Raw genomic sequence first — 72,089 nt, 5'->3', positions numbered from 1 at the left:
GATATACGTAAGATAGAAACATAAAAAAATTCGGTAAAAATGTAAAAATGCCCAGATTTTTCTCCTTGAGAACGTTTTGTTTACGTAAAAATGTATTAAAATAGTATCAAATAATACTTAGCTAGATAAACGCTTTTACTGCTAAGACATTCGAGGTTTTTCTTTTATCACTCCTTGTTTCTTCGGAAAAATCATATTAAAACGAAATTCTGTTTAATTCAACACGTTTGTGGTTCTAGCTGGAGGGCAATTTTTTCGTGTAATTTTGCACCATACAATTTAAGGATGATAACGCACGAACACGCCTAAAATTGATATTTTACGTTACTGGATGTCTGGTGGTTTTTCCTCGAAATGGTGACAATGTCAGAATTGTAAAATAAAACATAAAAATAATCCCAGTATATCACTTGTTTTTATTGTGTTTCTTTGTCTAATTTTAATTTTATTTTAAGAGAATTTGATTTAGTAAACTAATAAACTGAGGATCAATTATATGAAACCAATTGATTGCTTTTAACCAATCAGAAGTCCGAGAAAGCATGGATTAACGTAAGCACATTGGCAATAATACAGCTCTCACAAGGTTTGTCATATCATAAGTAAGAACAAGGAATCCAATTCCATCTGTCTTTATGGCAACTGGCATATTTCTGCATGTATTGAAACTCCAAACTAGCAAGCTGTACACAACGTTAGCAGTTCTTAAAGTCCTGCTCGCCATGAAATTCATTTTCAAGTTCAACGTCCAATTTAAAAAAGCAAGTCAAACTCCGGTACATATTGGTTATATAACTGGCAAAATTGTCCGGGCACCTATACTATATTGCGATCGAAACTGTATGTCTTGACATGTTTAAATTTGTTTTTCGATTGGGTGTCCCTACTCTTCCAAATATAGTATGTAGAGAAAGGATGTTGCGTGGGTAGTAAAGGATGTTGTGTGGGTATAGGGATGACCTAAGAAACAAGAGCTTCACCAGACGCACAGGCCCGCATTCTGCTCGGATAGTGAAATTGATCCATGATAGAATCAAAGCAACCCGACCTGGCGTAAGCGGTCGGTCATTATGAAGGGTCTGTTTATAACAAAAGGTTACCTCTTTATAATTCTTTGTCGATTTTTTTGTTGGCAATACTTAACAGATTTAGTAAACAAAATACTTGGGTGATTAGCGAGGTTAATAAGGAAAGGGAAAAAATATTCTTTTTTATTGCTAAAAAAGACTAAGTCACGTGATTATATGTATGTATAATTGTTAGTTAAAGGGCACTCGCAATGCTAAGATTTTATTTGGTTGAGAGAACCATTGCGTCTCGAGTAAGTGACGTGATGTACAGTTTAGGAGTAGCGAATATCAAACAAGGCAGAGGGACCGTGGTGGAAACGTGGAACACGCGCATCAAGGGGTGATCTGGATGAATAGAGAACTAGACTGACGACCGAGCTAGCGTGTATGTACAGCGCAAACAGTCGGTAATATGCTTAACAAAGCATTAAGATATTTTGAATGGGCCCTTAAAAACAGAGGATACCCCAAAAAAAATAATACAAGAAAACGTGAAAAAAATAAAATACTTACCACAAAAGAATGTACTCTATCACGATAGAACTAAAACAGATAATAATAAAATAAACCTGATAGTAAATACTATTACTATATTTAAAAATGAATGTGAATAATAGTCACTCAATAAAATAAGATCCCATAGCAGGAAAACCTATTTATCCATCTGCCTACTACATCACGTACCATTTAATAGCAACTTTTATTTAATGAAGCACAGAATCTTCTATGGGTAAATACAGGGACAGAAACCACGTTTTTGCAGTCCATAGCGCATTTGACCACTCTTGAGTACAACCGTGTAAACATTTTGTCCTTTTTTGCTCTACACGTAACCAGTCGCTCCAAACTTCATCGTTCTCACTTATTCAGTGGGTTTAAACTTTAACTGAGTCCCCACGCCTTCATTTTCTTAATCAGTTGCTATACTTCAACCTTGTTCCCATGTTATTTCGCCTTGTTGATGTAGTTAATGACGGCCGAGCCACAAGACTTTAGGGACAAAGCTGGCTACACCTAAAGGGGCTACGAACCGGTTAAAATGCTCACATTCCGTATATCCCACGCACATATTAAAAATCCGGCTAACGCGTTTTGCGCAATGAACAGACCAGCGCACTTTGCTCGCAGGTTCGATATTTTTTTTCGAAAAGTATATTGCAAAAAAATATTTCAGCAAGACTCATTCTGGATAAAAACATGACCAAGGCTGAAGAAGATAAAAATTATAGATATATCTATATGTTCGAGTCTGTAAATTACATACATGCCGGAAAAATAGTCATTTTTGTTTTCCACCGCTATTAGCTCGACTTTCGTGTAAGTCACTAAAGTCGAAAACCAACAGTCGTTCCGTAGCCCCTTTAAACAGTCGCTCACCGCATACTTCGCAGATAATGCTTCGGTAACCGGTATTCTAATTATCGTGGCGGTAAAATTCAATGCTCTCTTGATGAAACTAATAGAAGTTGTATCGACAACAACAAATTTAAAATATAAAGGTTTATAAAAAACAAAAACTTTCTCTTTAATAATAGTCGTATTCCGTCTGTCTGTCTCTGCGCGGACCCCCCCCGCTGAGTTAGATAGATGTGCTACGGAAACACTAATATCAAATGCAATATATATATATATTGTTGCGAAATATAAATTTGAAGGACGGGCGAACCCGTGGATTTTTCCACGGGGTAAAAAACTAGTCTCTTTAATAATAGCCGTATTTTTTCTGTGTGTCCGTAAGAGCCGCATCCCGCAACGGAATCACGAAATTTTTATAATGCACACCAATACCAAATGCGATATATTTTTTGTCCACTTTGTTGCGACGAGTTAATATAAAGGACGGGCGAACCTGTTGATTTTTCCACAGGCTAACGACTAGTCTCTATTATAATAGCCGTATTCCGTCTGTCCGTCTCTGCGCGGACCCCCGCTGAGTTAGAAAATGATGTTACGGAAACACCAATATCAAATGCGATATATTTTTATCCACTTTGTTGCGACGGCTAAATATAAAGGACGGGCGACCCCGTGGGTTTATCCACGGGCAACGACTTCTTTATAATAATAGCCGTCGTCTGTCTGTCTCTGCGCGGACCCCCGGCTGAGTTATAAAATGATGTTACGGAAACACGAATATCAAATGCGATGTATTTTTATCCGCTTTGTTGCGTTGGGTAAATATAAAGGACGGGCGAACCCGTGGATTTTTCCACGGGCAACGACTAGTCTCTATTATAATAGCCGTATTCCGTCTGTCTGTTCAAAAGGGTTACCGCGTCCCATAACGGAAACACGAAATGTGATATAGACGGGCGACCCCGTGGATTCTAACGACTTCTCTATTATAATAGCCGTCTGTTTGTTCAAAAGGGTTACCGCGTGCTGTTAGAGCAACACTAAATGCCACATATAAAGGACAGGTGACCCCGTTGATTTTTCCACGGGTTAGCGACTAGTCTAAAAGAATGGCCGTATTTTGTCTGTCTGTTCCCAAGAAAAGTCCTGTGCAACGGGCACACAAAATAGCGTGTAATTTAGAGACGGAGGACCCCGTGGATTTACCCCAGGATTAATACTGTCCGGGATTTGTCGGCACAAATCTACTTAAGACATTATCTAACTTAGGCTCACCTGCCACAATGACGAAGGAATTATTTGCATGTGATTTCCAGTGGCAATATTTTTGTAGGAAATAGTAACGAGTGGGAAGAGAAATTTGGGATGTTTTGAACAACTGACATACAGAAAAACAGTAATCCCCAAAATTCGAGGACTTAAATTGCTTTCTTCGGCACTGCCCTTACTTTTAATATATCTGCAAAGTAATTTAATGTCATTACGTTGCTCGTCGTCGCTTCCACGTTGGATTTGTTGCTCCATCCGAAAAAAAGTTACAGAAATCATATACGGGTATAGCGGTTGTAAAACCCCTATCGCTTGGCCCTTTCATATAACTAGCGCACTGCGAGAGACCTAATCATCAAATAGGGTTAAATCCAAAACAAGTCTGGACGAAAAACCATTTTAATACGGCGGAAGAGAAGTGACCGAAGGAATCTATTCGTATCAAGACTTTCTACAAACTTGCTAAGTTTTATCGCCTAAGCATGAGCATGCTACACTAGACCAAAAATAGTTGGTGTTAATAGGGTTATGATTGAACCAAACAAAACATATTTACACAAAAAATATAGAATTTCATTATTTTCTTCTATAAAAAATGACTTCAAAAGCGAGCCGAGGACAATCACAATATTGCAATACTCAACTATTTGTTTGGTTTAAAAAATCTCCGGGGCCCAAATAAGGCTTTAATATTGAGTGCAAGAAACTCAAACTCTATATGAGAATGTTTATGTCAGCGTAAGGATAATGTTAACAACAACAATTTTTATGACATCTATCTTCTTTTTAAACACCTTGACAGACCTTCGAGACAGAAATACCTCAAGATGCTTAAGCAAAATCTATTGGACTTCATGCTGAGCTATTTAGTGTAAACTTTGCTCTCTTGTTGTATTATGTTACCTCCGTTTTAGAAATAGTTAAAGCCCCTAGGCTTCTTGTTTCTGTTCACATTTTTTTAGAAAGAAGTTTAAAAATTTCTCAAAAAACTTACATCTTTGCTCAAAATATCAAAATATCTGCAAATTATTTTCAAAAAAAGCATTAAATTATACGTATTATTTTCTGTTAACTATTCACTATTTGTATTTGTATTATATTTTTTACTTTTTAAATCAGCTGATTGCGATTCAAATGAATCGCAATCAGCTGGCTTGGTTTACAGATAATTTGAAAATATTCTATATACATAAAGCGCCTCTTTGATAGAGTGTCTGATTATAGGTTGTAAAATCTTTCCGGTTAAGGTTGGACACTTTTTATACAGGGCGGGTCTGAGGCGGGACATCTTTTATAAAGGGCGGGTACATTTAGAGCAAGATAAGTTAAATTGTATAAAAAATGTGGATTTAAAGAAGAATTTAGTTGCGATGCACTAATAAATTATACCGCAGTTTGAGGGTGCTTTGAGAAGACGTTTCTAACAGTTGTTCTGTTTTTTGGATTCGCATCAGTCGTAAACAATAGTCCTCGTTTAAAATTCAAGTCGCCCATTCTCAGAAAACCTTATAATATCTTGTGTAGTAAGTACTCCTGAGACAACAAAACCTCAAAAACAGAAATACTTTCCAGAGTCATTTTTTCAGTCCTTTAAAAGCCATTGACTTTCTTAAGGTAGTCATCAAAGGATCTCTTCGCAGAGTCTTCTTTGTGAAAGTATGCTTTCGAAATCTGTTTTTTTTTTTATTTTTCACTTTTTTTTCCAAGCATTATGAGACAAGAAAAGACACGTTTGTTTGTGAAATTATTTTGAATATTTTGCAGATAAGGATGTAAAATTACTTCCAAAAGTTTAATTTTATGCACCTAAGCAACTTTTGATCTCAGGTTTCTTTGTCTCTTCCTTATGCAGGGAAGGCGGCATCAAAAAGAGAAAAAAGCCCAAGGATCCTTGAAATAATCGAAGCGTGTCGCTCAACTCACAAAAATTGTACTTTTGTGATTTTTCTTTGTAAAAAGACTTTTTTACACCAAAAAGCTACGAAATTTAAATACCCATGAAATGCAACATTTTTCGACCAGCGAAGTAAAATCAATATGATGAAAATTATGTTTAATTGGGGTCCTTTAGTTCATATCATATATTTATGGTGGTTTGGGGGGAACATTTTAAAAAAGGGCTTGATATTTTTAACTAAATTCAACATGTTGAATATAGCACTTAGCACTTAGTAAGTCTTTCATATTTCTCCATAGGATGCGATGAATAATGCCGACAACCCACCAAACCTTGGATTTTTATTTTAATCATATAAAAATTCTGATTTGTCCTTAGCTATCACTCAAAGGGCAAAGCAATTGTTAGGCATGGGAATTTTCCCATACTATAGTAATTATGCTAATTAAGTATTTAATAATTCACATCTTCATTAAAATATCCAATTTTTATTTAACTTTAGTACTTAAACTAATTGCTGCGTCCTGTCTCAAATTAACATTCCACCAGCTACTTTTTTTTGCAAGGGAAACACAACCTTCTTTGATAGGGGCAGTGATAAAGTTCCAAATCTTTTTTCATTACAGAATATTTATTAGCAGCTGCTTATAAAAAGCTCATTCTTTGGAAATTTTAACATTCATTGTACGTGACTGTTCTACGTGCCTTGGTAATACATTACCTAGATTTTAGTTTGATACGTTACCAAGCTGCCATCTCATCAACTAAGTAGATCTGATATGTATCTAGCAGTCTTCATCTTCTCTGTAAGTGTCTTGTATCTCCTTCCTGCAGTACGGACAGATTGTAAGGAGCAGTTCAATGGGCGACGTATAAACTCGACAAAGAAAGTCATTGCTTTGATATCTCTAACAAGTACTGAGAACCAAGACTCGGTTAATTTAGACTCCATGCTACGGGTGCTACTGTTGCTGAATATGGTTAATGGCATTGATCAAGCTGGTATTGTTGCTATTGATGTCTGTAATAGTGAAACGGTAGTTCAAGAAATCCTCTTAGACATTCTTCTTCATAATAATACTGAAAAACCTATAGGTATTGTTACGTATCTTTCTTCGGACATGACCAGACTAACTGCAGCTATTCTCTTGCCTTTCGATATATTCTTGTTGTCATTCACATCTAACCATATTTACCCTCGTTTGTTGACAGAACAAGAAAAATTCGTGTTTAGTTACGATCTTTCAGTGATCTATGGTGTTGAGAATGTGATAAACAGCATGGAAATGGCAAACGTATCGTTGGTCTCGTTTCTAAATTACTGCTTCAATGATCAACAATGCAGTGTATATGATGACACTATAGAACCTTATAAAAATATGAAAAATATTTGTATCAAAGGGGCGAACATCAAATCTGAAAAAGAGTTCCAGGAGGTTGTAAAGCACATTGAGAGAGATGAAAGACTTCGGTTAGTTTTTATTACTGGAGAATTAAGATACATTGCGTTAATGGAAAATGATTTTTTAAAAATAGGCAGGCATCCTATGGCGACAGTGTTCTTGACATACAATCTCAAACGGTTTTGCAAGAATAATACTCTCCGTTTTGCTGGAATACACCGCACTTTTAAAACAAACTGTTCCAACATTAAAAACATTCTCGTTGAAAATACAGAAGCTTATTTCCTAATCTATTTTACTCAATTTATAACTGAGATGGTTCGTCACGGTGATTCAGACTTCACATATGAAACAGAATTAAAAAAGCGTTCCATAGCTTTGACGAAGACATTAAAAAACCATACAAAGTACAATCCAACATGTGTAAAGCCGAATTGCGGTATGGGAGAGGAGCTGCGGTATGGCAATCATGCGGATGATATATGGAAACAGAGTTATGGATGGTATTGCAGAAGATGCAAAGGAAATTTCATCAAGGAAACAAAAGGAGATGCAAAATGTCGGCCTTGTGAAAGTAATAGAAAAGCTAACGCTTTAAAAACCTCTTGTGAGGATCCCTTTCGAGACGTTTTTATCCAATATGGAGATAAAATGACACATATTCTTTTAATCGTTTCGATGTTATCGCTCCTTTGTGTAATCGCCGTAACAATGGTATTTCTTCGATATCGTAGAACACCTGTAGTCGTTGCAAGCAATATAGTAATGACATCGGTGCAGTTACTTTCTCAAGCTACCCAAATTTGTGTCGTACCCTTTATGTACATCGGGAAGCCTACAGATACCGTTTGCATGTGTCGACCAGTTGTCATTGGAATATTTCTGTCTTTGATCTTATCAGCAACTTTAAGCAAAACACAGAGATTACTACAGATTTTTCAAGCCAAACTTAGAATGAATCGCATGGAAATCCTTCAAACCTCAGCTGTACAATACATTGGTATATTTCTATCCATCCTAATCGATTGCTGCCTGTTATTGGTCTCTTTTCAATATGAAAAACCAAAAGCTGAAATCCAACATGATTTCAAAACAATGCAAAGACGACATTTTTGCAATTCAGAATTACACACCCATGTCCAATTAGCATATGCCGTAATCCTACTTTTCATCAACTCGGTACAAGGTTTCAGAGCCAGAAGATTTCCAGAAAGTTTTCGAGAAACTATTTACATCACGTTTTCATCTTTTACCTGCTTCATTGCAATTGGTGTAATGGCCGGTATCTATTACAGTCAGACGGAATATTACATGAAAGACTTTGTGATAATGTATACATTATTGGTGCTAAATTTCATTGAATTGTTCTTGTTGAATGGATATAAAGTATTTGTTATTTTTTTCAGATCAAGTAGAAACAGTTCGCACTCGTTTCAAACAGAGAGAATGAGAAGAATTGAGAAAAACGTACAAAGAATGACAAAATTAAAGTAAATTGAGAAGTCATTTATACGAAGTGAAATTATGGGAAAGTGAAACGCTGCAGTTAAATGTGACACTGTTACGCCATGTTACACTTCAAGGTTTAAGGTTAATTTTTAGAGTAGAATCTTTGACTTTGCCAGGCATGCGCCTTGATTAAAAACCGCATTTAACTTCAAGGTGAACCAGATTGAGATTAAAATTTGGTCAATATACCACCGGAAGTGAATTTTGTCGGAAGTGTAAGAACTCATGTAACCAGACAATATACACTGCAAACTGGTTTGAGTTCCCTTTATTTAAACAGATCTCTAAAATATAATTTGTTTTTGATGTGAGAGGTCCTTTCATGCAAAAAGTTACCAGGTTTGCTAATTATAATCGCTGTGTTTAAACGTTGTTGTTAAAACTGTTATTTTTTTATTTTTTAGGATTGTAACATTGAGTTTTATGAAAACAACTAAAAAGTATTCCTTCTTCATTTATTTTAAACAACTAAATACTTTATTTTATAGTCATAAGGATTGTTATAAAATTTTGTGAAATTTCTGGTCCTTTTGTGGAACAAAGTCATTAAAACTTCGCAGAAAAGGTTTCACTAATTTATGTGCAAGTCTTAGTTGTAATAATAAAGTTAGTAGCATTTTTCATTTTAAGGACAAAATAGACCTTTCCCGAATTTCCTAATTATGCCAAACTCATTTAAAGAGGTCAATACTAAAAATGATTCTTATCCCTAAGTTCTTTATTAAAAGGTAGAACAAATTACCTAATATTGTAAATATTTCTATTCTTTAAGTGCTTCAAGTGCAAGTTGAAAGTTACGATCAAAAAGGATGTTGTTTGGGTATAGGGATGACCTAAGAAACAAGAGCTTCACCAGACGCACAGGCCCGCATTCTGCTCGGATAGTGAAATTGATCCATGATAGAATCAAAGCAAACCGACCTGGCGTAAGCGGTCGGTCATTATGAAGGGTCTGTTTATAACAAAAGGTTACCTCTTTATAATTCTTTGTCGATTTTTTTGTTGGCAATACTTAACAGATTTAGTAAACAAAATACTTGGGTGATTAGCGAGGTTAATAAGGAAAGGGAAAAAATATTCTTTTTTATTGCTAAAAAAGACTAAGTCACGTGATTATATGTATGTATAATTGTTAGTTAAAGGGCACTCGCAATGCTAAGATTTTATTTGGTTGAGAGAACCATTGCGTCTCGAGTAAGTGACGTGATGTACAGTTTAGGAGTAGCGAATATCAAACAAGGCAGAGGGACCGTGGTGGAAACGTGGAACACGCGCATCAAGGGGTGATCTGATAATACAAGAAAACGTGAAAGAAATAAATAACTTACCACAAAAGAATGTACTCTATCACGATAGAACTAAAACAGATAATAATAAAATAAACCTGATAGTAAATACTATTACTATATTTAAAAATGAATGTGAATAATAGTCACTCAATAAAATAAGATCTCATAGCAGGAAAACCTATTTATCCATCTGCCTACTACATCACGTACCATTTAATAGCAACTTTTATTTAATGAAGCACAGAATCTTCTATGGGTAAATACAGGGACAGAAACCACGTTTTTGCAGTTCATAGTGCATTTGACCACTCTTGAGTACAACCGTGTAAACATTTTGTCTTTTTTGCTCTACACGTAACCAGTCGCTCCAAACTTCATCGTTCTCACTTATTCAGTGGGTTTAAACTTTAACTGAGTCCCCACGCCTTCATTTTCTTAATCAGTTGCTATACTTCAACCTTGTTCCCAGGTCATTTCGCCTTGTTGATGTAGTTAATGACGGCCGAGCCACAAGACTTTAGGGACAAAGCTGGCTACACTTAAAGGGGCTACGAACCGGTTAAAATGCTCACATTCCGTATATCCCACGCACATATTAAAAATCCGGCTAACGCGTTTTGCGCAATGAACAGACCAGCGCACTTTGCTAGCAGGTTCGATATTTTTTTTCGAAAAGTATATTGCAAAAAAATATTTCAGCAAGACTCATTCTGGATAAAAACATGACCAAGGCTGAAGAATATAAAAATTATAGATATATCTATATGTTTGAGTCTGTAAATTACATACATGCCGGAAAAATAGCCATTTTTGTTTTCCACCGCTATTAGCTCGACTTTCGTGTAAGTCACTAAAGTCGAAAACCAACAGTCGTTCCGTAGCCCCTTTAAACAGCCGCTCACCGCATACTTCGCAGATAATGCTTCGGTAACCGGTATTCTAATTATCGTGGCGGTAAAATTCAATGCTCTCTTGATGAAACTAATAGAAGTTGTATCGACAACAACAAATTTAAAATGTAAAGGTTTATAAAAAACAAAAACTTTCTCTTTAATAATAGTCGTATTCCGTCTGTCTGTGTCTCTGCGCGGACCCCCCGCTGAGTTAGATAGATGTGCTACGGAAACACGAATATCAAATGCAATATATATATTTTGTTGCGACATATAAATTTGAAGGACGGGCGAACCCGTGGATTTTTCCACGGGGTAAAAACTAGTCTCTTTAATAATAGCCGTATTTTTTCTGTGTGTCCGTAAGAGCCGCATCCCGCAACGGAATCACGAAATTTTTTATAATGCACACCAGTACCAAATGCGATATATTTTTTGTCCACTTTGTTGCGACGAGTTAATTTAAAGGACGGGCGAACCTGTTGATTTTTCCACAGGCTAACGACTAGTCTCTATTATAATAGCCGTATTCCGTCTGTCTGTTCAAAAAGGTTACCGCGTCCCATAACGGAAACACGAAATGTGATATATAAAGGACGGGCGACCCCGTGGATTCTAACGACTTCACTATTATAATAGCCGTCTGTTTGTTCAAAAGGGTTACCGCGTGCTGTTAGAGCAACACTAAATGCCACATATAAAGGACAGGTGACCCCGTTGATTTTTCCACGGGTTAGCGACTAGTCTAAAAGAATGGCCGTATTTTGTCTGTCTGTTCCCAAGAAAATTCCCGTGCAACGGGCACACAAAATAGCGTGTAATTTAGAGACGGAGGACCCCGTGGATTTACCACAGGATTAATACTGTCCGGGATTTGTCGGCACAAATCTACTTAAGACATTATCTAACTTAGGCTCACCTGCCACAATGACGAAGGAATTATTTGCATGTGATCCAGTGGCAATATTTTTGTAGGAAATAGTAACGAGTGGGAAGAGAAATTTGGGATGTTTTGAACAACTGACATACAGAAAAACAGTAATCCCCAAAATTCGAGGACTTAAATTGCTTTCTTCGGCACTGCCCTTACTTTTGATATATCTGCAAAGTAATTTAATGTCATTACGTTGCTCGTCGTCGCTTCCACGTTGGATTTGTTGCTCCATCCGAAAAAAAGTTACAGAAATCATATACGGGTATAACGGTTGTAAAACCCCTATCGCTTGGCCCTTTCATCAAATTTCAATCATCAAATAGCGTTAAATCCAAAACAAGTCTGGACGAAAAACCATTTTAATACGGCGGAAGAGAAGTGACCGAAGGAATCTATTCAAATGAATCGCAATCAGCTGGCTTGGTTAACAGATAATTTGAAAATATTCTATATACATAAAGCGCCTCTTTGATAGAGTGTCTGATTATAGGTTGTAAAATCTTTCCGGTTAAGGTTGGACACTTTTTATACAGGGCGGGTCTGAGGCGGGACATCTTTTATAAAGGGCGGGTACATTTAGAGCAAGATAAGTTAAATTGTATATAAAATGTGGATTTAAAGAAGAATTTAGTTGCGATGCACTAATAAATTATACCGCAGTTTGAGGGTTCTTTGAGAAGACGTTTCTAACAGTTGTTCTGTTTTTTGGATTCGCATCAGTCGTAAACAATAGTCCTCGTTTGAAATTCAAGTCGCCCATTCTCAGAAAACCTTATAATATCTTGTGTAGTAAGTACTCTTGAGACAACAAAACCTCAAAAAAAAGAAATAAGAGAGAACTACTCTTCAGAGTCTTTTTTTGAGTCCCTTAAAAGCCATTGACTTTCTTTAGGTAGTCATCAAAGAATCTCTTCGCAGAGTCTTCTTTGTGAAAGTATGCTTGCAAAATCTTTTTTTTTTATTTTTCACTTTTTTTCCAAGCATTATGAGACAAGAAAATACACGTTTGTTTGTGAAATTATTTTGAATATTTTGCAGATAAGGATGTAAAAAGTTTAATTTTATGCACCTAAGCAACTTTTGATCTCAGGTTTCTTTGTTTCTTCCTTATGCAGGGAAGGCGTCATCAAAAAGAGAAAAAAGCCCAAGGATCCTTGGAATAATCGAAGAGTGTCGCTCAACTCACAAAAATTGTACTTTTGTGATTTTTCTTTGTAAAAAGACTTTTTTACACCAAAAAGCTACGAAATTTAAATACCCATGAAATGCAACATTTTTTGACCAGCGAAGTAAAATCAATATGATGAAAATTATGTTTAAATTGGGGTCCTTTAGTTCATATCATATATTTATGGTGGTTTGGGGGAACATTTTAAAAAAGGGCTTGATATTTTTAACTAAATTCAACATGTTGAATATAGCACTTAGCACTTAGTAAGTCTTTCATATTTCTCCATAGGATGCGATGAATAATGCCGACAACCCACCAAACCTTGGCTTTTTATTTTAATCATATAAAAATTCTGATTTGTCCTTAGCTATCACTCAAAGGGCAAAGCAATTGTTAGGCATGGGAATTTTCCCATACTATAGTAATTATGCTAATTAAGTATTTAATAATTCACATCTTCATTAAAATATCCAATTTTTATTTAACTTTAGTACTTAAACTAATTGCTGCGTCCTGTCTCAAATTAACATTCCACCAGCTACTTTTTTTGCAAGGGAAACACAACCTTCTTTGATAGGGGCAGTGATAAAGTTCCAAATCTTTTTTCATTACAGAATATTTATTAGCAGCTGCTTATAAAAAGCTCATTCTTTGGAAATTTTAACATTCATTGTACGTGACTGTTCTACGTGCCTTGGTAATACATTACCTAGATTTTAGTTTGATACGTTACCAAGCTGCCATCTCATCAACTAAGTAGATCTGATATGTATCTAGCAGTCTTCATCTTCTCTGTAAGTGTCTTGTATCTCCTTCCTGCAGTACGGACAGATTGTAAGGAGCAGTTCAATGGGCGACGTATAAACTCGACAAAGAAGGTCATTGCTTTGATATCTCTAACAAGTACTGAGAACCAAAACTCGGTTAATTTAGACTCCATGCTACGGGTGCTACTGTTGCTGAATATGGTTAATGGCATTGATCAAGCTGGTATTGTTGCTATTGATGTCTGTAATAGTGAAACAGTAGTTCAAGAAATCCTCTTAGACATTCTTCTTCATAATAATACTGAAAAACCTATAGGTATTGTTACGTATCTTTCTTCAACCATGACCAGACTAACTGCAGCTATTCTCTTGCCTTTCGATATATTCTTGTTGTCATTCACATCTAACCATATTTACCCTCGTTTGTTGACAGAACAAGAAAAATTCGTGTTTAGTTACGATCTTTCAGTGATCTATGGTGTTGAGAATGTGATAAACAGCATGGAAATGGCAAACGTATCGTTGGTCTCGTTTCTAAATTACTGCTTCAATGATCAACAATGCAGTGTATATGATGACACTATAGAACCTTATAAAAATATGAAAAATATTTGTATCAAAGGGGCGAACATCAAATCTGAAAAAGAGTTCCAGGAGGTTGTAAAGCACATTGAGAGAGATGAAAGACTTCGGTTAGTTTTTATTACTGGAGAATTAAGATACATTGCGTTAATGGAAAATGATTTTTTAAAAATAGGCAGGCATCCTATGGCGACAGTGTTCTTGACATACAATCTCAAACGGTTTTGCAAGAATAATACTCTCCGTTTTGCTGGAATACACCGCACTTTTAAAACAAACTGTTCCAACATTAAAAACATTCTCGTTGAAAATACAGAAGCTTATTTCCTAATCTATTTTACTCAATTTATAACTGAGATGGTTCGTCACGGTGATTCAGACTTCACATATGAAACAGAATTAAAAAAGCGTTCCATAGCTTTGACGAAGACATTAAAAAACCATACAAAGTACAATCCAACATGTGTAAAGCCGAATTGCGGTATGGGAGAGGAGCTGCGGTATGGCAATCATGCGGATGATATATGGAAACAGAGTTATGGATGGTATTGCAGAAGATGCAAAGGAAATTTCATCAAGGAAACAAAAGGAGATGCAAAATGTCGGCCTTGTGAAAGTAATAGAAAAGCTAACGCTTTAAAAACCTCTTGTGAGGATCCCTTTCGAGACGTTTTTATCCAATATGGAGATAAAATGACACATATTCTTTTAATCGTTTCGATGTTATCGCTCCTTTGTGTAATCGCCGTAACAATGGTATTTCTTCGATATCGTAGAACACCTGTAGTCGTTGCAAGCAATATAGTAATGACATCGGTGCAGTTACTTTCTCAAGCTACCCAAATTTGTGTCGTACCCTTTATGTACATCGGGAAGCCTACAGATACCGTTTGCATGTGTCGACCAGTTGTCATTGGAATATTTCTGTCTTTGATCTTATCAGCAACTTTAAGCAAAACACAGAGATTACTACAGATTTTTCAAGCCAAACTCAGAATGAATCGCATGGAAATCCTTCAAACCTCAGCTGTACAATACATTGGTATATTTCTATCCATCCTAATCGATTGCTGCCTGTTATTGGTCTCTTTTCAATATGAAAAACCAAAAGCTGAAATCCAACATGATTTCAAAACAATGCAAAGACGACATTTTTGCAATTCAGAATTACACACCCATGTCCAATTTGCATATGCCGTAATCCTACTTTTCATCAACTCGGTACAAGGTTTCAGAGCCAGAAGATTTCCAGAAAGTTTTCGGGAAACTATTTACATCACGTTTTCATCTTTTACCTGCTTCATTGCAATTGGTGTAATGGCCGGTATCTATTACAGTCAGACGGAATATTACATGAAAGACTTTGTGATAATGTATACATTATTGGTGCTAAATTTCATTGAATTGTTCTTGTTGAATGGATATAAAGTATTTGTCATTTTTTTCAGATCTAGTAGAAACAGTTCGCACTCGTTTCAAACAGAGAGAATGAGAAGAATTGAGAAAAACGTACAAAGGATGACAAAATTAAAGTAAATTGAGAAGTCATTTATATGAAGTGAAATTATGGGAAAGTGAAACGCTGCAGTTAAATGTGACACTGTTACACTTCAAGGTTTAAGGTTAATTTTTAGAGTAGAATCTTTGACTTTGCCAGGCATGCGCCTTGATTAAAAACCGCATTTAACTTCAAGGTGAACCAGATTGAGATTAAAATTTGGTCAATATACCACCGGAAGTGAATTTTGTCGGAAGTGTAAGAACTCATGTAACCAGACAATATACACTGCAAACTGGTTTGAGTTCCCTTTATTTAAACAGATCTCTAAAACATAATTTGTTTTTGATGTGAAATGTTTTTCATGCAAAAAGTTACCAGGTTTGCTAATTATAATCGCTGTGTTTAAACTTCGTTGTTAAAACTGTTATTTTTTTATTTTTTAGGATTGTAACATTAAGGAGTTTTATGAAAACAACTAAAAATTATTCATTTTTCATTTATTTTAAACAACTAAATACTTTATTTTATAGTCATAAGGATTGCTATAAAATAAAGTATTTTGTGAAATTTCTGGTCCTTTTGTGGAACAAAGTCATTAAAACTTCGCAGAAAAGGTTTCACCAATTTATGTGCAAGTTTAAAGTCATTTTTAGTTGTAATAATAAACTGTTTAGCATTTTTTATTTTAAGGACAAAATAGGCCTTTCCCAAATTTCCTAATTATGCCAAACTCATTTAAAGAGGTCAATACTAAAAATGATACTCATCCCTAAGTTCTTTATTAAAAGGTAGAACAAATTACCTAATATTGTAAATATTTCTGTTCTTTAAGTGCTTCAAGTGCAAGTTGAAAGTTACGATCAAACTCTTCATATAGCCAAGCTTTCTAAGAATGGCCTCGTTTTCAAAATAATTATTTTCTTCAAATCTAATTAAAATCCATTCAGGATGTTATATTGCTCTAAAAATTTCAGTTTTGTCATAATAATTTTATATTCTATCTTAATATCCTTTTGAAGAGCATAAAACCATTATAAAATTGTGGATGACGTCATAATTATTATAATTTATGAAATTCGGGAAAGGTGTAGTCTTAAAGAATTGCGCTCATTCATAGCTTATAAATTTTAGATGCGGTCAATGTAATTGGATATATTATGGTACGTCTAAACAGCATCACCATTTTAGGATTTGCGAACATTTTGCGAATTTCTTTCTCAACAGGTTCGATCTCGTCAAAGAAGAGGTATATTCCGGGTGGTTTTTAGAATGTTACCATGTTCCCTCTATTTGCAATTTTTCCATCGTAGGTTCGGCCATAAATGATTATTATTTTAGAGTTTAAAGAGAGCCATCTTATCTCAATAGACAAGCCTAAGCTCAAAAAGAACATCTTATTGGTAGAATTATATTTTATTAACCAATTGGATATATGGATTATTAGTGTACTGCGTGTTTAATTCTGTAATTCATTAGTTTATAAAATCTGTTATAAAAAGAAAGAAAAGTTGTTGCCGATGATGAGCGAATAACTTTTTCATTCTCTTTTTTCCAAATTGTTGTCCTTCTCAACACAATCTTGTCACGATAAAATCTGATCTTTAACCATAAGGCAAATTCACTGATTTTTAACCAGGTTTACTTATAAACAACTTCCAGCAAAACATACCAGCAAAATTGTTTAACCTGGTCATAAGCGATGTTTAAAGAAGCAACCAGTCTTGTTTCCAAATCGCTAGACTTTTAAAATAGGTTTTATTTTCTCGCAATTATTATACAGTTTTTAATGGTACGCTAAAAAGAGGTGGTACATACTTCTACCGGTGTCATTTGTCGATCCACGGAAGGAGAAAGGGGGTTCTTTAAAAGAAGTTCAGATTGAGACGGGATGGTTATCTTAGAAGTATGGTCCTTTGGTGGAGGGAGTTGAACATGCTGCGTTTTACGAAGGTATTGTGAAGGATGCAGTTGTTGTTTTTGTTGTGTTATTGGTAGATGCATAGGTTGACATTTCTTTGTTGATTTTTCTCCAGTTATGTCTTGATTATCAATCTTTTTAACTTTTTTCTTCTTCATTGTGATAATAAAAACAATAGTTATGAGAACGATAATGAAAATTGATGCAGTGATGAAGTAGATGAGTTTGTTGGTCATACCTGATGGCATTGTAACAGGATCACCTTAAGAAAAAACAAATGTAATTGGTATCTGCCAGCATTGTGAAATAAATTTGCTGCGCCTTTTATTATTAAGAAAACACTTTGTCGTTTTCATGAAAACATTGATGTGCATGGGGGTTTAAAACTAAAAAAAAATTTCCCTTTAAAGACTAATATTCTGTTACAAAAGTTGTCATTATGTAATAATGAACTTACTGTAGACAGTGTAACCAAGGTAAAAACCTCTTCGACCTTGACTCCCATGGTAAGAACGAAATACAATGTAAACAAAGTTGTAACTGCTTGTCAGTGTGACCACGTTAGATAATGAGCCACATGTTCTGTTAAGGCCGTCCAATAAAGAAGAACTTGATAGTGAATTGGGATTGTTTGATCCTACAATCAAATAAAAGTTATTATGCAAAGAAGAAGAAGAAGAAGAAGAAGAAGAAGAAGAAGAAGAAGAAGAAGAAGAAGAAGAAGAAGAAGAAGAAGAAGAAGAAGAAGAAGAAGAAGAAGAAGAAGAAGAAGAAGAAGAAGAAGAAGAAGAAGAAGAAGAAGAAGAAGAAGAAGAAGAAGAAGAAGAAGAAGAAGAAGAAGAAGAAGAAGAAGAAGAAGAAGAAGAAGAAGAAGAAGAAGAAGAAGAAGAAGAAGAAGAAGAAGAAGAAGAAGAAGAAGAAGAAGAAGAAGAAGAAGAAGAAGAAGAAGAAGAAGAAGAAGAAGAAGAAGAAGAAGAAGAAGAAGAAGAAGAAGAAGAAGAAGAAGAAGAAGAAGAAGAAGAAGAAGAAGAAGAAGAAGAAGAAGAAGAAGAAGAAGAAGAAGAAGAAGAAGAAGAAGAAGAAGAAGAAGAAGACATTAAATTACCTCGAAGTTCCATGTAGTCTTCTAACTCGCATGATGCTGAGGATACGTGAAAAAGGTTTACGTCAATGACACTTATCCTTACGATATTTCCATCCCCAACGTAGATTTGTGAAACACAGTACTGGTCTTCGATATATCCATTGGGATAGTTGGGAGAGGTTACAATCCCACTCTTCAAGTATGAAGTTGAATTAAGGTTTCTAAGAATGAAATATGTAAGAGTATATACTGGCTATATATTTTGTCTTCATCTCTTATGTTGTATTGTAAAGGATAATTTGTGTAACACCAAAAACACAAATAGGATTGTCTTTATTATCATTTTCAAGAAGGAAGTTTGAAAACGAAATACAAAAAACAAAACCAGGTCACTAGAAAATCCAGAATTATTTAAATGCAAAATAAAATATTTTCTTTCTTTGTTCTGCGTTATCTGGAAATTTCTTAAGTTTTAAAAAAGGTTGGGGCTAAAATTTTGACACAATGTTGTACTTACCCATTAGCACATTCCTGCGATGCATATTTTTTCACCGCAGCTTGAATAACGAATGATCCTCCCTGCCCATTGGAACTTGACTTTAGATTTATATTCACATGTTCTTTATGCGAAAAGATTGTATATGGTGTTTCGTCACCACAGAACTTTCCCAGATTCCTTCGACTCGCCCTAAAACAGCAATGGCGTAGTTAAACAACAGCAAAAACAACAACAGAATAAAAAATGAAAAACAACGACCACAACTGCGATAACAATGAAAACAAAAACGACAACGACTGCGACTGCGACAACAACGAAAACAAAAACGACAACGACTGCGACTGCGACAACAACGAAAACAAAAACGACAACGACTGCGACTGCGACAACAACGAAAACAAAAACAACAACAGCAAAAAGTAACGAAAACAAAAACAAAAGAGACAACCGCAAAATCAACAAAATAAGGTGGCTATAGAATTTTTAATACAAATTAGAGGTGAAATATAACAGTAATAAAACATAAAAACAATAACATACCCTTCTCCGATTAAAATTTCCAAATAATCCTCCTCACAATCTGGCATGCTACCAGCAGGAACATGCATGGACAGAAAGTAAACTTGTAAAACATACGATACATGATGATACAGTATGTTTTGCTGGATTGTATATGTGCAGTTTAAATTAGCACCATAATTATGAGGATACCCAGGATTATATATTTCCGTCTTTGAATATGTGATGCTTGGATACCACGTCGTGCCGCATGGTAACGATACCATTATGTATTTGTTGTCGCGATTATTTTTTCTTTTATTTAAACAACGGTGATAAACCTCCTTCGTACAAAGTAACAAAATATGTGCCTGGGAAAGCTTTTGATTTGAATATTTTCATTTTTTTAACCATTTAGTTGTGTAAAACCGCGACCCCTTCAATTGTGGTTCTTCACCGTGAGTTACCATGGTGATTTAAAAGTTATTTTGAGCAACATTAAATATCGTGAATCCATGCCATGTTGTTATTCTCTCCATCGTTGATCTGACCGTTAACCCACAAATTTATTATTAATTGATCGTGTTATTTTAATTCGTGCTGGAGTGCTATAAATAAATAAATAAATAAATAAATATACTTCAATAAGTATATGTTTATAAATATATCTATTTCGCTCTATTGTTGGGTTGTTTTGAGTCTATCACGGATCAATTTCACTACCCGAGCAGAAGGCGGTATAAGAAACAAGACCTGTGCGTATGATGAAGCCCTTGTTTCTTAGGTCATCCCTTTACCCACGCAACATCCTTTCTCTACATACGATACTTCGAATCCTCCAATCAAAAAACAAGAAACTAGTTTAAAGAGATTTTCCTTTTGTATTATGTTGTTTCCGTGTTAGATTTTTATCTGACAAACAATCTAAAAATTCATGGATGATTGTCTTTTAATACTTATGTTATTTACAGTAAAATTTGGTAATTTGTGAGGTATGTCGTCAATTTTAAAAGATTTATGAAATAGAGTACATTTTGTTTTCGTCAATACCCAGGGTTGGGCATGTTCACACTCTAATTCTAAATTTTTTACATGTTAGAGATACTAAATATAATACGAAGAAAATAGAACTATTACAATAATTCTAAAGGCATAGACTTTACCCTGTTATTAAAAATAGAACGGTCCACGCTCAATTAATAAACCCTCCATCAGAGTAAGTTTAAAATTATAGAATCTTCCGCAAGTACTGAGAAGTTTTGAAATTAATTTTGAAGGAATGCTGGTGATATTAATGTTATGATTAAAGTTTTTTTAAATTTCAACTTGTATTAACAAGCCTTTTAAGCAGAAGTCAATTAGTACAAAACTGAAAAAACGTTCCCAGTTCTGGGGACCGCGGATCGAATCCCGCTCACTGTAGTTCTTCTATAATATGAAAAAACGTGTTTATTTGCTGTACGAATCTGAAGATTTCACATTTAATCAAGTTTCAGGTAAGGATTTCAAAAATCACATTCATTTTGTTTAATAAAATGAGAAATTGCAGTAGCACATCAAATAAAAGTAATTTGAGAATACACCTAAGGTAGAAAAAATTTCTAATCGGTCGTTGTTTTTTTTCACAACAAGTTTTCAACCAGCACGGTGGGAAAATGCACGAACTGCTGGACCGTTGCAAATCCTTTATCTTTCTGCATCCTTATCTGATGGCCTGTTTTAAGAATTTTACGACTATAGTCAAGAGGCTCTGCAAGACCAGCTGATTCACCCATATTGTGATAATGATGGCTGTCTATAAGAAAAAAAATATTCAATACATTGTTGCGACACACGACAACAACCAAAAACAAGAAAAACACGAAGACACAAGTACCTTTTGGAAATTTGGTGATGTACTTTAACTTGCTAAAACATTTTGTATATAGATGTTGAATTACATATATATTCAAACGCCTTCTTAATCTTTTTAAAGGTTGCTTTTCTTTGCAATGAAGTATTTTTGCTTATTGTGCACTCTGGAAAGTTAAAAAAAATTTTCACAAGGAACTCTACAGGACAATCCTTTTTTTTGGTTGCTTGTATGAGCTTTTTTGTTTTACACATCTCAGGGTAGTCATTAAGAAGTAAGTCTATTTTCCCTGTCTGAGTGATGCTTTTCTTTTTTGCAACATTTTTATCTTTGCCCCGATGACATTGGTATTTTCTGTCCCCAAGATATATATATGGTTGGTCTACCAAGAGGTAAAGTGTCATCTTGTCCATGTCGGCACTTGACATTTGCTGACGGAATTGCCTTAGTGTTTTCAAAATCTTTAAGCTCTCAACAGTAATTATTAGCTGTCTCCAATTTGCTGATAAGAATTTCCAAAATCACACACGCAAAAAAGAAACCAAAATAACCGAAAAGAAGAAATTTTTTAGTTGACTCGTATAGGAATGCATGAAGCATTTATCCATTAATTCAATAATGCGCTTCAACTATATACATCATTAAAAACAGTTTATAACCTCGTGGTTAAATCAAATCAAAGGAAATACAAAACCTTATGTAAATAAACACTGTTTTCTCGGGGCGGAGCATTAATATTTATTTACACATTTTTTCCCAACAAAATCCTTTATATCAAATAGCAAGGAGATATTGTGCTAAATTTTTATCAACAATTTGCTTCCATTTTTAATAGCAGTTGTGATGTGCTTTTTAAAAATGTAGTGTTTCATTTATATACTTTACTGTAAGGGATGAAGAGTTAAAATTAAATAAAAAAAACAAACAAAAGATATATACTGCTTTTTTGTTTTTTATTATTGCACCCATAGAGTTAATCATTTTATTGCCAACCAAAATTTGTGGGAATATTTTAGGGAAAGAAGTTTATGGTTATCTTTAAATTTTATTTTTTAAGTTTATAAAAGTTACATTTAAGTCTAGTCCAGTTAGCTTGCAGTTATTCAGTTTTGAAATTTGTGAAATACTTATACTTTAAGTTAATAAACGTAAAACAAAATACCATATATACATTTGCTTACATTTAGAATGTTCCCAAAAGAAAGTGTCATGGAAAATGTGTTGATCTTGATGTAATTTATTTACACAGATTTTATGGTAATATCAATTATTTCTATTCTAATTTTAATTTATTTATTTATGTTTTTATTTCTTATGATCATATTGCAATTTGTCTATCTTAAGAGGAAGTATTAACGGAAATTAAGTTTGCGGGTTGTGCTACAATCTGTAAATTTAAATTCAAAATTATAGTATATACTCATGAAAATTTGTGTGTGTAGATATATGATTATCTTTTTTCTAATTTAGTTTTATAACAAACAATGGCCAGTGCTGCAGTTGCATCAGCTATTTCTCAATCTTCTCCAGTCACAAAAATAAACCACCGGATGAGATTGTGTTTGGGTTCAGAATGCTATCATAAGAAAGGTGTTCGAAATATTCTTCATAATACATTTAATAATCCTTTTTATCATGGACTACCAGAAGATCCTGTTGGTTTATTTCGAGAACTAAAAAGGTTTCAACCACAGTTGACTAAATTGAAAACCAAAAATCGCATCACATCAGCACAGTGGAATTTATTATACCCAGCCACAAAACGAACTGATTCAAAAGAATTTGAAATTCCTTTAATGGTGATTCTGTTAAAACATTGCACAGATTTACTTGCTCCTGTTTTTGGATTGGATGATAGTAACCCACCTTTGTCTGTTCAAGGATTAAGTGCCAATTCACTAAGAGCTCGTTGCATGCGACACTTCTTGTATCACTATGGAAATCCTATGTTGATGGATAATAATTAATTCTAAACAAAATGGACTGAACTAGGTTGGGTTGCAGAAGTGGAAATATGCTTGATTTGAAAACTGAACCATTAGATCCACACAAGCTAACTTATTCAAATTTGCGACATCATACTTAGAAGAGGGACAAAAGAATTTATTAGAATTGCATGAAAGTATTGCATCTGATGTTAAAATTTTATTGGATCGTGTGTTGACACTAGAAAAATATGTGGATAACTTTACTGATATCAATACCGCTATCACGGAAATAATATGCCAATATACAAACCTCTATAATCAGGTGGAAGAGAACATGGAAATGATAGAAAAACATGATATTGATATTAAACATTTGACAACAAAAATAAAAGACCTAAAGCCACAGGAAGGTATGTTTCCCTTTTAAAAACAAAACAAAATGGGTTTCTTATGTTAAGCATGTTCAGAGATACAGAAGAACCTTGTCCCTTTTCGTATTAAAATGGTCATATTATGTGTTTATAAATATTCTACTTAACATTAGTCATTATGCACAAATTAATTTTGTTTTAATAATGATTATGAAGATCGGATAATGATATGCATGGTGTTGAACAATCTTTATTTGTTGCTAATTTTTATTTTTATTTCAGCCTCCTACGTAATGAAATAAATTTTGTTGGCAATGTAATCATGGTTCTCTTCTTTTATTTTTGGTTTAAAAATAAAAAGCAGAATGTTTTAAAACTTTGATTACCTGTTCTAGAGTTTAATTTTTGATCACTTTTAGAATCTGTAAAAAAATTTACTTTTGTATTATTGTATAACTTAAAAATAAAAAATTAAGGGTAATAAATAAGTATGGGTTAATTAAATGATTAAAAAGGTATCGTAAAAAGAAAAGAGAAAGTTTACATTATGATTTTAAAGCTATTTTGACACAACCACTAAACAATAATTCAAATAACAGGAGAAAAAAACAAATTTTTTATTCCTTGTCTGAAAATTGTTTTGATAAATTCTTTATGTTTATATGGTTATAAATAAATAAGTGCTACAATTTTATTTTGCATGTTGATTAATGGCCTCACGCATTTCTATTTCTTTATTTCAATTTCTCACACCATTGCAGTATAGTAAAGATTTTCTATATTTAAAAAAAATTCATTTGATGACATTAGCGTAATATTGTTAACAAAAAAAAGAAATACCGTAATTCTTCTTTTTAGCTCCCAGGGGGCAGCTTATTAAATTTAGGAGGTTTTAGATGTTAAAAGGCGAAATATGTGACTAACCTGATAATCGTTGTAGCTCCGACTTGGGTTTAACACAACAATCATTAAACACAACAGCAACACAACAGCAACGCAACGTTGTACCAAGGTATCAGCTCTGCACCAAACAGAACAAAAACCCCATCTAACACTATTGTAATTGTCTAAACACGAACAGTAGGTTAACAATCTTCCCACTTTTCTTCAATCTTTATGTACACTATTTACACATCACCAACTTAAGATTAATGGAGCCCACCACGCTGAAGGGTTCTCAATAGTCCCTAAGCAGATGCTCCTCTTTTCGTCAGGCAATTTGCAATTTGTTTCTTGCTATCAACCCACTTTACATCTGTTATTTCTCCTCTGTCAATCATTTCTTTAAGTATAGACAAATCTATCCGTAGTCGCTTATCCACAACAGATTTGATCGAATGAACTGCTTCAAATAGTTGTCCACTGTCTGTGTAACATATAATGGAATTTGAAACATTACGACCACATACTTCAGTCAGTAAATTTGATAACCAGAATGCTGCTTCTGCAGCTTCAACTTGAATCAGAGTTTCTGCAGCCATTGTACTCTTTACTACTCTTTGCAGGCGCTTTGACTGCCACATAATGGGTGATAGATTTCCACAGTCGTCTTTCAGAAATATTATATATCTGCCTTGAGATCCTCCGTTTCTAAGGTTTGCAACGGATGCGTCATTGTAGATTTCAAGAGTCAAATTTTTCATAGTACCTTTAAACTGTAAAATAACATTTTTGTTTTTGGCTTTTCCCAGAACTTTGTTGCCTTTCAATAAATCATCTATTGTGGCTTCCTTTATTGATGCTCCTAATTAACAGACTTCAAACATGATATCGGGTCTGGTCTGTCCATTTAACCAGCACAGCCGTCCTATTAAAGCTCTGAATTCCCTGATCTCATTTTCATTCAGTGGATAATTCTTCTTCCCCTTTCTTTTTTTTTCTATTTCAATAGGTTCAATTTCCTCAACATATGCATTTTGGTTGATTTGAATGGTAAAATCACTGTGCTGGTTCAAGCTTAATCCAAGATAACGAAATACAGTTGAACATTCAGATCCAACAAGAAACACTCTCCGTAAAGGTTCTATAACATTGTCGATGAAATCCTCATTCCCGCCCCAACAAAAATCATCAACATGTGTGGCCATTACTCCTGATAATTGTTGACCATGATGCCAGTAAAATATTGCAGGATCACTCTTGCTCACCAAGACATTAAGATTTATGAGCTCTTCTTTTACACGCAAATACCAACAGCGAGAAGCATCCACCAAACCATAAATGCATTTCTTAAGCTTCCACAAAGAATTTCCATTATTAGCTTCTTTTGGAGGTTTTAGGTAAACAGTTCTTTCAATTTTCTTTCCTTGTAAAAATGCAGATTTGATATCAATAGAACTGCACCTCCAATTATTGTAAGCAATGAGGGTGAGTATCAAATGCAAGCTTTCCTTCGAGCAAGTTGGGGAGTCTTTTAAAATGTCATTATCTATCTCCTCAAAGCCCAATGCAACTAATCTGGCTTTCATCTTTTTCTTCCCATTCAGTATTTTCTCAGTCACGACCCATCTCACAGACAATGCCTTTTGTCCATGGTTTTCAACATTTTCATAAACCTTGTTCTTTTTCCATTTTTCCAATTCGTCAATTTTAGCATTCAAGACGTCTGAATCTGCAAATTTTACTTGCGAAAGAAGTGCCTCTTCTGTGTTTATTGGCTGCCAACTTTCAGTTTCCTCCCAATCAACACATGACAATGAATTACTATCTACATCTCGTATATTCAAATAGGATTTATATTTTCCAGTTGCTTTACCACCTTTTGATATAATTTCAACATCTTTAACTGTATCACAGTCCTTGAACTTACACTTTACAAATGACTTAGCTTTGGGTTAAACAGAACCATCAAACCACTTTTGGTCTTGTGTGTCACTGTTTGTTACATCTAAGGAAAGTCGACTTATGCTATTGGTTAGATTATTTATATCATTAATTTCATCTGATGCAACTTGTCCCTCCTTTCTAATGGCATCCCTTCTTTCTGGTTCATCACTTTGGAAGTTCTGCAAATCAATATCAGAATTTTCAGCACTGTCATCACTATCTCCATCACCTACTACTTCTTCATTCACAGGATTATCGGTGTCGGTTAAAGATGTTATTGGTTTATTTCTGCAACTTTCTATGGGAGTAGCATCAATCAGAGAAAAGCTTGTGTCTCTTTGGATACGACAAGGGTGCACACTGACATACGAACTGCCATGTTTTATTAAAACCTGTTTGCCATCCTGTCCTATGACACTACCTGGGCCTTTCCAAGCATTTCTTGTGTTTCTTTTGTAAAATACCTTGTCCCCAGTTTCAAATCTATCATCACCTGACGTTCTTGTTTGATGCCTTAATGCTCTTCTAACCTTTTCCGCTGATTCACTTTGTATGAATGCCTTTCGTGCAGCGTTCATAGCATTTAGATTTGTTGCAACAATCTCACTGGAAGTCTTTCCTTCTAAAGCTGGTAACTTCGCATTATCGCAGTTCGGAAGATTTGGGTTGAATCCAAAAACAAGTTGGTTCGGACTGTAGCCATTGACATTTTTCAGGGAATTTTTGGCGCTCACTGCCCAGGCTACTGCCATGTCCAAATCGACTGTAACTTTATCCTCCATCATCTTGCTAACATTATAACCAAGAATAGCATTATGTCTTTCCACCAAACCATTGCTCCAAGCGCTTTCTGCAGCTGTTGTGCATATTCTGATGTTGGCATTTTCACACATCGATACAAAATCCTCATTTGCAAATTCTCCGTCGTTATCAATAAGAAATTTTTCAGCAGAACCAAATATGGAAATCCATATTTGAAAGATTCGTTTGATTATTTCTTCTTTCCTTTTTGTTTTGATGACGCACGAAGTACTGTAGCGAGTAAAATGGTCAACTAAATGCAAGAACCAAACCTTTGGCGAATCTGACCATTCTTTCAGATCTAATGCTACTGTTTCATTGAATCGTCTTGCCATTGGAAAACCTACAATCGGGGTTGGCTTTGGCTTTTTGAATTTCAAACAAATTTGGCAGGAATGCTCAAGCTCATCAAGATGATTTAAGATCTCAACATCATTAATATTTGCATCTATCAGCAACTGTTTTAGTCTTGAACTATTAGGATGACTGAACTGTCGATGAAGTTTGACTGCAGCAGCCTTCTTTTGCAGTGGTGTTTTCTGTTGTAAAAAATTACATATAGCAAGTGCTTCTTCTTTAATGTCTCCTTCTTTGAACTTTCCAACTCTTCCTATTGGAATACAGTAATGACCACAGGAACTGAAAGAAACTGGTATATCTGTGTTGAAGATAATTATTTTATCGCTGGCAAAGTCTATTCTAGTGTTTGCCTTTTTCATAGCTTCCTTGCTTAGCAATAAGGGTAATGGTATTTGCACCACATCTGTGGATAACATCACGCTTCGCCCAGCAATTATTGTAGGTAAGGTGACATTTTTAACAGATGTCACATGTTTACCACTTCCAAACTTGAATATTGTTGCACTTTTTCTTTCAATCACAGACTTTAACTCTCCATCATTCAATCTGTTTAGATAACATTGCAACCAATCTTCGCCACAAACTGTTTTGGTACACCCAGAGTCAAGTATCACCATGCTTAAAGTTTCTCCAACAAGATTTGTCATGCATTCTTCAATAAGGGTTACCTGAACTTCATCTGGTGCTTGTTTTATTTTGTTTTCCTGTCCCTGACGTGTATCTGAGCATGACTTTGCCCAGTGAAAAACTGATCCACAGATAGCACATCTACTAGGCTCACCATTTCTATCTAATGGGTTCAATCTTCTATTCCCATCTGCAAATCTTCGGGTATATGTTCTTCTGTTGTCTCTAGATCGACTTTGAGTTTTATTTTGTCTGTACGTAGCTCCATAATAAATGTCTTCAGTCTTCTCGATTTTGATATCATCACTACCTTGACCAGTCATAAAATTTGAAGGATCACTAAAAATCTTTTATAGCTGCTCTTTGGCTTTGGTGTATTTTAGTTCCGTTAAAGTTGCTCTAATAAGTTGCTTATGACTTTCCGAAATATTTGAACTGTTAATGAAACGATAAGCTAAAACTCCTTCAGGTAATTCCATATCGTAATTCTTGAGCTTGTTGTATAGTCTTTCAAACTCAATAATATAATCATTCATTGTCATTGATGAAGGTCTACAAAATTTTTCAAACTTTTCATATGGCTCATAAGCTGAATGGTGCGAGTCCTTAAGATACAAGGAGTCTAACTTCTTCACGAGTTCCTTAACACCATCATCAGAACTTAACACTTCAAGTTCCATCTCTAAAATTACTTCTCGTGCTTGACCAGTCAAAGTCAAAAAAATAGCAAGTGCCTGCTTCTTCTTCGCCAACAAGGTAAATAATTGCCATATCTGTACTTCTTTTTTCCAGTTCTCATAACACATAGTGTTATCACCAAGTGTCGGTGGGGCTTTGTAGTGTGCCATCTTTAAAAGGTTAGTACACCCTCCGCTACCAGTGTTAAAAGGCGAAATATGTGACTAACCTGATAATCGTTGTAGCTCTGACTTGGGTTTAACACAACAATCATTAAACACAACAGCAACACAACAGCAACGCAACGTTGTACCAAGGTATTAGCTCTGCACCAAACAGAACAAAAACCCCATCCAACACTATTGTAATTAGTTATACTGTCTAAACACGAACAGTAGGTTAACATTAGATGGAGGATTAATAGAAAGAGGGGGCCTATAAATAAAAGGAGGGGGCTAAATAATTAATAGAATTTTAAACACAATATCTATTTTATAAATTAATACATAATGTTAACTTCATCTGTTTCATCATCATCTTCATTTAACAGAAGAAATTCTACTTGTCTTCAATGCACTGCAAAAGAACCTTAGATATTTTGCAAACCAAACTTGGGGAGAAAAAAATTAAAGCTGCAGCATATGGATATATCGTTGTAAATGACGTTAGATCAACGAATAATATCGAATTTCTTTGACTACTTTTCCTTTTTTTTATTTATTTTTTTGTTGGAGGGGGGGGAGGAGGGGGTGGGAGGGGTGAAATAAAGGGAGGGGGCTAAATAACTTTGTGAGTCGCTGAAGAGGGCCCATTAGAAGGGGGGCTAAATAAAGGGAGGGGGCTAAAAAAAGGAATTACGGTAAGCCAATTTACAATGCAAACATATAAAACATGTCATATTAAACCTAGGTAAACAGACACTGTAGTATGACCTGTTAATCAGACCCATAGTATGACCTCACCGTAGTATGACCTATTCACTGATAATATAAGATACGTATATATCTCGAGTTTACTTTTTCAAATGGATTTCAAGGTAAAGTGACCTTAAGATGTTGGAAAGTCACTTTGCTGTTTTGTCTAAAAAAAATCCTAGGCTTAACCCTATTCGTGCTAAACAATTTGGTGAAAAAAAATTGAAGACTTTAACAAAATAATAGACCAATATAAACTAAGAAGTCTCATAAAGCTTTTGAAAACATGTAAAAACATTATACATTAACATACATTTTTTTACATTAAATTGTTCATTAATACCTGGACAACAATGGTAGAAATTACACAGGGGGTCCCTCCCCCAGCATTGAAGAGCCCCTAAAAGGTCCAGCAGGAAAAGGTAAAAAGTGCATCTAAAATTAAAACATAAAAAACCCATAAGTATAAGTATAAGTTAATATTAAAGTATAAATTAATATTTCTATATATATAAATAATCAATGAAGACAGATATTTAGCACATTTTTCTGTAAAAACAAGTATCTTTTCTAGTGTTTTTATAAGCATTTGGTCAGTCCTACTAATACAAATTCTTAGTTTTGTTTTGTTTAATCCACACAATGCCTGTTTTTACAGATTTGTTGTCAAAAGATATGCAATGGAATCTTTGTGAAAATGTATCAAACTTTTTGGCCCCGTTGTCGTATTAGACAAAATTCATCAATATTTTCAAAAGCAGATCTGCTAAGAAAGATTTTATGGCTGTAGCATTGTCAGGATTGGGTGGTATAGGAAAAACAGAAGTGGTGGCAAAATATATTAGCATGTGTAAGAAGGAATATGAAAATGTGATTTGGCTTGAATGCGATGATTTGAAAACATCATTGATAAGATTAGCATCATACTTGGATATAAAAACACATGTGCCTGAGGTTGATGTATTAACTCAACTTATTTTTTACAAGTTAGAGATTATAAATGTATGTTTGTACATGTAGTTGATAATAAGTCAATTAGAGATTTCATGAAGAACTTAAAGAATATGAAGAACATACCCTGCGTGATAATCACAAGTCTATATAGTGAATGGGATGGTGTGCACATAAAACATATCCCAATGAATGTGTTAGAACCTGATAAAGCTGTTGCTTTTCTCTCTGACTGCTTGCCAACATGTAATCCTGATAAGTTGGAATGTTAGTGCATGAATTGCAATAATTACCACTAGTTTTGCAACAAGCAAGACGTTACATTCTGAAGCACTCAATGCGCATACCAGATTATATCCAATATTTAAAAGAAAATCGAAGAGAATTGTTAATGGTTCGTCTAGATAAAGCAGAAATTGAATATGATAAAACATTATTGTCTGTTTGGAATATGGCATTTAAAAATCTAAAAGAACATGATAACCTGCTTGCTATTGATATTTTAAATATGATGGCATTAATGGATGGTAGTTTTATCAACACCAAAACCTTTTTGTATTTAGATGGTATTGATGAACCTATGTTAAATGCAGCAGTAGAAGTATTATGTGAATACTCGTTGATACAAATAAATACTTCTAAAATTGTCACCATTCATAGATTAGTGCAGAAGATCACTAAATTATATGAAGAAGAAAAATCCAATTTATCTTCTAAGTCAATTGGCATATACTTTAAAGTTATCAAAATTATTATGTCGCATAGCTGAGGCACAGGTCCTGATAGGTAATGATCTTCAAAATCTTTGGTTCGGGCACATAAAAAAAACTTATTCTTGAATTATTTGAACCTATTTTTTACAAGAATTTTACTGCTTTATCAACCTGTAAAACTCTTGCTAGTTATGTGTGCCTTGGAGCTTTTGGGTGTTCTCAGACGAGTTCAAAAAGTTATTTAAATACGCATTTTCTTTTGATTTCCTTTAATGGGAATAGATGATTTAAAATCGTTACAGTTTATAAATAAATTTTCCACTGTTTATTCAAATGAACTTGCTGAAATCAGAGTAGAGCAAATATGTTGGCATTATATGCATGTAGAGATTTTAATCAACAAAATTGTAGAAGCTATTACATTATTTGATTCTTTACCAGATGTTAAGTTTCCATCAATATCATTGAGTAATGCCTGTTATAAAACAGCTATTCTTTGTCAATAGGGGAGAAGAGGCTCCTCTTCTAAACAAACAGTGTTTCGAATACATATATTCAAAATATAGTGTAGATGACGCTGATTTATTTTTTATGTGTATTGTTGGCAGAACATTTGTTGATTTAGATGATGTTGAACATGCTCATTTGTGTGTAGAACATATGGAAAGTGGTTACAGAAGTTGGGATTTAAAGATGGGAATTTGCTTTTATGCTACTTTCATTACATTAAAGCAACACTTGTCCTCTATGGAAATTTGCTTTTACACTGCTTTCATAACATCAAAGCAAAACTTGCAAATCTTGAAAGCAGAAAATTATCCAAGAAGTTTTATAGATAAATGTCTTGAAGAAATCCATAAATGCAAATACAAAATAGTAAAAAACTTCACGTACTCAAGAAATTGGTGACAAAGATGAGAAAACGACTGCTTTGTGAATATGTCAAGATTAAAACTGAATTAGAAGGATTTTATGTTAAAGTACCATTTGTTTATGGTTATTAGTCATTTTATAACTTATACTGCAGGACGTCACACATTTTTCTTAATGTTGATATATAGTTCTGTATAAAGAACAATCCTAATTAAAATCCCACACAGAAAATATGTTGTAATACGCTTATTTTTTTTATAAATTATATACTATGTTTCTCTTTCTGAAAATTAAATCATGACCCTGGGAACAGCATATGCTCAATTTCTCTTGAATTTTTAGCCTTCTTGTTTTACCAGTGTTACGCTTATTAAAATTTGACATATAAATAATTTAATTATGGTTTTTTTATATAATATGTAAATAGTAAAAATGTTAAATAAGACTTTATTTTTGATCTTATTGTTTATATTTTTTTATTTCTAATTCTAATAATCTACTAATGTAGTATGTACTAAAGAATTGCTCAAGAAAAAGAAAATAAACCAATCAGATTAATAAGAAATCGTTGTTCAGTGATTTTTCTATTTTGCTACTCAATTAAAATCTGAGATGATCGTAATGATCTAAAAACATTTTCTTTAATGAAACCTAAAAAAAAGATTAGACTGTATTTTTTTTACAGAAAGACATATATATGATGGTTTGACATGTATAGTCTTCAAAAATAAATAGAAAATAAATTCATATATGTAGACATTTGTCATCTTTTGTGCAATTTGATCATTTTTGTTATCACTAAGAGAAACAAGAAGACTTTTTATAAAGACACAGTAATTTTAGCTTTTGCAATTGGCCTTCTTAATTTCGAAGTTAAATTCTTCCAGCTATTTTCGATTTGGCTTAACATAAAAATTTTGGTTTGCAATTTTTTATTTTGTCTTGATCAAAAATGCATTTATAGTAATATGCTCCAGGGCCATTCACCAGTTATTCTTTATGTGTTGAAAGAGGACATTTGAATTGTAAAAAGAAATATTTCAAATAATATTTTTTTATATTTTCATATTTTCATATTTTCCCCTGTCTATTGTAAAACAAATGCGATTGATGTCAATGTTCTATTAAAATTGGTGAATCCATTGCATTACACCATGATGGTAACATCATCACTTTTCCATAATTGAAATTTTTACAGGACTTACTTAGTTAATAATTAAATAAGCTAATAAAAGTTAATTATAATTCAAAAGCTATGTTTTTCTATTTTTTCCTTGAAAAAAATTAAAGGTTTTATTTTTAAAACAAAAGTGTGGAACTGTTGAACTCTCCCTTAAGTCTATACAATCATCTGTGTGTGTGTTACCTGTTTTCCTTAAGGAGTTTGGTCCAGGTCAACTATTATTATTATTATTATTATTATTATTATTATTATTATTATTATTATTATTATTATTATTATTATTATTATTATTATTATTATTATTATTATTATTATTATTATTATTATTATTATTATTATTATTATTATTATTATTATTATTATTATTATTGTTATTATTATTATTATTATTATTATTGTTATTATTATTGTTATTATTATCCTTCAATTAATTATACACAGAGAAAGATAATGCTGACTGTGTACACATTAGTAACAGTGCTACCTTGATTGTTGTAGATAGAACAGAGGGTTTGTTGGAAGAGATTCTCAAAATGATATAAGGCTAGATGTAGTCAACAGCAATGATAATCTACTCATCAAAGTGCAAACAACCTTTAGTGAAGTTAATAAGCAAGAAGGAGTGAGCCTGTCCCATACCCTTCACAAAGACTGCCTGGAATATTTTACTTTTAAAAAGGGTTAGATCCAGATAAGATTATGCCTTGCCTTGTTGAACAGAATATTATGTGAACAATCATGAAGGCATGTTGCCATAGAACCAACAAATAAGTGCAGATTTTTTTTATCGACACAATTGCAGTATATAGTAAATCAGGCAAATGGTGTAAGAAGAAAGATTTGATATAGATAATGGGTTCTCTTATTTATCTTTTATGTATTTAAACATTGAACGAATGGATCACAACATGATGGATCGCGATTTAAATACGGAAGCAGGTGTTTATTTTATGGATGTGTAAGTGTTTTGAGTACTTATAATTTTTCTGTGTTTAATTATGTTTAGATTAAGACCCTATTGAAATCAAACAAACCCATGAAATAAAATACCCCGAATAAATGTCGTACAACATATTTTCACCATAGGTGCTTGGATTGAATTCTCTGATCTTAATGAAATTAGACGTAGGGCCTATTTTTTTCAACAAAATATATGGCTACAAATCCCACCATTTTCAGAAATTTTTCATTTTTTTATTCTTTTGTGGTACTTGTATCTGAATTTCTTTGCCTTCCTGGAGAAGCAAGGCAAACGTAGTAGCGGTGGTACTCATAGCTAAACTAACCTGGACTTCCAGTGTAAACCTTCATGCTGCGATTACCAACTTTCCGCTATTTTATTCTGAAAAAAATACGCAAATCTGTTTCCTTAAATCGACCATAGGCAATGACAACGAAATAATTATTTTATTTTAGATCCTTTTTTAAAATGGCGAACTAATGTGGTTGTGTTTGTGGCCAGATATCATTTGTTTTTTTCAGTCCTGGTAACTGTTGTTGGCACATGTGGTATTTGCAACTGTTTCTTAAGTTGAAAAAAATGGGCCCATAGAAGTGAAATTTTAAAATTCAATTGTACGGCAGATATTGTTTTTAAGGATGCTTTACATTCTGGAGTAATGATGAAATAATTTACACCTATTTCTGGTAAAGTGAAAGAGTCTCATCTCAATGTTTTTGACTTTTGGCCATAAAAAAATTCATTTTTTATAAATGAATTTTTTTATGGCCTTTTTCCAATCTGATCCAGACTATGTTAGTTCTAGACCCAGCATACGCGTGACCAGTATGCTGGGTCAAGTATGTATTAGAGTATGTATTAATGACAGCAGGTGTGACAGGTGTCCTGGAGAAATAATTATTATATCATATTAAATAGGAATAATAGTGCTTAGGATTTAAATTAACGTGGCAACACTTTCATTTGATCTTAAAATTATTCATCTTCTATGTGTTTAGACATTAAAATAACAGATGTATTGGATTATTTTTTAAACACGTGGAAGTGGAGAAACAGGTCATGTACGTAAGTGTGCATTTCTGATAACTATTCTATTTACCATACATGATCGATTTTAAGACTTAATGTTATCCAATGCAAAATAACATTTAGAATAAACTAAATACTTTACTTAATATGAAAATGTTGTGAAAACTTGCTGCCTTGATAAATAGGTTTATACTACACAGTGCATATAAGCAAAATCATATCACATAATGTATTTTCACTGTGTAGAAGTGCTTCAATAGAGGAAAGCGAAAAATCATCAGCCAATTTTCTAATGTAGACGTATTCCATTGACAGATGTTTTATTAAAAGAAGCTATGCACAGGAGTGTTAATGTTGAAGTCATTTACCCCTATTTACAGGTACTTTTCCAGGAAAGTAAACATGAGGTAACAATTTTGACTTTCATATTTTCAACTTTCTCAGTTTCTCTTATGAATTGATAAAATAATTTTCTTATAAAAATTATGCTTCAGTATATATTAGTTAATATTGGGCCTAAGTAATGCCTAAAAGTGGCTGGTTATTTGCTTCAATGTCTAACATTGGACAGTTATATTTTACGAGACTGAATTTTTTCACAGATTTGTTTGTTACAAATTTGCTTAACTTACAACTTGAACAAATATCTTAGGTCTGACAGGAGTGATGACATAAAGAAACAATTCTGCATTTTTTTTATAAAAGTTTTGAGATAAATTTAAGACAAAAATTGCATGATCATTAATTTTCTATAAGAGATTGTTCGAAGTTACTGTTTGCAGAAATGTTTTTATTATTTATTTATTTATTAAAATAATCTTCATACAGGTATAAAAACTTCAGCTACGTATAAAATACATACACACAACTGTTATCAATGTTCCTCCTGTATTTCTCACTTTTCAAGGTCCTCTTAATTCTCAAACTTTTATGTAAGTCAAGCCTTTTTGGAAATATTCTTCCACAGACTAAGTTTAAGCTGCTGCGCAGTGTAACTTTTCTTTTCATTCCGCATTTCGCTTATTTCTCCAAGTCCTAATACTTCTCAAACTATAGTTTTGGCTTTCTTTTACAAAAATTTGAAGATTCATCTTTTTTTTGTTATAACATTTCTAATGTCAATTTAAATACTTAATTTTGTAACAATGTAACAATGTAATTTTCTTATAAATATAATTTACATTAGACATGATAGAAGCAAAAAATAGCTTTTTAAAAGTACTATTTCGTATTTTAATAAACTTTTTATTTTGAATTATGCACGTTTCTCAATTGATGTAAAAACCTAGAAAAATGATGTTAGCATTGATTTTTTGACAGCATTTGGACTCTATAGAGGTGGTGAAATTACCACTCTTATCCCCTTAGAGATGAAAGTAAAAATATTTACAGGGTTAAATTTTGTTTGGTTTACCTTTGACAAGGGATAGTCGCAGTAAGGTCCGAGACCATAAAAGAAATGTTTTCTGTCTGCATCCTGATTAAGGAGTGGCTATAAACACAAAAAAACGTTTTTAGGACAGCCTAATTTTCAATGAAACAACTTTAATATACCATTTTTTTTACGTGTTTTATTTACAATAAACAATTATATACAATATACAATATAATATGTGTTTATATTTACAATAACAGTAAAAATTCTTAGTTTGTATTTACAAATTTTGTAAAATGGGAGAGCGTGGATCAGAATTATGTACATAGCGTTGACCCTTTAAAACGTTGCGTGAATCAAAATTTGCTTAATTATTTACATTAATTATTTATATACATTTTTTTTAATTTCAATTCAACATAGCATATAGGCGTGCAATAGATGAATTATTCATGCAAAACCGTGTTTGTTTTGACTACTAAACATAGTTTAACATTTATTATATGTAGCAATATAAAGAAAATTAGGGTAATTTTATATTCCCTTTAAAGAATATTGAGAAAGACCAGTTTAAATCTTTGTGGTTCTGTCACATGTCCTCTGCATAGATATAAGTGTTGTGAACTTGAACATGTAACGAACTTGTCATGTATCACCTGTGCAACATTCCTTGAATAAAATATTTAATTCGCAATCTGTACTTTCTCGCTTTTATCAGTTCAACTTGAGTAGCCGATATAGCTCTTCGTCTCGTTTTAGATCTTGGAGGTGTTGTGTTTTGGTTTGTTACATCTGACATGCTTTCATGCTCATCCAACGTTATTGATTTTCTCATCTTACTGGTATAAACCTGTGAATACATTGTTATAACTAATATTTAAAGACGTTGATAAAAATTTTTAATTGGGGATGACGTATTTAAGGCAACAACCACAATGGTAAGATTTCTTTCTCGGAGACAAAGCGTTATTAAATTCTTTCACAAGGTTTACGTTTTACAATGTTTTCTTTTTACGTGTTTCACATGTTATGAAAGTTGTGCAAAGATTCTCCGTTATATACTGTAGCATATTGTCTAGGCTACCCCAATTTTTTGCTGAGTTAATCTCTTTAACCATTTATGTAATATTTATGTTATATTAATTCATAATTCAGGTGGTATATTCAATATGCAGGTTCAAATTGAAGTTTTTCTTCAGAAATTTCACCATTTTTTTCTTCTAGAATTTGCCTAATAATTAAAAATCGTAATTTGAAAATAAATAGATTACTAAGCAAAAAAATTATTGATGTTTGAAGGTTTTATCCTGTGTGTCGAAAGCAATGGAAAGAATGTAATCAATAATTCTTTTATAATAAAAACATGTCCATATAATGGTCTGAATTTCTTTAAAATTAGAGTACCAAAGTTAAAAAAAATGTTGAAAATATTACAATGTGCAAAGAAATATATAATATTGATTTTTGTTTCTAACTTTTAATATTTTTGAATCTAAAATCTTTAATACTTTATGCCAAGTTTTTTTTTTCGGTAAAAAGTGTTTAAATTTATGCACTTGGTCACAATTTAGTTTTCAGTTCCATAGCAAAATTCACTTCTGCAGAAAACAATAATTGATTTCTTTTAATGACATATATATTTTATTTATTATTAATAAGTATCTCACAAAATCTAACTAAAAGAAAAACGTATTGCTAAATAAATTTTTATTGTTTAAATATTTAGTTATTTTCCAAGAAAATAACTTTTAAATAACTGCATATTATCTGTTGCTGTGTTACAAGTAATAAACTGTTTAAGAATTAATAAAAAGAGAAAAAAACTTAAATATTTTGATATTTTGACACATGAATTAAAAGTAGTTTTTACAAGTTTCCATATTTCAACAGAAGCAAAAATATTACTGTATAAAAGTTTGATGTCAATAGTGCAGGCGTATATAAAAAAAGTATATATAATTTATCTTATATATAGATAAATTTACAACTTTAGTAAAAATAGACCTAAATTCCTTTTGTTCTCCACCCTACTCATCTTTGGGCAATTCATTTTGGCATCTGTAATTTTCACTCACCTAAAATTGATTTAAAAAATTTGATATGATAATATTTTATATTACGCAATTAAAGATGATTAAAAATAAAACATGTATAAAATGTTATTATTCATTTCCTACAACCTTGATAAAGTTAAAAGTATACAAAAAAATATTGGTGACCTGTAGAGTGTAGTTATTTTGACTCTCTTACTATATGAACTGTTATTCATTCTATTTTTAAGTTCATTTTCTTTTGACAATACTAGGTATAACTAGCCACTGATTGTATTCTTTGTCAGTAGTGAAGTTTCATGAAGCCAGATTTTGGAAGTTTTAGCCAGACTTTTTGTTTTGTAAGGCCAAATTTTTGAAGTTTTCTGTGATAAAAAACTTATTGCAAAATAGTTCAGGTAGAGTTTTGTGTTCTGTTTTAAAACCCAGTTTTTAAACCTAGAAAATTTAAAAAATAACATTATTACTTCAGATGGCAGAAAGTCTTTAAGGCTTTTGTTTAAGACAAATGTTATTGTAAAAACATATGATTATAGAAGTGTATATTATACTACCCATATACGTCTGTCTGTCGTAAAAAATGGTACCGCTAATAGTGAAGCGCACGCAACGCAGTATAAAAAGACAAGTCAACCCATGGATTTGTTCACTAACTAGTATGCATAAATTTCCTTATTGATGTTTTACAATTCTTGTTTATTAAAATAGATACCAGAAATTTTTCCTGTCTGAAAAATTGAATTCATTTATATGTCTCTTAACCCATGTTTTTAAGAATTATTAATGATTTGGATGGATAAAATATAGATAAAGCTTACTGACGCCATAAGTGCTATTCTCACAATCCTGGTTTGATTGGGACTTGTTTGCCTTATATTCCACTTGGGGGTTAAAACAGTTGACATTTTTTTATGAAGCTTTTAATTTAACAGAATTAATGAAGTGTTATTGCGTAAATTTAATATTTTTCTTTTTACCTGTAACTTTTATTTTTTTCTGTCTTTTGAAAGTATATGTTTTGTTATTTTGTTTGGAATAATGTGATCAGTAGATTTTAAAATCTTCTGCAAATTAAAATCTTGTCAAGGTTCATAAGTAAAACTAACTTTAACTAAAAATGAAACCTATTTTTTTTTACATTTTAATTTCACTTTTGTAAACTTTGTCATAAAGAGGTTGAAATTTTCCCACCATTAAGTAAATCATGCCTTGAACTTAGGCTTGCATGAACATGTTAAGTGTTTTTCTACGTATTTCCAAGAATTTAAAATCCATGAAATTTTAGTGTAAATAAAAACGTCTTGTGTAAAGTATACATTCTTTCAAAACCTGTTATGGTGGTCATCCGTTGTGTTATTCTTAATAAGAGTGGAAAAATGAACTAAAATTCCCTACAACTGACACGTAAATTACACCCTGAAGGAAGGAAGTGTGAAACTTTTAAAATACATTGACATTTAAGTTAGTGTAATGTGAGATGGATAGATACATGGAAATATATTATGTACTATTAAGGCATGAGGAAAACCACTCTCTAGTGTTCAGATAATTTTTAAGATACGAAAAAAAAGGTTTAAATTTACCCTAGAAAGCTCATATGCAAGGGGCAACCAATCATTCTTGATATAAAATTAAAAATTGTCTGATGCAAAATACCCGTTAATCTTAATAATGGAATCAGGTAACCTTGTACCAGTTTCAAAAAAATATTTTTTCAAAAGTCCTGTGCAAGGTGCTCTAGTAAAAACCAGTATATGTTTTTCCTATGTTTCATTTGTCAGAATATTTTTTTCTAAGAGAAGCTAAAACTGGTGAATAAATTAATTGCCTGTACATTACTTGGAGGTCTCTCAAATTAAATTTTAAAACTTACTTTAAAAAATATCCTTTCAGACTATCAGGGGGTTGGCTATATTTGTGAAAAGTCATGACTGTTGTTTACGTTTACACATTGTGGAATGTAGAGGATACTTTCTTTTATTTGAACGATTGGTCATATGACATACTTTGTTATTTGTTCACATTCTGGAACTACTAGTGATGTGTACTTGGAGTATAGCCAATACTAGAAATAGGAACTCCAAAGGATTTTTTTATAAATAAAAGAAAGTGCCAGATTTATTTGGAACACACAATTGTTTTGTCTAGCTATGATGTTACAAGTATAAACTGAACTTTATTGTGGTTTTATTTGAGACAAGTGAAAATTTAAAAAAGTTTGTTGCTTTTTGTTGGATATATAGGTTATTTCAGTATACGTAAGTAATAGTAAAAACTTCTAAAAAAAAATATTAAGCTTAAAGACATATAATTGTGTACGTATCATATTTTGTGCTCATCTACAATTGTGTACGTATCATATTTTGTGCTCATCTACAATTGTTTTTGATCATCTTTTGTGCTCATTTACAATTGTGTACGTATCATATTTTGTGCTCATCTACAATTGTGTACGTATCATATTTTGTGCTCATCTACAATTGTGTATAATTTGATCATCTTTTGTGCTCATCTACAATTGTGTACGTATCATATTTTGTGCTCATCTACAATTGTGTACGTATCATATTTTGTGCTCATCTACAATTGTTTTTGATCATCTTTTGTGCTCATCTACAATTGTGTACGTATCATATTTTGTGCTCATCTACAATTGTTTTTGATCATCTTTTGTGCTCATCTACAATTGTGTAGGTATGATATTTTGTGCTCATCTACAATTGTTTTTGATCATCTTTTGTGCTCATCTACAATTGTGTATGCATTATCTTTTATGCTCATCTACAATTGTGTAGGTATCATCTTTTGTGCTCATGTACATCTACAATTGTGTACGTATCATCTCCTGTGCTCATCTACAATTGTGTATGTATTATTTTTTATGCTTAATATACACAACATGAATGTTATACTTTAAATGGAATATTACATGAAGTCAGTACCTAAATTGTGTAGTTTAATAAATACTTTTAATTAATTACATATAATTAATTTATGTGCTTATACTCTCACACATATATATTGGCTTTTATCTTCTGAGTAAAATGTACGATGCCAGTTGCATTATATTCCTGCATGTATTAATTTTTTTACATTATAGTGCGAGTTTGATTAGATTTTAGATTTGGTTACTGTTAAAAACGTTAATAGAAAATAGAGTTGAATTAATATTCGTTTTGTGAACCATAACATTTGATTATTTCGAATAAAGTGATTTGTGTATTGAAGAATTACTACTTAACAGGAAGTATGACATATACCTATGAGCCATGCTTAAATAAACGTCTAGGTGTAATGCCAAATAAATTAAATATATTCATAGTGTTTTATTCAAAAGAGATGAATCTAAAATGTTCCTGCAATATTGATGTACAATGTTCACATTAGTTTTATTAGCAACATAATATAATTGAAGGATTTTTTGAAAACAAGCAAACTGTTACATAGAAAAAACAGCAAGCAGCAATTTTAACAATTTTTTTTAAAATAAATTTCCCCTCCGGGTAATGGTTCCTACCCACATAAAAACTTCCACCTGAATAAATACCCAGATTAAAATTCTATTTTTTTTTGTAAATGCCCAGAGTGGTATAGATAAAATGAATGCATTATCTCTATGGTAACAGTGCCCATTGTCTGTCTCTTTCTGCACGAATTTTTAGTGGTGCTACCGACACACGAAATGGCAAATAGCAAATGAGATATGTATATAAAAAAGGGCGAGCAAACCAGTAGATTTATCCACTTGCTATTGACTAGTGTGATAATAAATATGTACTTTAATGTGTTTTTTTTTTATTTCTTAGACCTGATGTCAACTGAGCAAAACTATATGAATGACATAGATGATAACACCCTGAATTTATTACCTAGTATTACAGGTTGTGATGGTGATGATATTCGAGGTGAAGAGAACCTTGACCTTCAATTGGACAGGTTAGTTTTCATGTGTTTATATTTTTATATGATTATTTAATCTATATCAGAATGCCCGTATACGTCAGTCCGTCCGTCTGTCTGTCACGCAAAATGGTAGTCTAGCTGCGACGGGCGAACCCGTGGATTTTTCCACGGGCCAACGACTAGTTAAGTTATATTAGTTGTAATGTTTTTACACACTATGTTGACCAAAATTCTCAAATAAGAGATTTATGCTGCTAAAAACAACCTAATACTAAGATACATTTGGTAGTTTTAAACATGAGGTTTTCTGGCTGCAATAAAATTTTAAATTTTTATTATTATTATTAGTAGTAATAATTTTTTGTCACACAGACCTAAAGGACGCTGATCTAAGGACATAATAAAACCAGAGAAACATCGCATTTTATTTTTGGCATTCGTTTTAATTATAATTGACTTTGAGTAAGTAATATGCAAGGATCGTTATGAACATTCAAAGGATGAATATATTCGCAAGCTCAGTTGTTACTTAGACCCCAATATTTTGCCTATCATTGTTTTGATAATGGTTAGGAGCAATTTTAGCCTGCACTTATGACCTTCTTATACTGTTTTTATAGTTCATGTGTACAATGCACTTCAAAATTTGCTAATTTCTGAAACTTTCGTCCTTCTAGGTATTTTGGTGTTGTGCATTTATGATACGAATATCAATACCAAATCTATTATTCTAAACTTGAATTTCCTCCAAATGATAAACAGTTTTATTAACTTTTATTCCTTACAATAAACTAAGTTTTTTAAATGTGATTTGTTTATATGTGTTTTATTCAAAAACTTCTTTTCATCACAAAATTATCATAATGTTAACCATAACGATAGTACATCTGTCCAGTGTTCAATGTTTTCTACGTCAGGAATGTTGTGGCTATTACAGCTTATTATCAGCTGTTTGCATTCGTTTTAACGTCAAGTGCTTTCTAAATATAACTGTTCCTCTACAAACACAAACATAATATCATGTTGACATAGTTTCTGTATTGTTTAGTTGATGAACATGTTATCATTTCAGGCTGTATCTAGCATGTGGATAAAATGTCTCTTTTTTTGCAATGTCAGATTGTAACGTTTGCATTAAATACATTGGACTGTACAAACACATAGTTTTTAAATTACTCAAAATGCTATTTTTAAATAACGCAGGATAAAGAATTATTTTTTAAAAGAATTCCTAACACGAAAAATAATTTTTTTATGTTATAGAGGATAATAATTTTACGTTTTAATTTTATTAGAAACCTTATAGTTTTTTAAGAGATATTTTGAATTAATTATTTCACATCTGGGGACTTGTGATGTCATATGGTGTCTGTGAAAAACCCTGACTTTACATTGATTTCATTTTAAATTCAGATCATTATTAAACTTTCAAACTTTGCTTACCGTCTCAAAATGTTCGTACGTAGTTCGTATAATTCGTATAAAAAACTTCGTATCGATTTATTAAATCTTTCGTATCATTTTATTTTTAATACGAACTTTTTCGTATCATCAAAATTAAAAGTTCGTATAAAGTTCGTATCATTTAAAATAAAGTTCGTATGTAGTTCGTATCATTTTTAAAGAAGTTCGTATAAAAATTTGCTTATAGGAAGTTCGTTTATTGTAATTGGACTATTATTTATATTTAATTTTTTTCAACAATTATAAAGTTCGTTTCGTTATACGAACTTCGTTTATTTTAATTGGACTTATTATCTAAGGTCTTTATTATTTAAATATTTTTTAACAATGACAAAATTCGTTTCATTAACGAAATTCGTTTAACAAATATTATTCACGTTATTACGCGTCTTATATCATAAAAAAAACTTTCAAAAAAAACTTTGTTTTGTTTACTAAGTTTATTGCGCTATCTTTACTGCATCTTATTTCGAAAAAAAAAAAAACTTTATTTAGTTAGAATTAAATAATATGTTTTAAAATATTGCTTCCACTTGAATTAGATAAAATAAGTTTAAATAATATTGCTCGCCCTATCATTGCGTATTATTTCACGTTTTTCTACAAGAATTTTCTGTAGGAATATCGAGGATGCAAAACGGGTCAAAAGTTAAGAATATCATAAGAATAAACCAGGCTCCAACTTTAAATATAGATTTTAAATTTTGTATGAAGTGTAAACTTTTTATCCTTTTAATAATAACAACTTTGGCTTCGTTACGCGTTGCAAATAATAAGGCTGATTATATGCTTTCAGGTTGCATGCATGTTTTTTTATGTTTGTTTATCTTGTCACGGCACAATTTTATTGGTGAATAGGTAAAAATAATTTCAGTTGCTATTTTTTTTATTGTTTTTTTGCTTTTTTTGCAATAAAAATATATATACAAACTGTGCTAAAATATGCTAAAATATATACAAACAGTGGTTAAAATATATACAAATTTTTCTAAAAACGCAACGATAAAATACTTTTAAAAACATTAAACATTGTCTCTGGCTTTTTGTTTGGCGATTAATTTTCGTTTTACTTGTCTGCATTTTGAGTTCACAATTTCATTTAAATTTTTCATTTCCATAAATTCATCGCTGTACCGTTTTTTTGCTTGACGCACTATAACACTCATACGATTCGGAGAGAGGGAAGAAGTGTTTAACGCTCCTGTTTGGTAATTTCGAACACCACCTTGTATTCTTCCTACCGCTAGCTCTTCCTCGGTATACAACGCTTGCAGTTGCTGTTTTATATAACAAGCACAAGAATTTATTTTTCTTTTTTTTGGAAGTGGCGTCGAGTTAACTGGATCATTCATTTCAGTAAAAAGCTGAAATGTGGTTGGGTCAGTAGTCATGGGATTTTCCAGTAAATGCATGTAGGAAATTTGCGGAGGTTGCATTTCTTCGGGCGCGACATTAACGTGTTCAGGCGTCACATTAGTGATATCGGCCAGGATACTTGTGACTTCAGGTGTCATGTTAAATTCTTCGGAAGTAATGTTAGTGGCGTTAACAGTGGGGGTGACTTGAAATGCTCTGGTACTGTCTGGACGAACAAAAAATGTTTCAGATGAAAGTTTACTTTTCTCCTTTCTTCTTTTTAAATGCGTCTCAATGTGTTTTGTAGTTGTTTCCACAAGTTCTACTTTATCATTTATTTGATTAGTGGTAGCCTCGTTTATGTCAATTCTTTCTCGAATTTCCCGTATGTCGACCTAGATATGCACGATTTGTCGGCGCATCTCACGAACTCTAACTGGTATGCTTTACGATTAGCGTGTCTGACCAAAAAGGAATAAATTTCCGCCAGTTCTGAATAACCAGGGGTTTCATTCAGTTTTTTCTTAGACGCATTCGAAAAATCTCTCAGCATGGTATGAGCATTTTTTAAATGTGGTACCAGTGGATTGTCACTTTTAAATGTTTCCACAGCTATGGGGAATCCACAATAGGTCTTATTATGCCAAAATCGAGCACACAAATCGACAGCTCTGTCCAGAACTTTCATCCACCCCTCAACGTCATTTTGATGTGGTGTTACTCCTTCAATATCGTCTGGCAAAGTTACTGTTGAGATCCTGTTAGTCAGGTAAGACCAGCATCTCTCAATGGGATTAAATCTTGAGTGACCAGGTGCGTATGATTGTACAACAAATGTGTCGAGCTCAAGATTTCTCCACAGCAAACCCATAGACATGAAATTAATAATGCCCTTAACTGACCAGTCAGGGCCTCCGTCAGCAATCGCAACAACATTAACGATTTCTTTTATTTTTCTTTATTTTTCAATCAAATTTATCATATGATTGACGTGCATCACGTTGGTGCTTTCAATAAGACGCGATGGATACAACTGCACCAGAAGTTTTCTAGAACGCGGCCAGTTTATTATTGAACGATTCAACTTGTCTTTCGATATTCTTACAAATCGTTTGAGTTGGTTGTCAATGTTTGATCCTTCGGATAAAGATCGCTTGCGTCGAAAAGTAATTTTCTTTGCAGGAGAAAGAGAACGACTCCGCTGTATTCGGTCCTTTAGTATTTGGTAGCCAGCAGGCACAAGCTTTGAGTTTGGATTTGGAAAATCGTGATCATTATAATTTGGTGCTTCGTTAACCAAATGAAAAGTGCGTATTTTCGTTCGTCTGCTGTTCGCTGGAATACCCACATCAACTTTATTTTTATTGTCTACGGACAGCATAAGTGTGTTTTCTTTGCAAAGATATCCCATTTCGTTAACTATGCGAACTTGACCGCAAGTGAAATGAAAGTCGTCGTGTGTTTTTTTTTCTTTTGTATTTCTTTTTGGAGGAACACGTGCGTCTATCAGACATTTGTAGTTTTTACTCGTTGTGTTTTTTTTTCGGGGTGGAAGCATTAATCTGTGAATGGTGTGGCGACTAACAGTTATACCCAAGGTTTTTTTGACGTGCATAACGATATCATTCAAAGAAAGCCCATTTGTGTACATAACACTGTCTCTCCGACGTAAGTGAGCTTCAGCAGAACCCTGTTCTATCAACGTCTTGACACAAGTAATTATTTCCGGATATTTCTCGTGTATGCTTGGTCTTCCTCGTCTTTTATTTTTATCTAAAAAAATAAGTAAATTGAATTTTAACTACATTAATAAATTTAAGAGTTTAAAAAAAGGGGAGAAAAAAATAAAAAAATATATACTTTGCAACAAATCAGTCTCGTCGTCGGAACTGGCTGTGTCATATATCCAATCGATATCACTGTCGTAATTTTTAGACATGCTATGAAAGTAGCTAGTTTTAAAAAAAACTGTTTAATTTAATTAAATTCGATATTTTAAAAAGGAAATACAAATGCTTGATATTAAATTTAAGTTTGGTTGAAACTATTAAAATAAATCGTATATTTTACTTCTTTTATTTCTGGTTTCGTATTGAAATAATTATGCGCAATTACGCCGGTACTTTTGAAGTTCGTTTTAAGTTCGTATAGCAATTTACTTCGTTTAAAGTTCGTATCATTTCTTTTCCTATGTCAAAAAAACTTCGTTTAATTCTTTTGTTTCTGATTTTGTATTGAAATAATTACGCGCTATTACGCCGGTACTTTTGAAGTTCGTTTCAAGATCGTATAGCAATTTACTTCGTTCAAAGTTCGTATCATTTTATTTTGTATGATAAAAAAACTTCGTTTAAGTTCGTATCATGTATTAAAAAAGTTCGTATAAACTTCGTTTATATTTTTTATTTTAAACGAAGCACTTCGTATGACATTCGTTTCACGAAACGAAGTACTTCGTAGCGTTCGTATAATTATACGAAAAAAACGTACGAACATTTTGAGACGATCCCTTATGTCAAGATTATCATCAGTATAATTCCTTTTTTTTCGTTTTATGTAACTTTGCAAGATATTTTAAAGTATTAATTTATACTGACTTTCTTACTCCATCATCAATAATGTTGTCATTTAGTCAGATGGGAATATTGAAGCTAAATATCTTAGGAACAAATTGACTGATTGATCAGCAAATTTTTATCCTCTCTAGCATATAGAAATATAATTTTTCGTGTAAGGGTCCTATTAAAATCTTGGTTTGTCTGTTATTGCTTTGACGTTTCTCTCTTCCTTGTTTCACTCTCTAACATCTCTCCCTCGTAGAGGGTTTATCAAGTTAGTTTTTTTCCTTTGACAAAGCCACTCATTGCTGATTTAATAAGTTAGTGTTTTAGATCCATGTTATGTTTACAATATTGGGAAATATTTATGAAATAAAAAATAAATAAAAAAATTGAAAGAATCATGCATAACAGAATTGATCATAAGTACTAGCATGTTAGAGAGACAAAAAAAGCACAAGTAAAGGGTATCAAAATGCATGTTTTTGACTGCATTGTGTGGCTTAGTTGTATTCAGTACTTGTATTGTTAGGGCATTGTATTTCATCATGTGTTTGCAGCTAAAAACTAAATAGACTTATTGCCAAAAATGACGCAAACATTTGGAATGTTATGAGTATATTTAAGTGCAGTTTTGCAAGAGAGAGATCTCAAAGATGTTGTATCAAATTCGATAACATGTTTGACAGTCCAACGTTAATTGTGCGTTTAAAATTCACTCTGATTGACAAAACACTGATTTTCATAAATTTTCCTGCAGTGTTGTGACAATTCGTTGTTCTTAATACAAACCAATTCTTTAATTATCTTTTTTGTCTTGTCACAATGTAGTTCCAAATGGAAAATATTTTCTTAATTGCTGTTGCTGTTACTATAATAGGAGGTGTAAAAATGGAATCTCTGTTTTTTAACAATGTTTTATTGATGATTAATGTTACGTTGTAAAAGCTATTTCAAGGAAAAACACGTGGAAAAACTACACTACAATAATGCAAGCAAAGATAGCATTTAGTTTATATTTTGTAGGTTTTGTGGCAAATCTAAGTCTTTCTTCATCATTCTGAGGGAGTTTCTCATTGAAAATAAAACAAGACAATAGTCAGTCCATGTCAGGACGTTTTGTTTTGTTTTCTCAATTTCTCCACAGCGAAATTAAGACAAAAGTATTACTAAATGAATTTAATAATGTGAAAAAGATTCATCTAAAGTGAGTTTCATTTCTCTCCAGCAGGTTTTTTGTCTTATGGTGAAATGCAAAAACATTCCTGGCAGCAAGTTTTGTAAACACAAAGGTAATATTGGTAGAAGCATTAAGTGGGTTTATGGTTTCATCCTTATGTTTTCTCTCCCTGTCTTCTCTTCCACACAGACAGCCAGTAGAACATCACTATGATATGGAAGAGTACAACGAAATAATAGTTTTTTCCAAATAGTTTTTTCAAATCTAGCTGTTAGTACAAGACTTAAAACTTATTTTTGTTTCAATGAAGTAATATATTTTCTATTTTTATATTTTCAAAAAGTCAATTATAAAAAACGTATGTAATAGATTTAAATTTTGGAATTAATCTTTCTTATTTGACTCGTAATTAGTTTGGGTAGTTAGAATCCAGGGGTAATTTAAATGACCCTGCACTTTTTGCACACGTCACCTTTTATGTTTCGATTATCAATGTTATGTCAATATTGTTAAAATGGCTAACTATTATTTGCGTTTCAGTATTGACAACATCTATTGTCGTCCTGTTGTCGGAGTAAATTGATTGTTTTGAACAGGGTAAATTATTTAATGTGTTTGGAATGTAAATAAAATAATAAAAAAAAATGTTAAAATTAGTACTAACTTTGTTGGTGTTTTTATCCTGTGCCACCTGTTGAAAATTAGATTTTCTTTTCTCCTGTTGCAACTAACGAGTTTTCTCAGAAAGTTTTGTTTTCTTCGCATAATCATACAAACACTACCTCTGTCCACCAGAAATGCTTTTTTAGAATGTTTTTAATGTTTTCTTTTTATTGTTCTGTGTATTGGCAACATAGGGTGAAAAGTTTCGTATTAAATAAACCGTTAGCGAGTAAATAATTCACGCACAGCTGTGCCAAAGTTTAAAGTCCAACAACTATGGACTGTTGAATACATTTTATTATACAGTTGAAGATCCTCTTTTTGTTAACCTTTTAATGAAAAGAGTTTTTTTAAGTAATTGCTGTTGAGTTCATGTAAATAATACACAAAATTCACTACTAGATATTTTCAAATTAGTGTTAACGAAGTTTTTGTTTTTTATGGATTAGAATTTGGAATCTTTTCAAGTATTTTCTTTTCTCTAGAATTTTTGACATCCAGTCTTTAAATTAGCGTTTTCAACAGGACGTTCTTGTGTTAGTATAACAAACGTTCAGATGTTATAAAATCAACGTGAATTTGCTTCTCTCTGACTTCTTGTAATAAGGGCTTGACGAGTAATGTACAAAATTGATTCATAGAAAACACATTAATTTTACAAGATGTTATTTTACGTTTATTTAATCTGATGTGATATACTTATGAGGTAAAAAACCCATTGCTTTTTAGTTTGGTAGCTTGTAGTTACAAATATTCTCTTTTTTAATATCTGCATTTCTCTGTCTATGCGCGGCAGAGTCGTGTCATGGAAACATGAAAATAGCAAATTCGATATATTTTTATCTACTTTGTTCCATCACGGCAATTCCCATGGATTTTTATTCAGCTGAAAGTTTTCTTTAATATGTTTGGGTGTATTTATGTACCTATGAGCCAGCATTGGGAATTATTTGAACGTCACTTTAGCCCTATTTATACTTGGGGGGGGGGGATAATTTTTTATTATAACTCTTCATGTCTGCTCCAAGCGGGCTAAAACTTGGTGACTTCTAATATTTTTCTATTTAGAAACTTATTTAAAATTTTTAACTAGAACCTTATTAAAGACTTCAAAACTCAAAAATATATTTTACTAAGACTTATATGTGTGGGTGATTTGTTTGTTTTTTATAACTTTGTTTGTAAGAATGTAGCTACAGAAGATAGATGCAGGAAATTAAAAATTATTATTCAATATTGCAGGTTGTATAACTTCTCATGTGGTAAAAATAGTTAATCTGTGGTCGAAGAATTTACACTCGTAATATTGCCATGCTTCTTTTTTGTTTTGTTTTTATATAACATATACAGTACAGTGAGGCACACCAAATTTTTCAAGATAATGTTTCTAACACACACTTGGTATTCTCATAAGCTACCTTCGACTGCTCCAAGCAATATATTACCCATGAATAATAATACATATTTGTAGAGATGAGTCATCAATGTTTACATAAGTTTAAAAAACGTATTTTTCTATTTGCACTTGTATTTCCTTGTAGGTTAAAAAAGATGGACCATATTAGGTGAAAGTGGGTTTGGAATTAACTTTTTTCAACTGTCTTTTTTTAAAAAGTTTCGCCGTTTTTCAATGCTTAAGTTTTTTTAAATGTATTTTCCGACTTCTATTTCTGTTGTTTACATTTTCTACCTACAGGAACAAAGTGCGCATATCCATTGCTTTCGACGCAAAATTAAAACATTAAATTGCTCGAGAAGTCCAATGCTGGTAGCATAAATTGTACCAGTACAGATGTAACCATAGGATACAATATATTTTGACTTTGAAGGTCGCAAGATTTTTTAATCAAATCAGTTTGATTTGAAGAAATTTGTAGCAGGTACCTATTGAATTATTTTCAAAATAATGAAATCCCTTTTTTGTTGTGCTTTCTTGCTTAAACACTATCAAAACAAAGTGCTAACATTTTGTGTCTTTCTTGTATATAATTGTGTGATAATTAGAATCGTTTTTTCGTTTTTTTTTCTTTCGTGTGTTTGTCCTTGGAAAAAATGATTATTAATGTTTGCCAAAAAAAAGGTTGTTAAAGTTTGCCAAAATGCTAGCTGCCCTTAAGTGTAAATTTTTGAGATTATCAAATTACAAGTGTTTTTTTAAAACCGTTAATATCATAAAACCTGAATTGTTTTTCATATATACGAGCAGGAGTGCTTGCCAAATTTTAACGTGAGTAAAATGTGTGGGCGTTGAATATCCCTGATTGTTTTAAGTGAGGTATATCAATGCATTATAGGTAGGTCAAATGAATAAGGAAGTGAGCTAGTCTATTATACTTTTTTTGTTTTAATGAAGTCATCTAGTCTATGATATTTTTATCGCTTCAAAAAAGTCAATTAGTAAACGATTTAATTGTGCCAATGTTTTTTGAAGAAAGACATTATCCGATGACATTATATTGAAGACGTTTTTTTGTGGTCTTTATAAGAATGTTTCAGCAAAAAGAAAAAGTTTCAGCAAAATCTATTCTACCAACTGAGAGATAAGATTAAGCTCCATACGCTGATATAGGAAATGTCCAGCAATTTTCAGAATAAAATTACGACAAGTTAACAAACCAGGGAATTTAGGGAAGATTAGAGGCTTATGAAAATTTGAGAGCCTGATCCTAAGAAATTGAGTAAATCCAGACATTTAATCACAACTTCTAGGCAAATTGGAAACATTCTTAAGTTTGTCATAATTTTTCTATGGATAATAAAGAGCTTTATAAATAGTTATGAGGCATTTTTTTTACAATCAGAGATAACTTAATATCTTGAGTAACAGGGAATTATAGGTAAAACTACAATTAACTACAAAATCTTGCTAAAAAATGTTTCTCGCTTATTGGTTAAAAAGGAATAGAATAAAAGAAGTGTGTACTTTGACAGGTCAGAAGTGAGACGTATTATGGTATATTAATACTGTTATGTGCCACTAGTGCAATTTGTTGACACACATGACAACAATTTTATATGGGTTTTTTATTTAATGCATTGTCAACTTTTTTTATTGCCACAACTTTGTTTATATTTGAAAAAAGGAACTGCATTTGTATACACAAACATGCTGACACTTATCTTTTCTTACTAAGTAGTCGATGGTTGGAATGTTGTGTATGTTTTATACTACGAAGGTTTTTCCCCTTTTTGCGTGCCAAGGACTAAATTAAACGTCACTTATGACTTGCTGTTTGTTTGTTATTTTGTTATTCTGTTTGTTTGTTTGTTTGTTTGTTTGTTTGTTTGTTTGTTTGTTTGTTTGTTTGTTTGTTTGTTTGTTTGTTTGTTTTCAGGTTGAGACTAGGCTAATTCTAAAAAATCAGGAAAATATTCACATTGCAAAGAATTTCAAAATAATTTGATGCAAAAAAAGCATTTATAGTACTTCTAAAAAAAAAAATATTCTAGTGTTTATAGCCTGGTAGTATGTTTATGGTTAATTTTGTGCCACTTTGGACCCTTCTTAGGCTTTTAGCTTGTATGTGTATGGAAAAAAGAAATATACAAAAAATTGATTTTTTGTCATCGGATATTATATGCCTTAATTAGTAGAGATACCTATTAAAGTTTTCACTATTGTGTTATGTGAATGCCAGATTTAAGAAAAGTTTGTTTTTAAACATGGTGTGATACAGTGTGCAGGAAAAGACATGTTAGGATAACGTTCTGAAGTTTTGCCAGCTCTGTATGTTATACTAACGAGATTAATGTAGTGAATTTATAAATGTAGGTTTGTTTTCATGTCAGTGTTGTTGTTGTGTTGTTTTGTTGTTGTTGTTGTTGTTGTTTGTATAATAAGGTTTTGAAGATAGTAACCGTTATAGTCATTTTCTTCTGATGTTTGATGTGTTTTATTTTTTATTTTTTATATTCATTATATCGTTATTACCAGACCTTCGTAAATTAGTGTGTTCAGTGCGACGAACGTGCACCCGACGTCAATGTCACAGTCAATAGCGTACACGAAATAACGTGCAGTGCCTCTAATATAGCAACCTAGGAACATTAATCTTAATCCACGAAGGCCTTACGTGATTTGGAGACGTAAGGGCGAACAAACGCGATTGCATATCTCAAAAAGAAGTTGTTGCGTAAGTTGTACGCTCTTTATCCGTCATGTTGGCACGACGACGAGTTTACGTGCACGGACGTGCCGTCAAAATATATAGCGCGGACGAAACCTCGCGTATATAAAATCTTAATTACAGAAGGCTTATTGTTAAGTAGGCTACACAAGTTTCATTTTTGCTGTTGTACTTAATTAGTCTGTACTATAGAACAGTCAAGTGAGAGTCATAGCTACCTAGTCACGAATTCTTGTTACTGTTATAACAACATGCAAACCGAAATTATGGAAAGATCTTTGAGCAAATGATGAAGAATTTTTTAAACAATGAAAGTTTAACCATAACGAGTTATAATAACTGGCTAAAAAATTGGCGTTGTTTTTCGGTTTTGTTGTTTCTCTCTTCATGTGATGCTTGATTTGTTTCAAACTTGCTCATGGTTGCATCAATTGTATTGGAAGAATGCCAACCAAAACAGGTGTTCATCTTCGTCCAAATTTACCAAACCTGTGCGAACTTATACCTGCATAATAACGCCCACCTTTTTTTAATATTCTATTTATAGACGTCTCCAACCTGAATATAAATTCACTTTTGACTACAGCCTGACTGTACATGTTTCGAGTGAGTGTGTTTTGGCTGTCACCTTTATTGAGTCCCTATTCACATTTACACACAGCATTTGAAAAATTGTGTTCTTGATATAATGTTGATTTTTCTTTCACCTGTGAGTGTATTTCATTGTAATCAGTAAAATTGATTTTTATGGATGCATATAACCCATCCTGTCGATGTCTATGTTTCAGTACATTCGTATGGCTACCCAAGGTGCCCAAATGATTAATAGGTGCCCAAATAATAAATAGGTGCCCAAATAATAAATAGGTGCCCAAATAATAAATAGGTGAAAAAATTAAATTAAAATTAGAAAATTTGGTGCCTAATGAGTGGGTATCTAAACAATTCCGAGGTTCCCAAATAAAAACATATGTTTTGTACTTATTCACGCTTAAAATTAAAAAACGCGGGAAATTCTTAATTCATGAAGATTTAGATTCTTAAATTATCATTTACCAATATAGCTACAATTATACAGTTCCTTGGTTATGTCTCAGGAAACTGTATAGGTTTTTGTATCTCTTATACTATTTTCTCGAATTTTACACTAAAGAATGTTTATTTTTTAACCATGGCCACACTAGATAAACATTTATTTGTGTATTTAATTTTCGAATGTGTAAACACGGCTAACGGTCTTTATTTTATTTTACTTGTTCAGCATTTTTTATAAAAAAAGATATCAGTGCGCGAACAAACAATAATAATAATATAAAATTTGATGCTTATTTTCACTTAGACAACACGAACAGGGCTTTATGCTGTAAACCTATTTTTAGAGCAAACACTGTAATTGGCAGCCGCTCTTTTAAAATGCTGAATCTGTTCAAATGACGTCACAAACCATGATGTGTGTTGTCAATCAATCAATAAATAAATACATGTAAACAATTATAAATAACACACGCCGCAAACATTCTTGCAGTTATAAATCGCGAGTCTGAACATCTTGTGAAGACCTGGACAAGAGATACGTTATAAAGTTTTTACATTGCATTTTACGCAAAATAATTTGTTGGTTTTTTTTATACAAGTTTTATTGTATACTATAGCACGTATATAAAGTTTAATATTATTTAAACTGAAAGAAACGTGATGCTGTTTCACGAAAGGTATGTTTCTTTAATTTCTTTGTGAGTTGTACTTAATATTAATATCTATTAATGATGTTGCTTAATTATAACGTGTTTTGTAAACACGTTATGATCACATAGGTATGGATGTGAATGTTAGTTGAATCAGGAGGTGGTTGTACTTACGGTGACTTCGCCACAGTTGGCGTTTATCTATTTTGGTTTTTTGGTTTTTAAATACATTAAAAGATTAATACTGTGATTATTTTTATTGATATCTTATATTTATTTAAATTTTTTTTTATATATTTGCACATTGATTTGTTTTCGACTTGCTGTTAATTATTTAAAGCAGCTACGAAACGAGGTGTTAGTTTTTGAATTTCTTGACTTACATAAAATTCCCTTGATGCGATAAAACGCTAGTTAGTTTAGTTGTTTGATTAATTAATTTTTTGCCGATAAGGAGAGTGTCGGAAGTCTTCGTTTCTCTCTTTTAAGTCTTGAACACTAATGAGAGATGCATCTAAAAGTATCATACGGTCAGTTGTTTTAATTTTTTGTGTATAAATGAATTTTTTGTGTATAAATGATTTTTTTTGTATAAATGAATTTTTTTTGTATATTAGTAAACTTTAGATCAACTCTTAAGGAAAACGTGATTTAAAGCAAATAGTTAATAATCTCTAAAAAGATAATTAATGTATGTTTTTTACTTTTCTTCTTCTTCATCTTCTTTTTATGTTCTATTTTGTTCCAATTTTCCAATAATTTAACATTGCCACGAACTGTTGCGTTGATGCAAACAAAGCCTGGAAACATCCATATTTACAGTTAGCATGATGACGTCAACATACATATCACACCAGTTTAATTATCTTTGTTAACCTATGGTGGGCAATCCCGGGCAGGTATAGGTCGACACGAGCTGTTCATTACAAACAATTTTAAACAAAGTTCATAAAAAGTTTTGTTCAGAAATTTTCAAACACGTTCCGATGTGAACCAAATTTGTAACCAACAAAATATTTTACGGCTTAACTCTCACCTCAGGCGTGCTTTCATTAGATTGTAATCTGATAACGGGAAAACAGCTGGGTATGATGAAATGTTGCGTCATAATTTTGTATTTATTATCTCATCACTTATGAAAATTAGCGTATGTTATTTGTTTGTTTTTCAAAGAGGACTGGGGCGCAAGTTGATAGAAGAGTCACGTGACCATTTTTTATATTTCTGTATTCAAGGGTTATGTCGTTATAATTTTTTGTCTTTATGCTTGAGATAAAATTTATTTGAACCAAAAAAAATCTTTCAGCGACATTTAAACGAAAAAGACTTCATAAAACGCGTGAATACAAAAAACTGCGTTAAGTAAATGCACCTGTAATTTGTTGCCCGCAAGGGTAGACCTGCAAAATTTTAATCTAGAATTTAAATGCATACTCCAGGTCCCTACGTTGATGAAAAAAAAAATCACGTTATCCATGGAGTAATGAAGTATTTGTTTACAGAATCATTTTCCATTCTTCCGAAAATTAATGTTTTTATTGTGTCATTGTTTTTTTCATCATTACTGAGTTAAGTATTTCTCCAATTGCTAGAAAATTATTTTATTGACGTCGAGATTGACGAAGGGTAAGCAGGTTTTCTATTTCTTGAAAATTAAAAATCTTTTCTCTGTGGTGTCTGTTATGTATTCTCAAATAGCGAATTAACCGGAATAGAAGTTTAAAGGCCAACTTGATTGCAATTGAAACAGCAATATATATTGTACGTGGTGTCGTTAGATTACATTTTTATCGATAAAGAAAACTACTATATTTTTAGCAGCTTTTTTTTAACAAATCCAACTTGAAACATTTTTTACCATATCTTTTAAATCTTTGGGTACGAATTTAATTTTGAAAAATTCTGATGATCTGTTACATGAAGGTTTTAGGAAATGAATAAATGAGGTCTTGAGATTTAAAATACTACGTAACAAGAGGGGTGGGTTGGTGGGTGGTACAAGATTTGTTACGATGCGTTACAAGAGGTGGGAGATTTTAAAAAATGGCGAATTTAGGTGTTACGTAATTGTTAAATGCCCCCCTAGTGCAATCTGTCGCTGGGAACACGCTGATATGAAATTTGTTAAAGCAACCGTTTGAAGTTGGATGCAAGCAGTGAGAAATTGTTCGGCGTTAAGATACGAAATACTCCGACAAACAGAACATGGCGTCCACGATGATACCTTGCAAGAGGTGTCTGGAAGCGGTGATTATCAATTTTCAATGTTTTTCAAACAATAGTTTGAGCCCTTTTTCATTATTTCTTTAAAAAAAACCATATTTTTCCGGTTTAGCCTGGATATTTGTTAGCTGTTAGCTGTTAAAGAAGATTTCCATCAAATTTATAGCGACTCCCCTGTTTTATACCAAAACGCTTATCTGCAACAACCTACCACTTTTGATTTCTTTTGATTTCACAAGTGAACTGTTGTAACTACCTATAATAATGTCAACTCATATCATATTTTATCATGTTTCTTATAAAAAACGCATCTTTTCACCAAAAATTGTATAACGGGTTTTGGAAGAATGGCTTCTTTCAATATCATGGTATGGTTGTTGATTATGTTGACACGGTTGATCGGTTCTATAGTTTCAAACAATAAAATGGTGTCCGAATTCAATATGTTGGCAGTGCTCAAACTTGTTGATGTCACGTAATTCGCCTTTCGACAAAATTTCCAATATCAATCTTAACTATAATCATTTTGAGCTTACTTTCAATGTTTTAAAAATTCCAAAATGTCGCCTACCTTCGTCAAAGCAAACAGTTGTGTCGAAGACGATTTTGTTTGTTGTAACAATGTCAGAATAACAAAATAACTACATGTTTAGTTATCCTTGTAAAAAACTTTGTGAGGAAAAAAAATTTAGCGTATTTTGACAAAATTCGCCAAACGCCGCCAAATTTTCTCCACATCGAAATTTTCCCCTTTTAATCTACTTTTTTTTGTCCATTACTCAAAATGATGGCCTAATGAGATTAAACGGGAACTAACACTTTTGTCCATCTGCTTTTGGTTTGTTAATTTTCTTTTTAAAATTATATTTCTATTGACGGCGAATTCGTAGTGGAAAATGACAAGTATATGAGGGAAATTTGAAATACATTTATTAACTTCACTTTCGAAACTATCAGATGAGACTGCATTTTTTTTTTGATTCGTGTTCTTTCGATTTTTTTTCTAAAAACCTATTTCCAAGAACGTTTGCTGTTTATTGATATTCTGAAAATAATATTTGTGAGAAGCTAGAAAAAAGCGGACTTTTTTTCTTCTGATGTATCACCGACAGTTTGATTTCTGAAAGTTGAAACGTGAGATAATATTTGTGGTCGGTTTACATCGAGTAGGTATTTACGCAGAAATGCTGAAAGCCTTTATAATCACGTGCTTATCATATGTCAATATTAGCAGGGAAAATACCTGGCCATGAGATTCTACCCAATCCTTTATGTCTTAGTGATACCTTTAAAAAGAATTTCTCAAACAATCAATGTTAGCATTGTTTTAACTTAACTGCATTTTTTCAAGGTATTTTTATAAAATCATTTTGTTTACAAACTTGAGAGGTTGTACCACTTGCAAGTCTGATGCTCCACCCTTTTTGGTTATCATGCATCGTTTTTTGCTTCCTTGATTCATAACTAGTTCCTCCCTCTTTTTTTAGTTGTTTTTTGATGGAGTTTTTTTATAATTTCGCCCCAATCTTTGTTTTTGTTGTTGCTGGTGGCGCTGTTTTTCACGTTGTTATTGGTATGGCGTTCTCCTTGTCTTGGTTACTGGTATTTTTTGTCGTTTCTGTGGTCGATATTATTGTCATTTTTGTCGTCCTGGTTACTGGAACTTGTCGGCTTCATTGTCTTGGTTACTGGCATTTTTTGTCGTTTATGCTTTTCTTTGTTGTTGTCGCGGAGCACTGTGTAACTTCCTTCGTTCACCATACACACTACGTGATACATATTTAAATTTTTACAAAGTTTTTTAAAACAACCTTTTTGTACATAATTATGCGTCTTGCGGTTTTCAAAAAAATAACAATCTCGACGACGGCGACTATTTTAATCAAGAAAAGGTCTGACGAGTTGATGTCGGAATACTCTAATTAACTTAGTGTTAAAAATAATTTGACGTCGGTTTTGCTCAAATTAAAGCTCTTCTGTTTTTATGGCGTATTATTCACCCAATACCTCCAAAAATTACTGACAAGGTCCTGGTTAAGCGTTTTTCTATTTTAATCCTGTTTTATAGGAATTGGGAAACCCCAAATGCTTAACCAAACAAAGGTTTAGAAAGTCGACCTTATCGTTATGCTGAAGCCTTTTTTTTTACCTGAAAGAATTTCTAGTATTTTTTCATGACTTGTAACGGGACCCATTGTTTACTGTTCATCCGCTATGTTGATATAACCTCGCCTTTGTTACTGTTTATTTAAAAGCGATACCACAAAGCCACGTATTTGATTTGTTAATCTTACAACTCGTGTTTTCCCATGTTCTCAAAGGGTCAGTAAAAAATTCCCTATTTCAATACACCATACCGCGTGAAATTGTTGAACTTCTTAGAGACTGTTAATGTCTCCGCGGTTAAGTATGGTATTGTTTACACAAGCAGGAATTTCTTTATACTCTGTTTACATTGTAAAGTATACTTTCGTACTTTAAAAAGATCTGCTGTAGTCGATGTGATATCATTAGTTGGAAAGGTTTAATTAGCTAAAGGTGTATGAGTAAAAATATTTTACCGATCGATTTGTTTCCAGAGATGGGTATAAAGGGGTAAGTAGATTACGTATATGAGAAGTAGGTTTTTCTATAAGTAGCTTATTTTCTTTAACGGGAAAGTTTTATAAAGTATGCCTACTGTGTTCTTTCACCAAAAACAATTATATCGCGCTGTGGCGTTGGTCCTCACTGAATCTCTTTTATTTTCTCATGCATCTGATTTTACAAACGTTTTGAAACAATTTACTAGCCTGGGTTAAGACACACAAACGAAGGTATTGTTAAGAAGTAATGTAGGTTCCGAATGATCCCTTATTTCAAATTCCGTCTTTTTTATTTTTTTTATTTTTTTTTTGTTCTATTCCAATTTTTTGTTGCGTCATCCAGTTTGTTTTCCTTTTGTTATCTGAAGAAAAGGGGGAAAACCATTTTAAAATACGCACAAAGAAAATAATGGACTTTACCCTTTTTAAAATGTTTGCAGTGTTTATTAAGAGTTATTTTTTGCTTCAAATTTCACATATTGCAGTTTTTATATCGAGAATATATTATAAATAAATGAAGGAACGAGTGAATGAATGGGTGAATGAATTATAGAATGGATGAAGTAATAGATTAAATGAACGACTGAGGGAACGAGTTTGTTTTGTGATACTTTTGCTTACCTTATGCATTCACATGATCACAAAAATGAAATAAGAAAGATGATGGAAAGTTTGCGTCGGTGTTTCTGTTGTTTGTTTGCATAGTAACGCTTTACTGCGCATGCGTGTAACTATTGTGTGTACGCCTCATGAGTAATGACTGCGTGATTCATCTTGATGATATACCAGATACTAATGTCTGGCTGGTTCTCCTTCAATAGGTGTCATATAGTGTATCTTCTATGAAGACCCTGGATGTCATATTGTGTATCTTGTATGAAGACGTTAATAGTTATTTATTTTTTTCAGAATGAACATGAACGAGCCTCCTCCACAATTCTTGCAGCAACTTATCTCCCATACTACTGGTAAGACTATCTTTTTAACTCTGCAATATTTAACTTTGTACCCAGTCCTTTTTGACATGATTTTCTTATAACCGTAATTTAGAAGCAGTTGTAGGTATCAAGTTTTTTTAATCTCGCTTCACTTTAGACAAGGAAAGAAAAAGTAAAACTGTGACGTTATTTATCGATATTAATTATCGAGATTAATTATCGAAATTAATTATCGCGAAGATTAATTATCGCGAAGAATAATTTTCGCGAAACAATGTTTTAATAGCTCTATTGGAGATATATGTATGTCACAAGAAAACGATTAGAATAGCGAAACTTTTTTCTTTGCAAATATTTTTTAGTTATGACTAGTACTTACTGTCATTTCTTTTATGCCGTTCCCAGACTAATTGAAAATGACGAATGTTTCGCGAATATTAATCTTGCAAATAATCAATCTCGTAGAAGGAATTTACGGGACGTTAATTCGTTAATAACAACCTAGGCAATGGGTGTAGGCAGATGCTTATCCAGTACGGCATCCCCTGCATCAGCTGGCATGCCATCTGTAATTCTGTCTTGCCCGAATTTTTTATTTACTTTACTTTGTTGACTTCCTGATCTAAACATTTGATAAAAGTAAAAAAAAATGCGTAAAGTAAACGCGCGTGTGTCTGGAATGTCCTAATGTCATACTTAAGTCAATTTAACGTATGTGGTGGAGTGTACTTTCACTCTCCTAGTTTTAGCGACTAAAGAATTTATTCGCTCACCTGAATTGTGAAAGGTGAAAAATATTGAATTGTTCCAGTCTATTAGCTAGAAACGCATACCTCCCACTAAAACTCCTCCACGGTTGATAATTTTTGTGCTAGTAGTGGTATCATTAACGACGTAGTGCATCAAGTCTTTTTTCAAGGAGGAGCACGCTTAGAGAATTCGTCATCATCATCAGGCATCTTTCCTAAGCACTTTCGTTTTTTTTCTATTTTTTATGTTTTACGACAGAGTTCAAAAATGTCACGAGAAGAAAAATTCTATTAAATTTGTTTGCATTTGAAAGTAAATATTTTTTCGTTTCTGAATAGAAAAGCTTTTGCGTGCAAAATATTTCAGTTCACACAAAATTGACCCCAGAATACTGTTCAGGAATATAAAGGTTAACAATGATATAACTTGCTGGAAAATCGAGCCAAACTTACTGGTTGGGATAATCGAGTTAAATTGACTGGTTAGAATAATTGAGTTAATCTGACTGGTTAGACTAATCAAGTCATACTGATTGGTCAAAATAATTTAGTCAAACTGACTTATTAGAATGATCAAATCAAACTGACTTGAAATAATCGAGTCAAATTGAGTGGTTAGAATAATTGAGTCAAACTAACTAGTTTACCTAGACGCGAAATTAGTCAACTTTTTTGTTTTGTATCTGTTTGACATCAAAGGCTTCATGTTCACTATCTTCACTTTAGGTAAACACAATTCAAATATTTCCTTTATAGATAATGTTCCTTTGACTTTGAAATCAGAGGAGGAGAGCGACTATGCTCACGGCACGGTAAGTGTGTGTGGTCCTTTTGTTTACTTTGCAGAACGGTTTTTAGCTGTTCAGATATACTCTTCTTAAAAAAGCAGCGTGCTGTAGTGTTTGTATTTTACATAACGACTTTTGAGCGGTAAAATAATGACATTTTTATAAAAAAGACTCTCTACTTAAGAATATAGTTCATAAAATATATTCAAGCAAAGCTGCAAATTTAAGAACTGGTTAAGAAAAATAACAGGATTCATACCTCACGAAACGCATGATTTTTTATTGTTTAAATCTTTCTCACCAATAACAAAAAACATCTCTAAAAGAAGAGAAAAAAAATACAATGAAAAAAAATTATTCACGTGAAGCAAACCTTTGATGAGATAACCTTTCTTCTGTTTCAGATGTCTTTTCTAAACAGTGACTGCAGTTATTTTGCACAGCAAAATTCACCCGAACAATTCTCCACTCTACACTCTCCACCACACTTTTCAAATGCAACCAATCCGTTCAACGTAGTCACGTGCTCACCGCAGTCTAATCAAAGCATGTCGAATGCTGTCCACTCACTATCACCTATGAATACTCGGCCGAACATGAATAACTTTGCCCAACCAAGGATGTGCTTGGTAATTAAATTTGTTTTTGTTTTTTTTGTGTGCCGTAAAAATTGCATATCTGTGTGATAATTCACTGCTACAACCGTGTTGGGTTGCCAATCAAAATTTTATTTGATCATAACGCATTTTGCTTTTCAAATTTAATTCAATGGCCAACCCGGCATAGCGATTGTAAGAAATTTAGTGTACACCCGATCATGTTATTTTTAGAACAACGCTATGCTTCACGGCAGCCCTGTTGAACAGCTTCCCGATACGACAAAGTTTCCCGGTGTGTACGACTTCAAGCTGTCGTTGGGACCTCACACGGAGAGTGCTACCAAGTCAGCCGATTATACGTATTCACCGTCCCTGGAGAAACTCTATGTTCAACGTGGAGCGCACTGTCCGTTTAAATTCAAAACAACATCCAGACCCCCGCCTAACTCCTACGTGAACATATTGGCGGTGTTTAAAGGGAATCATGTGTTAAGCGAACCTGTCAGAAGGTGTTCTAATCATGCTGAAGGAGATGACGAAGGTTCGAGGGTCTTTTCTTCTGCAGCCTAAATTTTTAGCTTCAGCTCGAATGATACTGTTCCAAAGAGTCGTGAATTTGAATGAATCCTACAATGTCTTCGTAGGGTCGTACAGTGTCAAGGATACTTCAGTGTGCGGATAAGTCCTTGAAAGTTTTGAAATTCCACTTCAACCAGCAAGCTGTGACGCCATTTTTTATGTTTGTTGTGTGATGATGTTTTGCCGATTGTTGACAGGCATAGTATACTTCTTTTTTTATTCAGGGAATCCTCGCTATCACTTTATCCGTGCAAACACACGACAAGCACAATACGACACGTCGGAAAGTGGTCGGCTTTTTTTGACGATACCTTACACAGGTCCTCCAGCTGGTGCTGAGTTTCAGACAGAACTTCTATCTTTCATGTGTTTCAATTCATGTGGTCACAGCAGTCACTCAAAGCGAAGAATTGACGTCATTTTTACTTTGGAAAATAAGTAAGTTTCCCTTGTTTTCCTCTGAGTTTATTGTCAGCTAAACAACATTCTTTGAGACTGGACATAGCTTTGTGGCAGCTCATATTTTTTTAGATTTTTTCGCTCTAAAAGTTTAATATCTAGCTTTTTAATTCAAGCGTTATTTCGAATATTTTATACAACATTTGTAATTATTTTTCGAACATCCTTATTTGCATTGTATGAATTTGTAGTGGAACAAAAAGTAAAGAAAGAAATGAAATTGGCTTGATCGGAATGTGACGAGGCATCACATTCGGTTTAGGAATAACAAGGACTTCTTTACTTCGACAGTGGAATCCTTAAAATAAATAGGTAATATTTCATACAACTTCTTCGCATAAAACATGCGTGCAAAAAAAGTTTTTGTTTTATATTTTCAAAGTTGACGAAGATATGTCACCGTTCTCTCCATCACTCCATATGTATATTACACATTTTTTAAATCTTTTAGGAAACTTTTTTTATCGCAACTCCGCTAATTAGCCAGTGCTAATCTCGCTATGTATAATAATTGCGGGTAATTTTCAAATCGCTACAACGTTGGTTTGTCGATGTATAAATGTAAAGACCTGAAAACTTCCTAAGCATCTAGATTTTTACCTTCTTCTCTTATCTCAACCCTTACCAAAGTCGTAGTCGTAAATAAAAGACACAAAGTGGCCAAATGAAATCCTTCATCCTTGGACTGAAATAGAGCTAAGTATATGGTGTTTTATGTGCTTTTCTAGTGGACAGGTACTTGGTCGTCAAGTGATTGAAGTGCGAGTGTGTGCGTGTCCAGGACGTGACCGAAATAATGAGGAAGCGGCCAGCCCAAGAAACGGGGCTAGATCTATAAGAAGAGCTTCTTACGTCGGACCTGGTCGTGGTGGAAAACGACGAAAGGTTAGCAGTACTGCTGGAGATGAAGAATATGTCATTAAGGTGATTTGTTATTGTTTTCGTCGTTGTTGTTGTTGTTGTTGTTGTTGTTGTTGTTGTTGTTTATTGTGTTTATTTTTGTTATTTGTATTTGTTTTTATTTGTGTTTTTTTTTTAAATCTTTTAGACAAACAATCACGCTTACTACCAAGTTCTTTCGCAACTTTTGCACTCACTCGAATCTCAATTACCACAGCTTCCAGATGTAGCCGCTCTACGAAATACTTCGTAAGATTTTTTTATTATTTTTTTAGTGAGTAAGGTCACGCCATGACGGCCAAGAAAATTTCTAACAAAATCTTGACAAGTAGGACCCGACTATTTTTACAATCTTGATTGCGAAGATAGTATTGCTTTCCAACTCCTAACTAACTACCTCCAAAATGGGTGATTATTTCTACGTGATTAGAAAACCTGCCTTCGGGGGATTCAAACCCACGACTTCTGTGGTTCACGTTATGACGCTTTAGCCAACTGAGCCATTACGCTTTGAGTAAAAAGGTTAAACTCGACGGATTTTATATTAAACATTTGTAAAACCGGTTTGACAGTTGACAAATTATGCCACTGAACGCAAAATGATTTATTGATGCGAAATAGAAAAGCATCTTTTTGTTGTTACCATAAACGGCAACACGGTATAATGGTGTCTTCCAATAAAAATAGTGTCGTGTTATCATATTGGCGCCGCTGCATTAACACATTGAGCAATTCTTAGCGTTTCAAGAAACTTTCAGCTTTGTAAACATTCTCTGCTGTGTCAACATCCAAAGAAATTAGATAGCCTTGAGTTTTTTTGTACAAGAAAAAAATAGAAAAAGTTACGAAAATTAGTTGAATAAAATTAAGCATTAAGCAACTTTTAGATCTAAATATTGACTGAAAAAATTAGCAACCTGAGACCTAACCAAAATCCTAAATTACTGGTAAAAAAAATCGTGCACCTGAGAAGGAAATAAACCGTGATTAAAAAGCACAAGCCAGGTTTAACTGTTTATTTTATCTATTTTCAGTCCACTTTCTACAGAGTCAAGTCCTGGAAACGTCTTCAAACCTCTTCAAGAAGAGGATAGCGCTGAAGATGAAACATGAAGCGAAGTCGTACGGATGAATGGATGAATTAATTTGGGTCCTAAGGACCTCCCTGTTAATAAATATTTTGTTTTATACCTCTTAAAGAGGCTTTTTAAATATTTTTGTCGTTTTGAATATTTAAATTTACATATTTGTGTTTGTTTGTTTGTTTGTTTTGTTTTGTTTTGTTTTGTTTTTTTAAAATTGTTAGCTTACTCAGGAAGCAAATCTTTACTTCGGGGGGTACATTAGTGCAAATTATATCTCCTGTTTTGTTTTTAAATAATCGTATTCTGTGCATTCTTATCTATACAGTAATAAAAATCATCTTTCTGAAGTGGCTGTGCGTCTCCAGCAACCATACCGTAATCTTCAAACAAGTGTTTAACCCCGTAAATAGATGCACAAGGGACAAAAAAATTCAGCTTGGGCGTTTATTTGAAATATATGGCGTTATTGGGTGGCAAAAATATAATCTTTGTGTGTTTAAAAGCACGAGGCAAGAAACATCACGTTCCTGTGTAATAAAATACATCGCGCATGCGTAATAAGGCTCCCTGTTTTCGTTTCATTGTACATGCATTTATAAACATCTATATATATTTCACAACTTCTTTTCATGTTGTGTTTTCTTCATATTACTGGAGACATTTTTTAACTTCATAATAAACATTTTAATTGGTTGTATGACAAGTCAAATGTTTTCAGCAACCTCGACCCGCTGAAAGGAGTCTCGGGTTGAAGTGGCTATCTTCTCTAATTTTTTCTGTTTTATATTTTCTAGGTATTTTTTGTAGAGCTATATATATCTAACCAAATTACTTAAACCTTTTCATATCTGGCTTGGTATTATTCTTTTGACCAATCACGTCTCTTTTCTGGGAATCCATAGAAGGTTCAGAGCCAAAATATTGTAGCTATCGAAACAAGTTACTTGAAAGTCTGTTGATCGAGACAAAACCCTTGAAAATTTGATGATCAAGACAAAACCCTTAAAGGCCTGTTGATCGGGCTAAGGAAATTTTGTGTTTTAATCTAATAAATGAATTTTAAAATCTTATTCCCAGACCTCTTCATTTATAGCAAAATGTATGTTTGTGAGGAACTGGGAATGAGGTTTATTAGATTGTGATAATGTATTTTAATTGATTAAAAACGAAAACTTAATTTTATTTGCAGCTCCTATACCTAGTTTTGTCATAAGTTTAAAAAGATTGAATGCAAGGTTGCTGTTATGTGTATATATTAATGCGAAGTACGAAAATACCAACTTCTAGCGCATTCCTCTTTTATAAATTGTCATCAGTTGAATGTGCGCGAAGTTGTACAAATCTTAAATTATGGAAAATAGTATTTTAAATATATTTTTAAACTTTGTTATACAAATCTCTGAAACAAATAGTTGTTTTTGTTTTTCGAAGTAAATCGTCTAAAAGAACGATTTACACGCCTGTTTTCTTTCTCAACGTGACGACGTCGTTTTATTGACACGTCCATTATCCAGTTCGGAAGTCACGTGGTATTTTTTCGGTTGAGACACGGACTGGGAAAGCTTTAATCGAACAAAACTGCAAATATCTGAATCTAAAACAATCAAATCAACGAACACTAACCTAACGCTACAATATATCATTTTAAGGCAATCAGAATACTTGAAAAATTTTGCCCAGTTGAGATGGGCCCTTATGAATTCTCATGTGATCGTTGTTTTGTTACTATGAGTTGTCCGAACATCGTTAAAGTCTTAACTCAACTGGATACATTACTAGCCAGAACCTGGGCTCTAGGTTTATAATTGTACTGTGTTGGGACAGACAACTAAATTTGATAAACAGGGTGTGACGTTGAATCTATTCTTACACTATATTACACCATATTTTCACTTTCCAGAATGACACTGTTTTTTACGTAAAGATCTGAACATTAAGTTGGTCATCTTCGAAGGATTTCAATTTCCGTCAGAGAGTTATTTTTAACTTCCACATGACTGCTAGTGTCAGATGACATTGACGAGACAGTTGTCTGCGAGTTTCACATAACATTCATTTTTACTATCTAAACACAACAAAATTTTGTTCGTTTGTTGTATTGTTGCATTCCAACCTTGTTTCCAGTACCCTGGTTATCTACATACTGTGACCGCCGTCTCGGAAAATATTGGAACACAAGTTTAAAATATTTTTATTGGAACATTGTGGTAGTTGACGAAAAAACAAAAAAGTACATCGGACATCAAAATTTCCCACCATGCATCGCTATATATTGGAAATATAAACATAATGAATGGCCCCAACCGCAAGCAACCATGTTGGATACATAGAGTATTGATATAATAATTGTATGGACATCATTAAATTCTAAGGTTGGGCGCTTATTTGCAGGCAGATCATGTTGGGGTTATTAGTACAGGTATTCAGTGTCACAAGCGGACTGTGTTAAATGTTTGCAAATCCAGACATACACATTTTTTATAAATTTTACCAGGGTGCTAAGTCATATCGCTACTCGTCAGGGTTTCGTTTGAATTTTCAAGGTTTTAAATAAAGATTTTTACTCTTAAAAATTATTTTTTGTGCACATAAAAAAACTAGCCAAATAGCCCATTTCATTAGTTTTAGCGAACTGGCCTTTACAAAATTAAAGGTGGTTAAAAATTTAATCTGATTGTCAGGGTTCTTAGGGCGATTTGTTCAAAGTCAGGATTTCAGGGACTGCTAGACACCCTGCATACGGAATATAAAATTGTTTGAAGTTTTCTGAAGGAATAAATAAAATACAAATAAATAAAAAGTTAACACATATCGCTAATATAATCTGACTAGCCGGGAGACCCGGCGTCGAAAAGCCGGGTTAAGCCACAAGTAACTGTTGTTGAACGCCTTGAGGAGCGCTTCAGAAGAACCGCAAACTGTGCAACTCGGTGAGGTGGAGCGCTTTAGTACGGGTATGCAGTATGTCGTAAATCAAGTGGAGGGCACACACCATTGCAGTGTTGCGACTGTAAGATATTTAAAAAAAAATAATTTCCCGCAACAAAAGCTGAATTAAAACAGTTTACAAACCGTTGTTACTCCGCCATAGCAAAAACAATCGGGCAATATTATTTTATTTTGCGGAATAAGTTTCCGTAAAAGTTCAAAACTTAATCATGACAGTGGGCCGAGAACGCATAATACCCTTTTCATAAAAAACTACTGCAATTTCAGTTGAACTTAAAACACAGGAAAAATCCAGTCGTTACCCCATAAAAAAACTAAAAAAACTCCATAATTAGAGTGCTCTAGTACAGGTCATCATCATCATCATCATCATTCTCGGCTTAACGTCCGTTTTCCATGCTAGCATGGGTTGGACGGGGTATATTAATGACCCTCTTCCAATCTGATCTAGACTGTGTTAGATCTAAACTCAACTTCCTCTCTATCAAGTCTGTCCTTATAACCTCCTGCCAAGTCTTTCTCGGTCTGCCTCTGGGCTTTGCCCCAGGAACTATCAAGTCTCTACACTTTCTTACCCAATTATCCTCCTCCATTCTTTCCAAGTGCCCCAGCCAATTCAATCTTCTTATCTGGATAACATCTTTAATTCTACAGAGACTTAGCCTGCTTCTTAGCTCATCTGAACTCTTTCTGTCTCTCAGACTGGCCTTACACATCCACCTAACCATTCTCATATCATTCCTTTCTAAACGGTCAAGATCTTCCTGCTTCACTGCCCATGTCTCACTACCGTACAACATAACACTTCTTACACAGGCCTCATACAACCTACCTTTTACCTCAATTGACAGGACTCTGCTAGTCAATAAAGGAAGTAACTCTCCAAACTTTTTCCAAGCAGAACCTATCCTGCAAGTAACACTTCTTCCAACACCCCCTTCACTGCCCAACATATCACCTAAGTAACAGAAGTTCTTGACTATCTCTAACGAGCCACTGTTGTACATCATTAAAGCTGGAAATACTTCATTCTCTATAATCTCACCTTTGCAACGCTTGCATACAAACTGTATGCCAGCTCTTAACCTTCCACTAATACTGCTGCACTTCTTATGTACCCAATGCTTGCAAGTCTGACAAAAAATTGAGTTACTACCAACCCCTTTCCTGCAAACTCCACAAGGCCACTTTCCAACTACAAGGTCACACTTGGCTGCAATGCTACTTATCATGACTTTAGACTTTGCTGTGTTTACCTTCAGCCCTTTCTCTTCTAGTCCTTTCTTCCACTTCTCAAACTTTTCAACTAATTCTTCCATCGACTCTGTTATGAGAACCAAATCATCTGCATACAATAACTCCCATGGGCAACCTGTTCTGAACTCCATCGACAGCGCTTCTAAGACTAGAATAAACAACAAAGGACTAAGTACAGAACCCTGATGTACACCAACATTTACACTAAATTCATCACTAAGTGAATCGTTAATCCTGACACGACTTCTAGCATTGCTGTACATAGACTGAACCATCGTAACTAGCCACTCATCCACACCTAATTTTCTCATAGCCCACCAAATAACTTTACGTGGCACTCTATCAAAAGCTTTCTCTAAATCTACAAAGGCAAAATAGAGATTCTTTCTCTTTCCTAAATACTTTTCCTGAAGCTGTCTGAGTAAAAATATTGCATCTGTAGTGCCACGCCCTGGAACAAAACCAAATTGCATCTTATCTATATCAATTCTTTCTCTAAGTAACTTATCAATCACTCTTTCAATAACTTTCATTACTTGATCAACCAACTTCAAACCTCTATAGTTACCCCTTTCTAATGCATCACCCTTGCCCTTGAAACAATTCACTATTACACTCGACTGCCACTCACTCGGAATAGCACCATCCTTTATAATCTGGTTAGCAAGACTTGTAATAAGCTCAACTCCAATATATCCAGATGCTTTTACCATCTCTGCAACAATACCTGATACTCCTGCAGACTTGCCAATCTTCATTTTCCTAATAGCCTCCACTACCCATTCTGTCTTGATCTGCATGGCTGGCCCTTCTACGACATCATCATCAGACAAATTATCCTCGTCCCAATCAAACTCAGTGTTAAGCAACCTCTGATAATGATTCTTCCAAGCTACCCTTTTCTCCTCC

General features: G+C 33.0%; 5 protein-coding genes and 1 long non-coding RNA gene across 10 annotated transcripts; 2 read left to right on the top strand and 4 right to left on the bottom strand.

Annotated features, from left to right (window-relative positions):
* Nucleotides 1–16,931: 16,931 nt before the first annotated feature.
* On the bottom strand, nucleotides 16,932–20,206 carry LOC130630552 (cubilin-like). Its single transcript, XM_057444087.1, has 5 exons — nucleotides 19,683–20,206; nucleotides 19,161–19,331; nucleotides 18,665–18,864; nucleotides 18,017–18,196; nucleotides 16,932–17,821 (listed from the first exon to the last, which is right to left on the bottom strand). The coding sequence occupies exons 1-5, from the start codon at nucleotides 19,925–19,927 to the stop codon at nucleotides 17,436–17,438; spliced, it is 1,182 nt and encodes a 393-aa protein (XP_057300070.1). The 5' UTR covers nucleotides 19,928–20,206; the 3' UTR covers nucleotides 16,932–17,435.
* A 2,549-nt stretch (nucleotides 20,207–22,755) lies between these two features.
* LOC130630555 (uncharacterized) lies at nucleotides 22,756–33,145 on the top strand. The gene is made up of 2 exons (XM_057444089.1): nucleotides 22,756–23,830; nucleotides 30,656–33,145. The coding sequence occupies exon 1, from the start codon at nucleotides 22,977–22,979 to the stop codon at nucleotides 23,457–23,459; it is 483 nt and encodes a 160-aa protein (XP_057300072.1). The 5' UTR covers nucleotides 22,756–22,976; the 3' UTR covers nucleotides 23,460–23,830; nucleotides 30,656–33,145.
* On the bottom strand, nucleotides 25,540–28,728 carry LOC130630087 (uncharacterized). The gene is made up of 2 exons (XM_057443485.1): nucleotides 26,637–28,728; nucleotides 25,540–26,576 (listed from the first exon to the last, which is right to left on the bottom strand). Exons 1-2 carry the CDS (start codon nucleotides 28,726–28,728, stop codon nucleotides 25,540–25,542), a joined length of 3,129 nt encoding a protein of 1,042 aa, XP_057299468.1.
* A 1,065-nt stretch (nucleotides 33,146–34,210) lies between the features above and the next one.
* LOC130630551 (cellular tumor antigen p53-like) lies at nucleotides 34,211–68,383 on the top strand. 5 transcript variants are annotated; one of them, XM_057444083.1, is made up of 13 exons: nucleotides 34,211–34,675; nucleotides 35,677–35,743; nucleotides 35,954–36,114; nucleotides 37,842–38,020; nucleotides 42,940–43,069; nucleotides 61,787–61,845; nucleotides 63,321–63,376; nucleotides 63,757–63,981; nucleotides 64,183–64,492; nucleotides 64,755–64,968; nucleotides 65,718–65,913; nucleotides 66,038–66,138; nucleotides 66,924–68,383. In XM_057444083.1, the coding sequence occupies exons 5-13, from the start codon at nucleotides 42,945–42,947 to the stop codon at nucleotides 67,000–67,002; spliced, it is 1,365 nt and encodes a 454-aa protein (XP_057300066.1). In that variant the 5' UTR covers nucleotides 34,211–34,675; nucleotides 35,677–35,743; nucleotides 35,954–36,114; nucleotides 37,842–38,020; nucleotides 42,940–42,944; the 3' UTR covers nucleotides 67,003–68,383. The 5 variants fall into 5 exon arrangements, with proteins under 5 accessions (XP_057300066.1, XP_057300067.1, XP_057300065.1 ...); XM_057444084.1 differs by lacking the exons at nucleotides 34,211–34,675; nucleotides 35,677–35,743; nucleotides 35,954–36,114; nucleotides 37,842–38,020 and adding an exon at nucleotides 41,258–41,391; XM_057444082.1 differs by lacking the exons at nucleotides 34,211–34,675; nucleotides 35,677–35,743; nucleotides 35,954–36,114; nucleotides 37,842–38,020 and adding an exon at nucleotides 41,932–41,998.
* Nucleotides 39,096–41,158, bottom strand: LOC130630556 (uncharacterized). The gene is made up of 2 exons (XR_008982087.1): nucleotides 40,111–41,158; nucleotides 39,096–39,157 (listed from the first exon to the last, which is right to left on the bottom strand). It is a non-coding gene; the product is annotated as an uncharacterized LOC130630556 (long non-coding RNA).
* Nucleotides 45,983–48,383, bottom strand: LOC130630554 (uncharacterized). The gene is made up of 2 exons (XM_057444088.1): nucleotides 47,717–48,383; nucleotides 45,983–47,629 (listed from the first exon to the last, which is right to left on the bottom strand). The coding sequence occupies exons 1-2, from the start codon at nucleotides 47,793–47,795 to the stop codon at nucleotides 46,815–46,817; spliced, it is 894 nt and encodes a 297-aa protein (XP_057300071.1). The 5' UTR covers nucleotides 47,796–48,383; the 3' UTR covers nucleotides 45,983–46,814.
* Nucleotides 68,384–72,089: the final 3,706 nt, after the last annotated feature.

This window comes from Hydractinia symbiolongicarpus, chromosome 2 (assembly GCF_029227915.1).
Source record: "Hydractinia symbiolongicarpus strain clone_291-10 chromosome 2, HSymV2.1, whole genome shotgun sequence".
NCBI classification, from domain to species: domain Eukaryota; kingdom Metazoa; phylum Cnidaria; class Hydrozoa; order Anthoathecata; family Hydractiniidae; genus Hydractinia; species Hydractinia symbiolongicarpus.
Note: the sequence above shows the minus strand (reverse complement) of the source record. Positions and strands in the feature narration are given on the sequence as shown.

Excerpts from the sequence above, each read along its gene's own strand:
- LOC130630554 (XM_057444088.1), bottom strand. The coding sequence starts at position 47,795 with ATGTCTAAAAATTACGACAGTGATATCGATTGGATATATGACACAGCC. Across the intron at positions 47,630-47,716 it reads CGAGACTGATTTGTTGCAAA|ATAAAAATAAAAGACGAGGA; the intron begins GTATATATTTTT and ends TTATTTTTTTAG.
- LOC130630551 (XM_057444082.1), top strand. The coding sequence starts at position 41,947 with ATGTACATCTACAATTGTGTACGTATCATCTCCTGTGCTCATCTACAA. Across the intron at positions 61,846-63,320 it reads ACTTATCTCCCATACTACTG|ATAATGTTCCTTTGACTTTG; the intron begins GTAAGACTATCT and ends TTTCCTTTATAG. Across the intron at positions 63,982-64,182 it reads CCCAACCAAGGATGTGCTTG|AACAACGCTATGCTTCACGG; the intron begins GTAATTAAATTT and ends TGTTATTTTTAG.
- LOC130630555 (XM_057444089.1), top strand. The coding sequence starts at position 22,977 with ATGGCCAGTGCTGCAGTTGCATCAGCTATTTCTCAATCTTCTCCAGTC.
- LOC130630552 (XM_057444087.1), bottom strand. The coding sequence starts at position 19,927 with ATGGTATCGTTACCATGCGGCACGACGTGGTATCCAAGCATCACATAT. Across the intron at positions 18,197-18,664 it reads AGACTACATGGAACTTCGAG|GATCAAACAATCCCAATTCA; the intron begins GTAATTTAATGT and ends ATTTGATTGTAG. Across the intron at positions 17,822-18,016 it reads CCTTGGTTACACTGTCTACA|GTGATCCTGTTACAATGCCA; the intron begins GTAAGTTCATTA and ends TTTTTTCTTAAG.
- LOC130630087 (XM_057443485.1), bottom strand. The coding sequence starts at position 28,728 with ATGACTGGTCAAGGTAGTGATGATATCAAAATCGAGAAGACTGAAGAC. Across the intron at positions 26,577-26,636 it reads AGACCAAAAGTGGTTTGATG|TTAAAGATGTTGAAATTATA; the intron begins GTTCTGTTTAAC and ends ACTGTGATACAG.